Here is a 72,089-nt window from a genome sequence, read left to right on the forward strand (position 1 = left end):
AGGCATGGTTGATTGATTCTAATCTAGTCATTGGTCGGATGCCTGGGAGAGTACCTTTATTTCTTTCTACTATCAGTTTCTTACTCACGATGTCTACCATTATTATGTACAAAAAGGGAGATAGCGGGAATCCTTTCCTTATCCCCCTTGAAGCTTGGAAATAAGAGGCAGGTCAGCCATTAACCAGCGGGGCAATCCATGGTTTGTCACTGCAGGCCTTGATCAGGTTCACAAAAGCTGGGCTGAATCCAAAGGAGAGTAGAACTTTGTAAAGAAATTAAAGTTTTACCTGATCAAAGGCGTTTTTCATATCCAACTTGATCAACATCCCTTGCTCCTTCCTCTGATGACTGGAATGCATGGATTCTTGAACAAGTATCACATTGTCCAAAATATGTCTTCCTGCTATGAACCCTCCCTGATTGGGAGAAATGATCTTACTTAGCAGAGGTTTAATTCTGTTTGCGAGCAATTTAGCAAGAATTTTGTAAGAGACATTACATAGGGAAATGGGTATAGATTTGTCAAAGGTAGTTGGATTCACTTCTTTGGATATTAGGGCAAGAAGGGTGTTTTTGGTGTTGCCTCCCACTTTAGCCTTTTTCTAAAAAGTCTTTTCCATTCTTAGTAGGTCACATTTGATGATTTTCCAACAAGCTCTGTAGAAGTGTGCTGAGAAACCATTTGGGCCTGGGGCTTTGTCAGGCTCCATGTCCCAAATTACATTACTGATTTCTTCCTCGGTGAAGGGCTTCATAAGATTTGAGTTATTCTGCTCGTTAACCAAGGAAGGGATCTAGGAGAGGAATTCATTGAAAATCTCTTCGTCTCCTATTCCATCCTCTGTGTATAACCGCTGAAAGTGAGTTTCAGTAGCTTCTTTAACTTGGGTAAAACCTTTGGCGACTGTCCCTTCTACTAAGGTGATTTCTGATATGTGATTCTAGGAGAGGTGTGCTTTGAACTACCTGTGGAAGAAGGTTGTGTTTCGATCACCTGCTTTCAACCATAGGCTTCGGGACATAAGCCTCCAAAATTCTTATTCTTTTCTAAAAGAGTTGAAAGAAGCAAGTTGGGCTACTTGTTCTTTCTCCAATTCATGTGGTTATGTCTTTGTCCTCCATCTCCAACTGTAAATCTGCTAACTGTTGGACGATTTATTTTCTGTGTGGCGAGGGTGTTGGGAGGTGTTTTGACCCACTCTTTCAGAGCTACTTTGGTTGCTTTTATTTGTTGCTCCAAAACATAACTAGGTGACCGTGATAGACCAAGCCTTGTCAACGACTTCCATAAACCCTTCGTGCTCTATCCACAAAGGGCTGAAGCACAACGGCATAGGCCCTAGGTTTTCTTCCTCATCCAGTTGTAATAGAATGGGTTTATGGTCCGAGGTGAGCTTTGGTAGGATTATCGTTGATACTATTCTCTTATCCATCAAAAGAGTGCTCTGCACTAGGAATATGTCGAGCCTGGCTGAGATGTGGGCTGCCCCTGTTCTGTTGTTGGTCCAAGTGTATCTCCCCTTCTTGGGTTTAAGATCAAGAAGATCCCACTACTAAATTATGTCCTCCACAAGGGGTAGCAATGGATCTCTACTATTGTTACCCCCTCTTTTTTCTTTTGGGTCAAGAATGATGTTTAGATCTCCTGCTATTACAATGTTCATGGGAGAATAGTTGTCTACAAAATCGATAAGTGTTTGCAAACACTCTTTTTTCTCAAGGTAAAGAACAGGAACATAAAGATTAAACAGGGCGAGAGTGAGCTTACTTGCTTCATGTCAAAGCTCGATGTAAATCCAATGTTGGGTCTCGAAGGAATTCTCCAGCTGGAACAATTCCTCCATCCAGACCGTGGCAAGTCCTCCTGAGGTTCCCCTTGCACTTACAGCCATCCCAGCTTTGGTCTTCCAGTTCATTCTACTTAACTCAAGAAGGGCTTCCCCTTCTATTTTTGTCTCTTGGAGCATGAGGATCTATGGCGTTTCTATTTTCATGAGATCTTTAACAGTTGCAGCCTTCATGTGGTTCCCCAAGCCTCTACAGTTCCAAGCGACTATACACATTATCTATTTTGGGTAGTGGAGAAGAGGCCTCCCATTGGTGGCCATGCTCTGGTATTTTGACTTATGGACATTTCTAGAGTGGACTGACTTCCTTGCATTTTTATCCTCTCTTGCTTGCTTGAAGGATTTCCTCCCTGCCCGCTTCGAGGGCCTTTCAAATGTCTCCTCTTCCGATGAGCCTGTCAATTATGAGGGCTTCTTTCTTATCATGTCCGCATAAGAGGATGGAAGAGAGCCTCTTTCTAGGGAGTCGTTTTGGGCAGGGGAGGCCTTTACTTTTCCTTCCTCGATTAATGAGGGGTTTGCCTGCTATTCTACATCACTTTCCGTAACAGGGGTTTCTTCCTGTGTGCTGAGAGCTGAGAAGGAGTTTGAGGGAAAGTTTGTTCTAGGGGGTACTGCCCCTTCCAGCTGTAGCTCTGTGGATTGCACAATGGTTCCTGCTTGTCCCCCTTTCCCTCTCGGTTTGTTGTGCTGCTTCGATGAGGTTTTCTTCTGCACCGTTGTCCATTGGTCTCCTTTAATTTTCTTTGCTTCTTCTTCGTTTTTCTTTTTATAGTTTCTTGCAAAGTGCTCGTATCCATGGCAATGCCTACACTTGAAGGGCAGTTGCTCGTAATCCAATTCTTGCACATTAGACCATTTTGCCACTGTTAGTTTTATGGCTTCTGGGAGCCCAACTTCCAGATCAACCTGGACATAAATTCTAGCACAGGAGTATTGTCCCTTCCTATCTATTGTGTCAATGTATTTTCCAAGGGTGTTTCTGATGGTTTCTAAAGTCTTCGAACTCCAACAGTGCACGGGTAAATGAGGGAGGCGCACCTAGACAAGGACAATCAAGGGCACATCTTGGGTTGGATCAAAGTCTGGTGTCCATTTGTTCAGGTACAGACCCTGGGGACCCATGAAGTATGGCTATTTTCTAAAGATGAGGTTCCTATCTTCAATGCATTCAAAAATGAAAATGAAATAACCCTTACCGACGAAGTGGCATTTTATTCCTTCTGAAACCAGTGGTCTCCAGTTGCATTGCACCCACGATTCGATGGCTCTTGGTGATGGCCATAACCCAGTGAACTGGCCGATGAGTCCTCTTTCTGCAATATTCAGGGCAGCATGACAGGGTTCTTCAGCTAGAAGAGCGACGGTCGGGATTGCTTCCATCTTCTTGATGAACTTCTATTGGGAGGCTGAAATTGGGCGTTTGCTACATTCGTCCACCAGCTGCTTGAAGGCCAGGAGCTCAAGGGGAGGGTGGAAGGAGGCTCAGAGCCTCCCTCTAGAGTCATGGCTGTGAGGAGGTTTTGCAGGAGGGTGCTTGCAAAGGTAGCAACGACACGTAAAAAAAATCCAATTATTATAAAATAATTATAATTATAATTAATAATTAATAATTAAACCATCCTAGATCCATCCTAACTCCAGATCTACCAAGCCCTGAGAGGGATAAAATTTATTGAGATGCAAACCTCTTTTAAAGTGAAAAGATATTTGATCCCTCTTGGTGCCCTTGGTAGATCCAGAGTTAAGATGGATCTAGGTTAGTTAATTAAAACATTTTCACTCAATCAAATTACATAAAAATATATATATATATATATATAACAAAATGAATTAAATTAAGTTAATAATTAATAATTAAACCATCTTAGATTAATTTTAATTCTCAATTTGTCAAACGTTGAGAGGGATCAAATACTTCAAGGTGAAAATATTTTCTCAAGTTTTTCCCTCAAAAAAGTGGTTTTCACCATGAAAAATTTGGTCCCTCTCAACACTTTAGATCCAAAGTTAAGACAAATCTAGGCTGGTTCACTAACTTTTAAGTTATCTTCAATTATTTTAAAAGTTATGTAGGAGACGACTCACATGTTGGATGGAAAAATGGAAAAATGGGTTGTCTAATTGATGTAGGATCTAATTCACATATTGAATGGAACAATGGAAAAATGAATTGTCAAAGTATGGATTGTGCAAGGCCTTATAATAATTTGTATCGCCGCAATTCACTCCTACCATTAACCTCTCTCTATAAGTCTTGAATTTGAGACTAACGGAAAAACTAAACCCCACACAAACTAAATTCATAAATATCTTAAATATTATATAATTTATAAATAAAAAATTATGCTATAACTTTTTTTATAAAAAATAAAATTATGAGATAATTTCCCAACTATGACATCAGAGATGAATATACTCATTGAATGAGATGCCCCAAATTTCATATAAATGTTAGACCCTTAAGTCTTATATGGTATCGGTGTTCCCCTTTGTTTATTTTTTATTTCCCCCACTTGAGGGTTGTTCACAAAGTGAATTTAATACTCCCACAAAGCTTTTAGGCGTAACACTTAAATTTTGTCAGGCCAAGCAGTAACTCTCCAAAGGCAGAAAAACTAATTGGTGTATTATTCCATAGGTAACCCATTTTTATATACAATAGGGAGTGATTGTTCAGTTCATCTACCGATGACTGTTCACCTTCCCAATTTATTTAGTTACATAAAATTCCCAATCATGAAGATTAGGTGTCAACATTCCCCCCCTTAATCTGAAGGGATTTTGGTGAGTCCAAGCATCATTCTGAATCGTTCAAGCTTTTCCTTTCCAAGTGCTTTGGTGAAGATGTCTGCAATTTTCTCATTTGTGGAACAATGATAGAGATGGATTGTTTTGGCCTCAACATGATGTCGAATTAGATGATATTTAGTATTGATATGCTTTGTTCGATCATGGAACTTTGGGTTCTTGGCCAGTTTTATTGCAGAGATGTTATCAATCATGAGTGGAGTTGATTGTACTTGTTTTACCTGCAAATCTTCAAGAATTTTCCTGAGCCACACAATTTCTTTCGTTGCTTCAGCTGCTGCCACGTATTTTGCTTCTGTTGTGGAATCTGCTGGAACTGATTGTTTGTGTGATCTCCAGGAGACAGCTCCTGATCCAAGACTCATAGCATATCCTGAGGTAGATACCCCAGTTTCTTTGTCTCCATCGAAGTCTGAATCAGAGTATCCAATCAAGCTGAAGTCGTCCACCTGTGTATACTTGATTCCAAGGTCTTGAGTTCCCTTCAAGTACCTTAGAACTCTTTTTGCAGCAGACCAATGTCCCTCACAAGGGTTTTGCATGAACCTGAAGAGGATTCCAACAGTAAATGAAATGTCTGGTCTGGTAGTAGTGAGGTAGATGAGACTTCCTACAAGCTGTCTATACTTTTTTGCATCCTCAAATTCCTTTCCTTCAATAGATGTGAGCTTTAAGTTTTGTTCCATTGGAGCAGAAAGAGGATTGCACTCTATCATGCCAAATCTGTTTAACAAATCTCCAATGTATTTCTTTTGAGAAAGAAATATGGATTTTGGATGTTGGGTTACTTCAATGCCAAGATAGTAATGAACATAGCCCAAATCAGTCATTTCAAAACTTTTCCCCAATTCCTTCTTTATGGATGTAAGGTAGCTTTCATTGTTACCTGTCATTAAAAGATCATCTACATATACCACAAGATACACAACTGTTTTGCCAACTTTCTTGACAAATAAAGTTGCATCATCAAGATCAAAATGATTGAAGTTGAGTTTCAGAAGATGCTCAATTAGTTTTTCATACCAGGCTCGCGGTGCTTGTTTGAGGCCATACAAGGATTTCACAAGTTTTCATACTTTATGTTCATGTCCTTTCGCAGAAAATCCTTCAGGCTGGGACATAAAAACATTCTCTTTTAGATCTCCATTCAAGAAGGCAGTTTTTACATCCATTTGATGGACTTTCCAACCGTTCTGAGCTGCTAGTGCAAAGAGTGTCTGGATGGTGGCCCATTTTGCTGTGGGGGAAAAATTTTCCTCATAATCGACCCCTTCCTTCTGTGCAAAACCTTTTGCCACAAGCCTAGCTTTGTGCTTGTCAAGTGAGCCATCAGCTTTGTACTTGTTCTTGTAGACCCACTTGCAGCCAATTGGTTTGGTTCCAAATGGAGGATCAACCAGCTTCCAAGTGCCATTCTTTATGAGAGCATCATACTCCTTTTGCATCGCTTCTTTCCATTCATCATGAGAAGCAGCTTCTTTGAAGGAATTTGTTTCAAATCTGTAGACAAGTTCAATTCACAATCATAAGTAACATCCATATCAACAGGTGAATTAGAGTCATCTACATCACCTCCATTTTGTCGGTTTGAATTTATGGTTCCTGTTTTTCCAATTTCATCAGGATGAACACTTTCAAGTGTCTTTGTCAGCCACTTTGGGGGACCTTTCTAAGATGGTCCAAGCTGCTCTGTTGATTGAGTTGGGACTGAATCAAGATTGAGTCTCCCAATTCTATCAATTACATCACTTAAAGCATCATCCGTTGTTGGAGTTTCATGCAGGGGAGATTGTTCTTCAAAAGAAGATTCCACATGTTGATCTAGTATAGGAATCCCCCCTTCAAGATGTGGAATCTGATTATCAAATTCTTGAAATGATTTCGTTTTTGTGAATCTATCCAAGCGATCAAGTTGCCGCTCAACAACATTGTCAGATTTGGATGATTCAAGAAAAATGACATCTCTAGATACAGCAAACTTTTTATTTACTTCATCATAGAGGCGGTATGCTTTAGAGGTGTTTGAATACCCCAGGAAGATACACTTACGACTTCTAGCACCAAGTTTGTTTCTATGTACCTTTGGTATCAAAGCATAATAGGTGGAACCAAAGATCCTGAGATGTTTTACCGAAGGAACATGTCCATACCACAATTCATAAGGAGTCTTGTTTCTTATAGCATTAGATGGACATCTATTCTTTATATATGCAGCACATAGAACAGCATCAGCCCAAAACATTATCTTTACATTTTTTAAGAAAAGCATGGATCGTACCATATTCAAGATTGTTCTATTCATTCTTTCAGCTACACCATTCTGTTGGGGATTATAAGGCACGGTTGTTTGATGTTTGATCCCATGTTGGCGAAGATAGTTTTCAAATTCATTTGATGTATATTCTTTTCCATTATCAGTGTGAATAGACCCAATATGAGATTGTGCATCATTTTCAATCCATTTATGAAAATTCTTGAATGTTTGAAAAGCATCAGATTTGTTCTTCAATAAATAAACCCAACACATTCTGGTGTAATCATCAATAAATGTCATGATATATTTATTTCCATTTGCAGAAGGAACAGGCATTGGACCACATAAATCTGAATGAATGAGTTCAAGCTTCCTATGTGCTCTTGAATGTGAATCATGAAAAGACTGTTTTCTATGCTTTCCTAGAATGCAAGCATCACATTGCTTATGTTTCCTAGGAATTGTAGGCAAACCAGCAACACCATTTTTCTTCAATAAGCGGAGACTGTCATAGTTTAAATGTCCAAATCTAGCATGCCATAATAAACTTGATGGAAGTGTACCTTCTTCATGATGAGAAATATATGAGAAATGTTGTGCATGAGTAGAGGTTCCTTGCAGTTTGAGAAGCCTTTCTTCTTCGATTCCCCTCATGACAAGTGAGTGGCCAGATGCTTTTCTTACCTCAAGCTTGCCATCAAGCATATGAATGGAGTGACCTTGCTGGCGGATTTGGACCAAGGACATCAAGTTTCTCTTGAGCTGTGGGAGATATAGAACATGATCCAGAAGAAAGTCTGGAAGACTAGGCAATTTAAGCCTGATTGTGCCAAGCCCTGATGGCTTGATTTTTGACTGATCTGCAAAGTATACTGCTCCATCAACATTGTCAGTGAAATCTTCAAAAAAAAATCTTTCCTATGAGTCATATGACAGGTTGCTCCTGAATCAAGAAACCAATCATTTTTCGAAGAAGCAAGTGAAGCATTAAACAAATCTTCATTTACTCCAATGTTACATTGTGCCTCAATATAGTGAGCGGATTCAGGTGCTTTACCTTTGTCTGTATCATCAATTTTACCTTTCTGTTGGTTTCTTTTCTGCTCAATTTTGTCCCATGGTAGCTTGCATGTAGAAGCATCATGTGATCCATTTCTTTTGCAGCGAATGCAATGCAGATCTGCTTTTTCTCCTTGAGAATGTCTACCCCCCTGCCTCTGAAGTATCTTCCTCTTCCTCTTCGTCCACCTCTTCCTCTTGTAGAATCTTGAGCATGATGCTTTTCTTTATGAGCAAGGCAAACAGTCTCTACAAAAGATTCAGGGACTGTCTTCTTTCCAAAGGCTTTCTCTCTTTCAGCAAACTTTTTCACAAGAGAGTCAAAGGTTATATCTTTAAGATTTCCATTTGCTTGTAAAGACTCAAGATAATTGGAGTAAGTAGGATAGAGTGCCTTCAGAAAAGCAATAAGAGGGATATCCAGCTCAACCTTAGTGGATTTGATATCATGCATTATGGATTTTACTTCAGATGCAAGAGCAAGAGGATCATTATTTTTCAGTTCAAGAGTGAAGAGTTTAATCATGAGCTGAACAACTTCAAGTGCAGAATGTGAGTCATAGAGTTCTTTCAGCTTTTGTAAAGCTTCAAAGGCAGTTGAATATGATGAAATATGGCGACTTACTTCTTCATTTACAGATGCTGCGATTAATGCATATGCTTTGTTGTTCTTGTTTTCCCAAATGACGAGCTCTTTGTCTGATGTAGGTTGCACTGGGTCATTGTCTCCTTCTCCGACACACACTCCCTTCCACAACTCATTGAAGATGAGGGTGTGTTTTATCATCCGGGACCATTCAGGATAGTTCTCCTTGCCAGCGAGAACTATTCCTACCATAGAGATGATTGAATGCATTCTGTAAAAAATACTTCTGCTGAAAAAAAATTTCCTTACGCTACAGCCTTATGCACTATATTTTCTTCAAATCCTTCTAATGTTTGATAGAAGCATCAGCATTTCATTGAAATATTATGTACATATCACTTCAATATTACATATCACTTTAGTGCTTTAACTTTTCAACACAGAATTACCATTCAAATGATAAAAAAAAACTGTGCAATACTACTATGTTTTGAATGATATATAAAACTGCGCAATACCACAAATGCTTTGAATGATATATAAACTACGCAATACCACAAATGCTTTGAATGATATATAAACTGCGCAATACCACAAATGCTTTGAATGATATATAAACTGCGCAATACCATTCGAACTCAACACGTATCCACGGACATTCACGTGGACTACCAAGACGCAGTTTTGTTACCATACCATGTCATTGCTGCCCAATAAGAGTACAAGATCTCAAAATCCTCGTCTAGATCTGTCCTCAACAATGTTCACTCTCAAGGGCTTCCCACAGACGGCGCCAGATGGTCTACAAAGCGAAGATCTGCTCTTTCGAGCTTGCAATTTCTGCGAAATTTGGCCCGGAGACTTTCCTCGGTCTATATCACAATGAACGACCGAAGCACCTCGCACCAGATGGTCTACAAAGTGAAGATCTGCTCTTTCGAGCTTGCAATTTCTGCGAAATTTGGCCCGGAGACTTTCCTCGGTCTATATCACAATGAACAACCGAAGCACCTCGCCGCCCTGCCTCCCCAGTTCAGTTCCATCGAGGGCAGCAATGGCATCATTCACTTTCTGATGAGTATGTAACAAATCCAAAGCCTCGTGACCGCCCAGTTTTTTTTATCATATACAACTCTTGCTTCCAAAACCTTTCCATGTTCGCTGAATAATTGCAACAAGCTATTATCATCAGCCTGCCATGGTGCAGAACAGCAGCAAACTGGAGAATAAGAACCTGAGCAGAAGTGTTTGGCTAGCTGAGAGACCAAACCCACGAATGCGTGCCGAACGGAGTCTTGTAAAAAAAAGTCTATTCGGATGAGAAAACTACAGATGCGTTAATACAGATGCGTTAAGATGACAGATGAATTAATGGACAGAGCCCAGTGGCGCAGGGATACAGATGCGTTAATGGACAGTGCCCAGTGGCGCAGGAATATGGAACGATTTTGGATTCTGAGTGTCAGGAACAACGCAGAGACAGAACGTAGGTAGGCAGATAGAATTATAGAAAGAGTTACAAAGACATAAAGGGTAAACAAGGAGCTGGCTCTGATACCATGTCAAGCCAGGCAGTAACTCTCCAAAGGCAGAAAAACTGATTGGTGTATTATTCCATAGGTAACCCATTTTTATATACAATAGGGAGTGATTGTTCAGTTCATCTCCCGATGACTGTTCACCTTCCCAATTTATTTAGTTACATAAAATTCCCAATCATGAAGATTAGGTGTCAACAAATTTGAAGTACCGTACTGCGTGACTCATCATGAAGAGCCACAAGAATACAGTGCATTATTGCCATTTAAAATAGGTGATGGGGTTGAGGTTTCAAGTAACGAAGAAGGCTTCAAGGGAGCCTCGTTTCCTACCACCAATGTGGTTTCTCTTTACATTCTATGTGATTAATACACAATAGTATGATTTATATATTATATTAAGGATTAATATAGTTATATGATTTATTTTATTATTATATTATGATTATTATATTATGGAGGGTTAATATAGGTAATGGGTCTTAATTTTTTCTTTAGCATTATTGGTATATATCATAATTGGGGTCACAGGTTCAAAATCATAAGGGTAGAGTATGTATGCCTTCGTAGACTTAACAGTGAAATCATTGCACGGAGGTGGCTCCCTTGTCCCACAAACAACGAGGTCTCATACACAAATTTGGTGTCTGGCTTGGCCTTGACATCAACATTGGATGATGATAATAATAATAATTGTTATACATCTAATCTATAACAAGTTGTGAATTATATCGACTAAACAGGAAAAACTATGTTCAATAATAATTGCATTGATAGGCGCTCTATACCCATAGGCGTAATGTAAGAAAGTTTATTACAAAATTCAAATGTGGGGAAAAAAACAAAAATATATAATTAATTGAAATGTTGGCTTCATACGTTTTAATAATTATTCAAATTAAAACATATATAAATGGAAAATGTAAAATGCAAACTAACGTCAAATAATTTCACCTAACAATGACGTATCTTGGTCATCTTAATTTATAAAAGAAAATTTAACAAACAAAAATTAATAAGTTGGATAAATATAAAGGTAGTGGCCACCCGCCTATTCGACTTTGACCCCACCATTGTTTCTTTTAGTTTTCTTGATTGTAGCACAATTTACTATTTTTGACAGTTTTTTGGGTCGTGAACTTCTGGAGCCAATTTGAGGTCCTAAACGACGTTTTTTGGAAAACGAGAAAACTTGTAATTTGCAATGGGGGTTTGCAGCTGAAATTTCTAGTCCTTGAATAGATATTTCTAATGACATATCACGCGTGTCAAATGAATATCATATGTCAAAGTTATGACCCCGTGAAGTTAATGTACCAATTTACCCTAACAGGGCCCACCGACTTTTGCCACTTCAACTCCTAGGGTTAGGTTTTTGGATGTTTAGGGTTTTCCATTATTTATCAATAATAAATAGGCATTTGAGCTTCATTGTAACACAGTTCATAAGACATGTAGCCACCACATCTCTTCTCAAAGATAATCTACCATCACATTCTACATGTAAAGAGTTTTCAGTACTTTGTTATTAATGAATTGAAGTTTTGTTTTTGCTATATATATGTGTGTCTGTTTATAATGGTATTTCAATTTGTTTCTTTATAAATATGGATCAGTGGTATTATAATGGTCTTCTCTTTCTCCGTTTTTCTGTGCAAGTCCCCAACAAGGTCGACATGTAAGGAGTTGGGACTTGAACTGGCTGAGCCTTTGCATGACCATCACTACCGACACCGACAACCTCCTATGGCAAAAAAAAAGAAAGATGAGGGAGAGTTATATCCAATCAAACTACTACTTGAAGAATCCCTCGAGTGGCAAAGGAACAAGATGATGGACAACTTTGATCAAATCCTTCAGTGGATGCCCACCAGTGACTCATCTTCATCCAACAGTCACTTTGGAGGTAATGCCCCCTTCAAGATAGAAGTGAACTTCGATATCCCTATATTCGAAGGTAAAATAGATGCAGATGTTATAGATAAATGGTTGAATCTATTAGAAGGTTATTTTTCGATCCATAGTTTCTCAAATATGTAGAAGATTACTTTTTCACTTCTTAAGGCTACCCCCCATGTCAAGGAAAAGTGAGAAACTTACTGTGAGAAAAGGGTTGAGGAACTCTCTCTATTTACGTCCGCCCCCTCATGGAACCCTTTCTGAGACGCTGTCAAGGAACAGAATTACCCTATGGGGAGATATGAGGACAAGTACATATAGTGGACCAAACAATGGCAACAGAGGGACCAAGATGTGCATCAGCTCACAAATATTTTTCATAATCTACAGACAAAGTTGGGTATCAATGACTCTAAGTGATATCTGGTGCTCAAGTACCATGACTATCAACACAAATACATTCAGGAATAAATGGAGCTCTTGGACATCTCCTTGCTTGGAGAAGTATATCGATATGCTGCCAAGATTGAACAAAAATTTAAACAAAAGAAGCACAACTTTGGATCTACAAATCAGAAATAGGGAAAGAGCAACCCAAAACCGTAGAACAAAGCACAGAGCCAAGGTGGAGAGACCTAGGACAACCCATTGAAGCCATAAGAAAATAATGGCACCATGAGGATGAAAAAGGACACAGGAAAGTGGTGTGAGTTCCACAAGAGCCCCACTCACAACACAAATGAGTGTTGCGCCAAGCAGTCATTAGTACCTAAGCTGAAAGCTTTAGAGTCCGATGCATGTTCCTATTCTGAGCCAAAACTTGAAAAGGAGAATGACAAGGGGAAGAAAGTTATTGACACAGAACCCAGTGCCACCATTGTCACCAACAAGGTACAGAAGATTGAACCTAAATATCCATAGGGGGAGCGTCTCTTCCACTCATTGTCAGTTCTGCGCAACAACTCATTGTCGACAACAGGAGCCAAAATAACCTCATTTCAGTGGAGGTACTGAAGTGGTTGGGCCTACCAACCACACCATACCTACAGTCGTACACCATCGGGTGGCTTCCCTACAGCATCAAACCCTTCATGGATGAGGTATTGTGTGATGTTTCTCCTTTATGTGATGTGTTATTAGGAAAATCATACTTGTGGAAGCATCATGTTGTGTATGAGTCCAGGCCTCACACTATTATTATTACTTTGGGCAATAAGTTATAAAGGATAACAGAGGTAGATCTACCTACAGCCATATCTTTGATCTCTACTAAGAAATCCAGTAAGATTATCTTGTAGACAGGGAATTTTTCAATTTTTTTTATTCGCTCTCAAGGAAAGGGGAAGATAGTGGCCACATCCATGGCCCCTATGAAAGGGTTCCCCCACATAGCAGAAGAAAGTGGATAAGGTTGTGGAAGAATATGGGGATATATTCTCCTCTCCCACAGGGGTAACTTTCCACTGTCAAGTCAAGCATTCGATCGATCTAACTCCAGGAGCACATCTATCGAATGGGTCAATATACCGTCACTCCATTCTAGAAAATGAAGAAATCAAACAGTAGATCTAGGATTTGTTGCAAAAAGGGAACATCCTACTGAGTTCCTCACCTTGTGGGAGTCTGATTGTACTTGTACAGAAGAAAGATGGAACTTGGAGGCTCTGCATTGATTATCGGGCACTGAATAAAATCACTATCAGGACCAGATATCCAATCCCATGGATTTATGACCTTTTTGACCAACTCAAGGGGGGAAAGTATTTCAGCAAGATCGATTTGAATTTTGGCTATCACCACATGCCAATAGAACCCACAAATGTATAGAATGTCACCTTCAAATCCAAGGAGGGCATTTTCGAGTGGTTGGTCATGCCTTTCGGGTTGAAAAATGCCCTTGCGACTTTCATGAGGTTGATGGATGACATATTTCAGCCCTTCACTAACTCGTTTGTGGCTGTATATATGGATGACATATTCATCTTCAGTAAGCATTAGGAATAGTACCTACAACACATTCAGCAGGTCCTTCAAACCCTGTGGCAGCTCAAACTATGTGCCAACTTGGATAAATGCACATTTGGCATGATATAGGTCTCATATCTGGACTACATCATTGATGATAAAGGCGTCCATGTGGATCTGTCTAAGATCCAAGTCATTTGGGATTGGCTAGCCCTAACCACTCTAATAGAGCTTCTCAACTTTTTGGGTCTTGCAAGTTTTTATCATAGGTTCATGTTGGGATTCTCCCATATCACTTGCCCTCTGATTTAGGTTACCAAAGGCAGAGTGGAAGATTTTTTTTTCTGGTTTGAGTCCCAATAAGCGTTCATTTAGCTAAAGCATCATCACTGCTTTGCACCTGTACTCACATTGATAGACCTACAACAACCATTTCAAATTGAGATAGACGCCTCTGACTATGCTATCAATGCAATTCTCACCCAACAGGGGAATCCAGTGGCCTATCACAATGAGACACTTTTCAATACAATTTGGAAATACTTCACCTATGATAAATAGATGTATTCCATCGTGTAGGCATGGCGACAATGGAAACATTACATTCAGGGGAACGAGATGGACATCCACACAGATCACTGACCTTTTCAGTTTATCCATACACAATGGAAATTGCAGAATGATTGACATTAGAAGTGGTGTAAATACCTACAACAATTCCACTTGAAAATTAACTACAAGAAGGTCACCACTAATCAAGTTGCAGATTGCCTTAGTTGGCCCCCAATTGCAGCATTGACTATTGTTCTCAACTCTTATGGCCACGAGTCCTATGGATGGCCACAATAGTACAAAAATGATCTAGAGTTCACCACCACATACTAGATGCTAGTGGATGGCAAGCAAGTTCCATATTTCCACCTCCAAGATGCATTATTATCCTACCTAGGCCACCTTTGTGTTCCTTCAAGTGAGCGTGCCAAGTTGATTTATGTGGCACACTATAGTCGAGTTGTGAGACACTTTGGTGTGGAGAAAATTGTGGTCATCCTACAGAAGTATTTTTATTGGCCAAAACTCTGACAAGACATTGGAAAATATATTAGATCATGCATTTCTTGTTCCATTTCCAAGCCAACCATCAGAAGCAAGGAACCTGGGAATCTATCTCCACGACCTATCTATCGAGCCTCACTTCTACCAAGAATTGTAATGATTGTGTATTTGTGTTCGTGGACATATTTTTGTAAGATGGTTATATTGGTGGCTAGCTAGAAGAGTATCACAACAGATGACACCTCCAAACTCTTCTTTGAATGAGTATGGGTACATTTTGGAATCCCGCAGACCATTACATCAGATTGCGATAGTGTCTGATTGATGTTTCCATGCCTCATGTGACTACAGAGACAAAATCCACACATGTACAGTCTGAGGCTGATAAAGAAACTCGGTGCATGGCATCTTTGATAAGTCAAATGTCAAGTACAAGCAACAACATGATCGACATCGGGTGCCACACAAGTTTCAGTTGGGCGACAAAGTTTGGTTGCATTTGTAGAAATAACGTCTTACTGGAGCCCATCGAAAGCTCAGAACACTACGATATGTGCCTTACACCATCACCAAGGTGATGGGAGACAATGCATTTAAGCTCATTATTCCCTCATTCCTTGGTCTGAACCCAGTGTTCAATGTGGACCACCTTCAACCATATTTTCCACCATTACTGGACACATTAGATATTGCAGAACAAATCGCACCAACAAAGCTAAACCCAAATTGCATAGAACATGCCACAACTTATCAGATAATGGACATGCAAATCAAGAACACTTTCCAGCAGAAAGATCCAACTATATCAGGTTGTCAAAGCTGGCCAACTCCTACACTAAGGCAAGTGGCTCACCAAGGACAAAGTTCAACAGAGGTTTACCATCTCATCGACGTTGTTAATGCAATGGGGACCATTGCTTCCTAAGGGGAAAGGACTGATCTAGGTGGATATTGGTGGCCAACCGCTTGTTTCACCTAGACCCCCACCATTGTTTCTTTCAGTTTCCTTAATTGTAGAAAAATTTACTATTTTTGGCACTTTTTTCAGGTCTTGAAGTTATGGAGCCGTTTTGAGGCCCTAAGAGACATTTTTTTTCGAAAACGAGAAAATTATTCCTAGTGGTAGGGGGTTTTCAATTGAAATTCGTAGTCCTTAAATATATTTTTCTAACAAGGTATCATACGCATCGAATGAAGATCGTATGCCAAAGTTACTACCCCAAAAAGTTGATGTACCAATTTACCCCAACGGGGCCCACATACTTTTGGTGTTTCATCTCCTAGGGTTAGGTTTTTGGATGTATATGGATTTCCATTATTTATAAATAATAAACAGGTATTCGAGCCTCATTATAACATAGTTCAAAAGGCATGTAGTTGCCACATCTCTTCTCAGAGATAAGTTACCATCGCTTGAGCTAGTTTATTTCAATTATGCATGTAAATAATTTTCAGTACTTTTGTTATTAATGAATTGAACTTATGTTTTTGCTATATCTTTGTGTGTCTATTTATAACTGTATTTCATTTCATTCCTTCATAAATCTAGATAAAAAACCATTGGTTCTAACAAAACAATGACCAAAACCTAATAGATTAAATATAAAATACAAAAACCTTATCTATAACCAAACCATGGGTGATAACACTTTTCTCAAAAGATACTTTAACACAATAAATTCAAATAACCAAGAATAAATGGTTTAGTAAATTACAGACTCAAGTGATATTTATATATAATATTTAATTAGTAGAAATTTAAAAGAAAATTACATAATTAGCAAAATGAAAGTAGTCTCACCCCAACCGGGTTTGTCAACTAATGCTAAAACCATATGACAAAGAAACAATAGCAAAACTAAAGGAACAGTCCAAAGCTTCATAGGCCAAAATCAATATATATATATATATATATATATATATATATATATATATATATATATATATATATATATATATTGATGGCCTCTATATATATATATATATATATATATATAGAGGCCAAAATCAATATATATATATATCTATATATATATATATATATATATATGTAAATCAAGGTTCTATTCATTCATCAAAAGAAAATTACATAAATAGCAAAATGAAAGTAGTCTCACCCCAACCGGGTTTGTCAACTAATGCTAAAACCATATGACAAAGAAACAATAGAAAAACTAAAGGAACAGTCCAAAGCTTCATAGGCCAAAATCACCAAAAGACAAGTAGAACTGTGAGAACACTTGTGATCATGCTCAATCATAAGAAGTGATTGAAGTTGTATTTTCTGGCCCAATCCCTACACTGCACATGCTACTCGAAGTGAGCCAACTATATTTTTAGCTTCTCCACCTTTTTAGTTAGCATATTTTGACTCTGCCACACCACCACAATCCTTTCTCAAACATGGCATTGAAAGTAATCCAGTTGATATAGCATAGCAATGACAGCCTTATGCTCTTCCTTTCTGGCCCTATTATAAAATTCTAGGTGATCCAAAGCATACTGAAGAAAATCACGACAGACATCGGAGGGAATTTGTCAACCAACAACACTAGCATGCCCCGATCGACAATTCTAACCCCACACACCTTGTCCCTCCTCATGTGCCCCTCTACCTTTCTTGCCATCACTAACTTCATGATCACCCCACCCTGCTCTTACACCACCTCTGCCACCACAATCCAGCAGCTCGACCACACCACTTTGGATGCTCAGCATGCGACCCTCCAGTGACACCTTTGCCTATGTGCTACATCCTTCCTGAATGGACGAAACTCCCCTCCGCTTGGGCTGGGAGAGAGAGTTACATGGCACGAATCTCATGGTGAGGGCCCAGTGATACACCTCAACAACGAGCAGCAAAACCAACCAACAAGCCCAAAACTACAATAGGGCCAAAGACAACCCCAACTTATGCAACAGATGTTTACTCCACAGGGTTGATGAACACCTTTCTCCAATCCAAAGAGTTACAAGAAAAACCATGAATAAGAAACACGCCAACTAGAATGAGACCTTTGCTTCTCCTCTACCAAGGGAAGCACCAGGGAATAGAGCCGCAGACAAAGTACTTGACACCTGAATAAAAACCCACAAGATATGAACCCGAGCCAATTACCAGCAATAACAATTATCTCCAGACTGCCCTTCCACCACCAAACCCAATTGTTTCTCACCCAGTGGTGAGTCTCAGGAATCTAGGGAGAAACCACAGAAAGAGAAACACCCAAAAGATACTCAACGGACAAGAAACTTAGACACCTTCCCAAACACAAAGAACACTTAGGGAGAAATTTAGCAAGAAACACGGGATTAGGCACTAGAATCGACCAAATTTCCATGAAAAATTCACTTAAGCCACTGGCAGAGGAGAGACACTAGATTGTGGGGGAAGTGCTTAACACTTTTGTGAACCATTCACGGTGGAGAAGGTGACAATGGTGAAACTTCCACCTCTCCCATATTAACCTAGGGACTAAGAAACCAAATTGACTAACATAGCTCGAACCACAAGCAGCTAGCCACCATACTACCACAACAATATAACATTCATGAACCCTAAGAAGAGCCATAAAACGGCTTACCTATCCATCACCCAAACTCGAAGAAAATGAATGAGACTGAGACTTCACACGTAGCACTATTAAAATCATCGTACACCATATGTAATGGGAGGATAGAGAATATGTCCTCCTTCCCATCCGCCGAATGTACACTCTCATCACACACGCGTCAGACCTCGATGTTCATCACCCCCATTGGGGAATAATTTAAGAATATTTTTAAAATCAATTAGGATTAATAAAAAATAACTAATATTAATATAGCGTAGTTGAATTTCACCCTCAAAATTTAACATAGTAACAAATTTATTATAGAAATTATGCGTGTGGTCCATTAAAATAATTAATATAAAATATAATTGTATATACTAATGTTTTAATAAATGTATAAGAGAGAGCCATTAAACACTTTAACCATCATTATAGTAAATAATATATATCAAAATGTCCATCTAAATTTATAAGCAAAATTCAAAAATTATAAATAAATAAATAAAGAATTAAACACTATAATTTATAAATGGATTAATAATTAAAGGTTATGACATTTTTTATGAAGGTTAATAAATGAAATGGTTGAAATTTTTTTCGGGTCAATTTTATTCAAAATCCATAACAAATTTTTAAAAATCATAGGTCTGAAGTTGTTTAATTTGCAAAGATCAAATGTCTCTTGAGTTTTTCAAAGGAATTTATGCATTCAAAGTGCATTTTAAACATCAAGAAATCACAATATTAAGCTTAGAAATTTCAATAGGGGAAATGGCTATAAGTTTAGCAACTCCTAGAAGTCTACAATCCATTACCTTGCTTCTTAACCACCCATCCTCACCCCTCTTTCATCGTTTATTTCAAAAAGATATATATATATATATATATATATATATATATATATATATATATATATATATCATTCATTTACCATTTTAATATAGATCAATATAATATCACATAAGTCCAAAAATTATTTAAGCTACAATTAACCATATTATAATCATCTTATATAAATTTTAGATTAATTATAAACAAATTTATTAATTTTATCATAAAATAAACCCCTCTTTGATTCCCCTTTAATTTAGGTTTTAATAATATTAATAAATATATTCATAAATCGTTTTTCATCGTTTTTCATAATTTGTCAATAATAATAGCTTGAATATTTTATTTAGATATACAAATATTAAAATTCCAGGTAAATAATTATATAATAATAATAAATAACTAAAATTATTTTATTTATATAAAAAAATATAAAATAATAAAAATTCATATATATATATATATATAATTATTTTATTTATATAAAAAATTATAAACTAATAAAAATTATATATATCTATATATATATATTTAATTTTAAACTATATTATAATATTATAAATAAAAATATGATAATATCAAACCATAATAAATTTTTCTATTAATAATTAACCATATCACATTTAACCCTTAAATAAGTAAACTTATACAACTATAATATTTATTTATTTATTTTTAAATATATAAATAAAACTCTTATCAACTCCCTATCTTTAAAATTGTATAATAATTAAATAAAATGAAAAAAAATATACATGTATCTTATAATCATAATAATTTCACCTTTTAAAATTTGACTTAATTTTTCAATAAAATTTCTAATCTTTTTACGGTTTAATTTAAAGATCTCAGCTTGGTAGCCTTCAATATCTTTGGTTTTCCCATTAGCAAGCTGAGCATCCTGATGCCACCCGCGCTTAACACGTAGGTGGGGGTTTTGACTAAGTTAGAAGCAATTTATGGGAGCCTCTTGGATTCCATATTGTGAAGCTTCTTCTTATACGTGAGATATCTAGACATGGTCGCACTTTCAATGGGGGACATGCCAGCTTCAATCAAGAGAATACGATAGGGAGTATTTCCCTTGATCTTGAGGTTACAGGTTATGGATCACGACTCCTTAGATATACTACAACCCCAAGCTTTGTTAAGATATTCTGACACATAGGAAATAGTTAAGTATAACTTGGTCTAGTATAGAGTTAGGTAAAGTGTGTTTCTTTATTGTGTACTTTTGTAACTTACAATTTGATGGTCATGATATGTTCTAGACATGAAGTGATCTAGCGGTTCATTCTCTCCTTGGTATTACCGACACTTGATCCATGGCTTAACACCTGATTGGTCCATGATCTCTATTTAAATAGGATGGAGGGTCATTTGTAAGGTGACCATTTATGAGATAAGCTTATGTAAATTTTCTTCCTTTTGTTAATCAATTAATTGAAGTGGCCACGTTGGCTGATGTCGTGGATTGTTTCCCTCTTTGAGGGTCTTAACCACGTCAAGGATATCGATGTATTGATCTATGATCTGTTTGTGAGCAGTGTCCTTTGGTGTTCTATCTGAGGAACTTACCCTCTAAATTCCTACATGGTATCAGAGCTATTTGAGGGCCGCATCCGTTGGTGATCCAAATCCGAAGCTGGTACAACTGCATCCAACTGTCATTTCCTAGATCTATTGTTTCTGACTACTTTCGGGCCTAGAGGACTGCTCTATTGTGTTAGGAGCATCTGTTCCATTGAGGAAACCCTTTCGTTTCACATGAAAAGGTTTCTGGTAGCCCTAGCTATGTCATTTATAAAATCTGGAGGCAAAAAGAGCTTTTTCAAGTAAGCACACACCCCAAAGCTTCAGCCAAAAAAAAAAAACCTTCCTCTTTTCCAAAACTTACTAACCTTTTAAACTAGCTCACTTGGTCCAAATTTGCTTTATGAGAATAGAGGTCTTGGGTTCAAGTCTTTCTTTTTGTTGAGTTACTTTTTCAAAAAGCACATATAACTTATGTTTTAAAGTTACTTTATGTAAAAGTGTGCTCACCCATTATTTTTTTATTTATTTTTCAACCACATGGTGAATTGGTAACTGCCAGTCCTAATCTATGGAAGACCCAGGATCAATCCTCGTAGCTGCCATCATAACACCAAGAGTACATCCAACTACCTGCAAGTCGGATATACTAAGATCCTATGACTCTTGTGCCGCCAAGGCGGGGGTGGGGAATTTGATTCTCGAGCCGCCACCACAGCAGGTCAGTGTACTCAATGAGATTTGAACTGCAGTCCCCTGAGCTTCGCCTAAGTAGATTTACCATCAAACCACACATCATTGTACTCTCACCCATTATAAATAGTGAGTCACTTATAATTCTAAAGTCTCTTTATCTTTTATTTAAGTTACAATTTAGTGGGTAGCTCATAAAGTACCATTGTAAAAGTGACTTTCACTTATTTATAAAAGTGGGTCACATAAAATCTTTTTTTTAAGTGAGCTAATTAGATTAAGCTTGGAAAGGGGGAGGATTTTTTTTTAAATATAATATTATCATTCACTTCTGCACATTCACGCACTTCATCGTCATCCTCAACAACTTTTCTTCAAAAAGCCATAACTTCTTCATCCGGGAGCCGTTTTCAGACCTGTTTTTTTTAATCGGCCTAATTTTTTGAGATATTTCAATTGGAACACTTAGTTTTAGTATTTATAGCTTCATTTTCTGTTAAAATGGAAAGTCCATGCTAAGTTATTCTTGACAGCACCAACTACTTCCAATGGTGTCCTGCATTGTGGATTTACTTAGAAGTAAAGGTTTTTAGAGAATAGCCTCAGGCCAAGAAACTAAACCTAAAGATGGAGATAAAGCAACAAAATGGGAAAATAGGTAAGATCAAGCACATGGGTTGTTAGGGATTTCTATTTCTCCAAACCTTAGATTTCATATTGCAGAACTTGATACCCCTAATAAAGCAATGAAACAGCTCACTAAAGCTTTCAGAATTAAAAATGAAATTAGAGCCCATCAACTTGAAAATGAGTTTCTTACGTTGGACCCGAATAATTTCTCTTCCCTTGAAGATTTTTTCCAAGTTCAAGACCCTTAGACTTCTCTTGGAAGGTGTTAAGGTTAAGAAAGAAGAGGGTGGCCTTAGCTATTCCATTCTTACTAAGTTGGGACCAGTCTACTCTGTGTTTTTTTCCACCTTCCATTCTACTAGAGAAGCATTTATTTCTCAAGGACAAGACTACAAGTCCCCCTCTTTTGATGCATTTTGTGATTCTTTAATAATAGAACAAGAAAAACTCTTACATCTTGGTCTTCTAAATCTTGGGAATTCTTCTAAGAAATCCTTAGCCACCCAACAACAACCAAACTCAAAGAATCCTAGAAGCAGTATCCTAAAAAGAAAGGTCCTAAGCAATTTCAGTCTCAAAATGAAAAATCAATTCAACAAAATGATAAGGAAAATAAAAACAAAGTGAAGAAGACTGATAGACATTGAAACTTTTGTAATTGAGATGGCCACTTAGAATCCAAATGCTTCAAGAATATGGAAGCCTTGGTAGCAACAATGACGAAGCATAACATCCATTTGGAGCACTCTTCAACTTCAACTTCATCTTTGGGAATAGCACTTTCTGCATGTGGTTGTCAAGCATCTCAGTCTAGTTATGCACTAAATGTATCTTCTTCTTCTCATTCTCATGAGTGGCCCATTGATTCTAGAGCTTCTTATCACATGGCCAAAAACAAAGCCATGTTTTCTTCTTTAAATGATTGTAATACAAAAAATATATATTTTGGTGATGATATATCTCTTAGTGTTGTAGGAACTAGAACTGTTCATCTAGACAATGGTCAATTTAATGATGTATTATGTGTTCCAACCTTATCATGCAACCTTCTATCTATATATTATATAACTCATTCAGGTGAATGTAAAATCGTTGAATTTTCACCTCACAATGTTGTAAATAAGGACCTAAGAGATCCTAAACAGATTTTAGCTACTAGCATTGCTGATGATTCTACAAGGTAACAACTTTGGGTCATGAACTCTTCCCTCAGTATTTGTTGCTCATAATGATGAAGTGAGCAAACTTTGGCATGAGCAATTTGGTCACTTAAACTATCGCTCCCTTCAAAATCTATGTAAATAAAATATGGTGACAGATCTTCCTATGGTATCTTGCAGAGATGGTGTTTGTTCCAGATGTGTACTCAAAAAACATCATCAGGATAGTTTTGAAAAGCGTGCCTCTTGGCACGCCTCAGCCCCTTTACAACTTGTGCATAGTGATTTATGTGGTCCACTTCCAATTGTTTCATTCTCTAGCTACAAGTATTTCTTAACTTTCATTGATGAATTCTCTAAACGCACTTGGTATACTTCTTAAAACTCAAGAGTGAAGTATTTAACATGTTCTTGGACTTTAAGGCCTTTGTTGAGAAACAGTATGGACATCAAATTCTTAAGCTAAGATCTGATAATGGCAGAGAATATGTCAACAACAAATTCATCAACTTCTGCACTAAGCATCGAATTCAAATGCAACAAACTGTTCCATATACTCCACAACAAAATGGTGTAGCTGAAAGGAATAATCGCACCTTAAAGGAAATGATTAATTGTATGCTTCAATATAAAGGAATTAGTCTTAATTTTTTGACAGAAGCAATTAACTGTGAAAATTACATAGTAAATCACACTCCTACTAAGGTTTTAAAGAATATCACTCAAGAAGAAGCATGGATCTCAATTAAACTAGATGTAAGTCACTTTCGTGTTTTTGGAAGTGAAGCATGGGCCCATATTCCAGATGAGAAACATAAAGCTTTAGAACCTAAGAGTGAAAAATGTATTTTTGTTGGATATTCTGAAGATGTCAAAGGATATAGACTTATCCCACTGAAGTCCAATAATGTTGTCATTAGAAGAGATTTAAAGTTTAATGGTTTGTAGATTTCTGTGGTGTTGTTTTTGAGAAACTAAATTCGGATATTCCACAGTTTTCATCTTTAATTTGTCGATTTTTCGAGTCTAGACAATATATTGGCCTACGAGCCTAGTTCGGCAAATGTCCCACCTCTCTCTATCCCTTCTACTTCTGAAAATATTTCTTCTTTAGATGACAGCGAGGATGACAATCCTCCCCCACCTTCTCAGGATCCTCCTTCATCTCCTAAGCTTCCAAAATGGGTCTGTGCTACTTGGGATGTAGCAGGTGCTCTTGCAAGCGATCCTATATATCAACGATGTACACATTCTCAGTTCGATAGAACCTCTTCTTTACTGGCTCAATCTTCAGCGAATTTTGATCCTGACACCTTTGTAAAAGCTTCAGGCAATCTAGATTGGGATGTAGCTATGAATGAAGAATATCGTTCATTATTGGAAAATGATACATGGGATCTTGTTCCTCTTCCAAAGGGATGAAGACTTGTTAGATGTAAATGGGCTTATAGAACCAAGTTTGGACCATATGGAAAAGTTGATAAACATAAATCTCGTCTTGTTGCTAAGGGTTTTTCACAAGTTGAAGGCATTGACTATACTAAAACCTTCTTCCCTGTTGCCAAAATGAACTCTATCCACCTTGTTCCTTCCCTTGCTGCCTCTTTCAAATGGGAAGTCCATCAAATGGATGTTAAATCTACCTTCTTGCATGGGGACTTGCATGAAAATATCTATATGGAACAACCTCTTGGATTTATACAAACAGACTCCAACCTTGTATGTCAGCTTAAGAAATCCCTTTATGGTCTCAAGCAAGCCCGAGGGGCTTGGTATTCCAAAATGGATAGCTTTATTTTAGATACTGGCTTTTCTAGGTGTCATTCTGACGATATTGTCTACACCAAGAAAGTGGGTAAGTATCTTATCATTCTTGTTCTTTATGTTGATGATCTTATCCTTGCTGGTAGTGATCCCAACCTTAAACCATGTGAAATCCAGCCTTAAAAAGAAGTTTGAAATGATAGACTTAGGACACTTTCATTATTTTCTTGGTCTTCAAGTCTTGCAAACCAAGGAAAGTATTTCCCTTTCCCAGTCCAAGTATGCATGTGATCTTCTATGTCATTTTCACAGCCCCTTCTACATGATCTTCTAAGAATGTAAGGTAGGCCCTTCTCCCTTTTAGTCTGGAGCCAAATTTTGGGTCACTTGTACTTCCCCTGAATTTGATGCTACCTTATACCGTCAACATGTAGGAAATCTTTTGTATCTGACCCATATTCGTCCTGACCTTTCCTTTTTTGTTGGCCTTATTGCTCGATTTATGAAAAACTCACATGAAATTCATTGGAAAGTAGCTAAAAGAATACTTCATTATGTTCGAGATACAGTTCAGTTTGGGATTCATTATAGTGCAGAATCATCTCCTCTATTGGTTGGTTTCACTGATTCTGATTGGACTGGTGACCCTGATGATCGAAAGTACCTATTACATGGGCTTGCAAGAAAAAAAGTGCCATTTCTCTTTCTTCAGTAGAAGCAGAGTATCGTGGCGTCGTAGAAGCTAGTAAGGAAGCACTATGGCTTCATCAGATCCTGTCAGAGTTTGGCTTTCAGCAGCAGCATCCAACTACACTTTGGTGTGATAATCAAAGTACAATTCAACTATGCAAAGATCCATTCCAACATCAGCGCAGAAAACACATTGAACTACACATGCACTTCATCAGAAAGCTAATTCATGACCATGTTCTTGAAGTGCAATATTGTTCAACCGATGATCAAGTCGCAGACATCTTTACAAAGGCTCTCACAAAGGTGAAGTTTACTAAACTTCGATTATGGTTGGAGTACATGAAGTTTTCACTAAGGGGGGATAGGCTCTAATGCCTCCTTCCTTCTCCTATTGTGTCATATTTGTACATCCTTCAATCCTATCCCAAGTTTGTCTTAAGGGGGGATGTTAGGATATTCCAACATAAAGGAAATAGTTAATTATAACTTGGTCTAGTATAGAGTTAGGTAAAGTGTGTTTCTTACTATGTGTTTTTTGTAACTTACAATTTGACGGACACGATATGTTCTAGACATGAAGTGATCCAACGGTTCATTCTCTCCTCATTATTATCGACACTTGATCCATGGCTTAACACCTGATTGGTCCATGATCTCTATTTAAAGAGCATGGAGGGTCATTTGTAAGGTGACCGTTCATGAGAGAAGCTTATGTAAATTTTCTCCCTTTTATTAATAAATTTCTTGAAGTGGTTGTGTTGGCTCGGGCCGTGGACTGTTTCCCTCTTTGAGGGTTTTAACCACGTCAAGAATACTGGTGTATTGATCTATGATTTGTTTGTGAGCGGTGTCTTTCACTGTTGTATCTGAGGAACTTACCATGTAAATTCCTACAAACTTCACATCCATGTAATAAGATAATAGGGGTGACGAGAGTCTCAAAGAGGAACCTTTTTTTACTCCAAATGTAAATATCGGTTGACTTACAATTGTTTTCAAACTCATAATAAGCTTTCCATGCTCCAATAATTGTTTTCTCAATGCTATAATTCCAATTGATCTTATGAGGAAAGTCAATACCCAAATAGTTATAAGAAGAAACCTACTCAAGACAATGGTTATTAGAGATGAAACTACCATGGGTGATCTTTTTGGATTTAATGATCATGACTTTAGTCTTGTCGATATTAACTGTCATACCCATCTTGGAACAGTAGATATGAAGAGTCTTAAGCTGCTTGTCTAGGTCATCGTGACTTCTTGTGAGAAGAACGATATCATCAGCATAAAGGAGAAGAGTAATGATAATACCAGAGAGCGTAGTGCCTTTGTAGCCTACATTTTCCAGACACTCCTCTAGCTTATCGATGTAAATACCAAAAAGGGTAGGGGAAGGGGGTGACCTTTCTTAACCCCCGATATTACATTTAATATCTTTAGACTGCCCATCGTTGGTCTTAAGCTTGGAAATGACAGTCTCGTAGAGGCGGATCATAGCAATCCTCAGTTCAAGAGGAGCCATGATCTCTTCAAGCCTGTCCCAAAGCTTATCTTAGGGGATAGTGTCAAAAGCTTTTCTAAAGTCCACAAAACAACAAAAGAGATTGGTTTTATTATTGTGACATTCCTCTGCGATGATCCTAAGGGTGACAAGGTGGTCGACGATCGAGTGATGCATCTTAAAACTAGCTTGCCCTTTAGCTCTTTTACCCTGGTTCTCAAGCCAAGGCTAAGCTTATTTTCCAAAATGAGCCCATAAAGCTTGGCTAGGATGTGGCTAATCATAATGGTCCTATAGTCAGAGGGAACGTTTTCGTCCCCATTTTTGAAGATAGTCACGACAAGGCTTTGCATCTAAATCTTATTTATAAAATATAATAAAATTTACTTTTCTATATTAACATTCAACTAATTTTCGTTATTTTTAACCACTTTTGTATTTTCTTTAACCATTCTTTATCTTTTGACCATTCATATTTTGACGGTTATTTCAATCTTAGTGCTCTCATTTTTTATAAGGTTGATCAATTCTCACCCTTACCAACTATTTTCTTTCTAGTCCCTGAAGATTGGTGGAGTGTCCACCACAAACTTCAGACAAGAAAACTTGCACAAAGTTCATATCCAAAAGTTTCAGACAAAAAATCATTTAGTCTATTATTTAGCAATGTTAAATTAAGCTTAAGATAATAATTAAATTTTATTAATTTACAAGTTTAAATTTCAACAATTTAAAATTAACAATTTAATATATATATATATATATATATATATATATATATATATATATATATTTCAAATTTTTTAACATAATTACTATTAAGATATTATTATTATTTTTTGTGAGCTTAGCAGGACTACATCTTCATCGTGTTCAATATATCACCCCTATCGGGTAGGGAATTGAACGAGTGACTTCACATCAAGGAGTGCCTTAACAAAGCACCGAATCAATGTCTATCTAAGATCCCATGGACTACTATTAAGATATTATTATTTATATAAATTTGTAAAAATAATATTTAGCAAACAAAACACTAATACTTAAGTATATTTGAGACATGAAATAAAACCTATAAATCATATTATTTTTAAAACTAGCCTAGATACATCTTAATTCTGGATCTACCAAGCAAAAAGAGGATCAAACCTCTTGAGATACAAATCTATTTTAAAGTGAAAAGAGATTTGATCCCTCTTGGTTCTTGGTAGATCCATAGTTAAGATGGATCTAGGCGGGTATATAGTTAAGGTCTTATACCTATTTTAGTGAAGTGAAGATAAAATACCAAAAAAATTGTTTAAGGCTTTAAATTTCAATAGCAAATTGTGAAAAAAGTTATTGTAGAGAAATGTTTTATTCTTGCAGGTGTGTAATGGATATATGTTGATATATAGTAGTAATGCAAAATTATGACCTTGTCCATGATATTGTAAAGTGAAAGATAAAATCCCCAAACTTGTCTTAGAGTTTTAAATTTTTAGTACTAAATTGTGATTGGAAAGTGAATGCAAAGTAATTGCAAAAAATGTTCAGTGATTACAAATATGCACTGAAATACAACATTGTTTTTGCCCACCCTGACATATTTCTGATGTTTTTTCTTGAAATCTTCCTAAAAGTTGTTGAAATGGTGTAATTGAGTTGTAAAATCAATGCACCAAAGGTGTTTCAAAATTTTGAATCTATTTATACATTCAAAATTTAATTTCAAATAACAAAAAATAATAATTTCACCAAAAATTGTATCAAAAAAACATACTTCTGATAACAATCATTTTCCATGAAATTTGATAACAATCTTTTCCCATTGTCTTTGTTTCAAACTTATGGTGTTTCAATCACAATTTTGTGGTTATATATTTATGCTTTGCGTTATCCAATTACATTTTTATTTAGATTTAAACCTATCTTCTTCTTTTTCCGAGGAAAAAATAGTTTTATTCAACCCACGAAACAGGGGCAAAATTACATTCTGCAGATGCCCAAAGGCATTTTATCAAAACTAGCTTTGCAACTGGTGTGCACTATAAAAAGGCATTTTATCGAAACTAGCGTTGCGACACGTGTCCACTATAAAAAGATAACATAAAAAACACAGTACATAACTAGCCTTGCAACTCATGTCCACTATAAAAAGATAATATAAAAAAACACAGTACAAAAAAATTTAGTGTGTTAAGTGTGATAAAAATCACTTAATTCCCCTTTTTCCCTTCCTTTCTATCCACCTTACACCAAACTCTTTGGTTGGGGGTAGTTGTTACACTTATTATTTCCATTTTATTTCCATCAGCCTGTGAAGGAACATCTTTGTCTGAGTCTGAGTTGTCAAGCCCATGAGGACTTTTTATGCCTCCTAAATATTTTTCAGCGGGCAATCCTCTATTTTTTTCTAGAACTATGATGATCATCTTTTATTTTGATCCCCTTTAGGTGTCTTCCGTTGACCTAGGTTTGTCCCATTCACTTGAGACTGTGATTTTGTGTTTAGATGTTCTTCCTTGAGTTCTTCTCCATCTTCTGTGTTGTTTGGGAACCACCATACCGGTTGTTTTGGGCCTTGCCTCTTTTTCTTTTTTGGTGCCATGTATTTTGTAAGTGACCAGTTTGGAAACAATGTCGACATCTAAAAGTCCTGTTCTCATAGTCGAGAACCTATGTCCACCAAATATTTTCATGTTTAGTCTTACTAACATCAAACTCAACACATATCTTGGCAAAAATAAAGATGTCTTTTGATGTTTTGTCCTAGTTTATTCTTTTAAATTTGCCCAAAATATTTTCGATGTCCTCCAAAACCTAATGATGCCCAAAGGGGAGGGTAAGGTTTAGTAACCTTACCTAGATTGGCATCGTTGTTACCACCATATTTGTTGCATCAAAACTTGAAAACCGTAGAGTGACAAAAAGCCTCCACGTGGAAACCATAGAGTGACAAAAAAGGTGACTTTGCCCCAAAACCACCTTCATTAAAAACTTTCTGGCTTTGTCTCAAAATGTACTATGAAAAAACTTTTTGAGCACAAATAGAAATTAGACTTTGTTTCCTAAAACGAATACACCCATTATATCTTCTGTTTCGGCCAAAAACTATTTTATAAATCCGTAAAATCAAATTTTACGTAGGATTTTACTATCCTACCTCCCTAGTTGGTATCTTGTCAATTTGATCAACTATGTAAGGTCCTGAAAAAATTTGAAGTTGTTGCAGGGACATTCTTGAATGCGTCCTTGAATGAAATGAATCCATCCATTAGTGTTCGTGGGATTTGTATTACAATTTTTGAAGGCGATAGACCCTCCCTCATTTTCAGATTCAGGATTATGGTTGAGTCCTTACCCACACCATCGTCTCGCAACACTTTGTCTTCATATTCGAGAAGCTGGAGCTCTGTTGGTATATTCATATGGATCTGGATGGAGTGCTTCAGATTTTCCACACGATCCCAGCCCTGGATCAAGAATACAGAGGACTCTTCGACGAGTTTTTTTATGAAAATCTGTAGGTTTTCCTTCCTCTATCATCTCCATGCCTGAGATTCAACAGATCCCAGTTCTATCTGAGCGGACAACACCACGGCCAGATCTGAGGTCTATTTGTTCAGATATGCAAGTATCTTAATGTTGAAATAATCCTTGCCATCCTCCCATGAAAATTTGGTTAGATCCCATTGCTGCTTCATCCCTGAGACTGGGGATGGGAAAGCCTTTAATTTACAATAATTTAAACTAAAAGGAAAAGGTAGCATCATAGAGATAGGTCAAATATGTTATAAATTTCGAGAATTTAAAATGACAATAATCCAAGGAAGACGACTTTTCAAAGGATTTAAATTAAATTATAGGAAAACGTACAGGGTTTAGGGTTTCAAGTTTTGGATTATAGATATTTATTTTAAAACATAAATGTGTTATTGAGTTGAGAAATTTATTTTACATATCAATGTAATAATTTTATAATTTATATTAGATTTGTATTTAAGATAAATTTAATTTAAAAATATATATATAATTTGTATTCGTATTTTTTTTTATATAAATATATTTTTTTTAAAGATACATTTGAAAAATTAATATTTCAAAAGAAGAAAAATAATTCTCAATAATTATAAGTTTAAAATAATTCTGAGTCATTTACAGGTTTATAATTCTCATTTAAAAGAAAAACATGCGAAAATTTTTTGAAGAATTAATACCGAAACTAACCAGGTCTTCGAAACTGCATACGCAAGTAGATATCAACAGAGGAGCATGTGCAGCCGCAGGCGTATAAGATTCATTTACGCAAGTGCATGGGAAGCCGCATAAGATTTACAAAATGATGTTAAATTTCAAAAAAAACAAAAAGGAAAAAAGACTCGCTATATTTGAACTGACCATTTCTGTGACTCATAAGCAATAGTATAGTGTAAAAGGTTTAACAAATATGCATGTTAAGTATACCTCACGCAACTTCGAATTTTGAAAAACAGAGTATCCCGTGGCTAACTGTACTTGCAATCCACAATTGAGGACATGGGTAGGCTCACATCACAATAACACCACCAGAAATTACCGATCTCATTACTGCACTGGATGGACAAAACTTGGGGCAGAATGGCGCTCAACAGGTCAGATTGGATCACCAGTAACGCTCTTTAAAGGGGTGAATGTCCCACCACATGTGTCTTTCAAGCTTCCACTTCCACCAAATTCCATCACTATCTCTGTGACACCTGTTGCCGTTACATTTAAGTCGGGACACCACTGCACCGTTGGATTGAAACTGTTACAATTGAACGGCAATAAATATGATTGTCACAAAATTTAAATGTCTGTCATAGCTTTTAGTTTTCTAAAATTTTCGAGTTTTTTTTATTGTTTTGGTCTAATTTTTTTAAAATTTAATAGAAATTTATAAAATCACAAGTTTGATGAGTAATTTTTGCACTGATTTAGAGAATTTTCAAGTGTTGAATCTATATATACAATCAAAAAACCAATTTTAAATAACACAAATGAAAATTTCACCTCAAATATTTCCACAAATTCCATCACCAAAAAATCAAAAAAATCACGATAACTACAACTCTATTTTTTTATATTTTTTTTATCATCTGATGTGTCAAAACCCATAACCGATGGATGTCGTTATTGTAATCATAGTAATCATAACCCAGGGTTGTCGTTATTGTAATCATAACCACAAGAAATTACCGATCTCATTCGTTCAGTTACCTGCACTTCTCATGAACTCCACTGCACTGGATGGACAAAACTTGGGGCAGAATGGATTACCAATAACGCTCTTTAATGGCTTGAATGTCCCACTAGTGGGAACACCACTTTACTGTTGGATTGATAAAGGATTATAATTGATTTAATTTTTGGTCTAATTTTTTTAAATTTTATAGGAATTTATTGAAACTATAAGTTTAATAGTAATATCTGCACAATGAAAGTGTCTTAGAAGTTTTTGAGGGTGCTGAATTTATATATACAGTTAAAAAAACCAGTTTAAATAACACAAATTAATATTTCAGCTCAAATTTTTTGTACGGAAATCCAAAAAATCACACTAAAATCAACTCCAATTGAATTTGCATTGCATTTCTTCTATTTTTTTTTAATGATACTCTAAATTTATTATAGCATTTTAAAATAATGGTTTAAGCATTACAAATTAATTATGAAATTTAAATTAAAGAAATTATATTTATATAAACCATAATAAAATTTTAAAATTTTATGAATATTTAGTTAAAATAAATTTTAATATAATAAAAAATTTACTGATATAAAATTTTAAAAGTCAAAATAAATAAAACTAAATTAAATTCCCATGAGAAAGATAACCATGATTTTTATGTGAATATTTATTTTAAGCATAATCTAATTTGTAAACACAATGATTTTTTTTAGGTATTTTATGGGTTAATTTTGCTTAAAATATAATACATATTTATAAGATTTATAAGTTTAACTTTATTTAATTTGGAGAGTTTTAGTGCACTTTGGATGATAAATCCATTTATGCATTTAAAAATGCATTTTAAACAACAAGAAATCATAATATCATCCAAAATTGTATTATTGGATTCCACAACAAAAAAAGAAACCATTTCATTTATGAGTTAGACTACACCATTACTGTTTGGATGGTTGAGTCCCTTTTGTTGAGAATTCAAGTGGAAAATTTATATGTTAATTCTCTAAACTTGATAGTTGTTTGTGTTACCTTTTTACTTATTAGCTTTGATCTTCCCTATTCCATATGAAATACATCAAAATGTTACCAAAATGTTAAGAATAATGACACAGTATATAGGCTGCAAGCCAGGGCCAAACCCCTCCTCTTGAGGGGGAAACCCAAATATCTCTTCTTATCTCTCAAATCCTTCAATTGACGAATACCATGACCTAGACTCAGACAAATATCCTCCAAGATCAATTCTTCCTCGACCTTCAGCTGCAATATTTTTGACCCCCCAATAGATCTGAAATTATGCTCCCCAACAACTGTTGTGGCTTCTCTAGGAGACTTCGATATCTCTCTAACAACCTTCCTCTTGACTTTGCTTGCCTTGACTTGAATCCTAGGGTTAGTAGGATGCCCTAAGAGACCTTTGTTTTCCTTCCCTTCTCTCTTGCCTTCAAAATCAAACTTCAGACTATCCTAGCGCAGAAACCCTAACTTCGCACCTCGAGAAGGATAAAGAGAGACCCAAACACTTTGAATACTTCGCACTTCGTTCTTCGACTTTTTTCTTCTACCTTCTTCGCATAAGAGATGAGTGAATGAATGATCCAAGTGGAGGATGAGTTCCTCTTATATATAGGCTTCCACAAGAGTGGACATGGCTCTTCATGTAGGCCGACTTGCCAACTCATTAGGCCAACTTGATCTTGGAGGTATTTTGATTTTCAAGACAAAATAGTTTTTTATTTACAATATACAATGTGCCCATAGGGTCTTCCATATATGACAATGACTCTTATACCTAGGACAAACCCTAGAATCACTTAATGGGTGCTTGACCTATAAAATAAAAGAACTTGAGCATGAACCTCATGCTTCAATAATAATAATAATTTTGTTTTCATTTTACATTTACAAGCATACATTTCATACTAATGAAGACCAAACCTAGTTACACATTTTTCAACACTCCCTCTTAACTAGGGAGGTATTCATTATAAGTACATGGTCATTCGCAATCTGAAGAGATCTCATAAGAAGAGTCAGATTGGTAACCCATTTGTCTAACATCATAATAACCAAAATTGTCACATAGCAAGGCTTTGACTAACAACTCTATCTCTCCACAAGATCAGAGCACAAAGTTGGCAATACCAATGATGTATAGAAACCATCATCATTGTATCTCCAAGGTACATACGCCACCCAGGTGTTCACAAAGTATGATCTCCCTTTGGACTATTCTTATCTTGGGTAGCTAACGCTCAAAAGATATCGGTTCACGACTACTTTTGTATTGAATGCCCTACCACATTCTCAAAAAGTATCGAATGTCATATGGTTACCCAATCCTCCATTCTTTCTTCCCAAGTGAAGAAAAGAATGTTGTGTCTATCTCTCCCTCCCAATTAGGGAGGACAAATTCACCAAACCAAGCTTGTCCCTTAAGTATACAAGATTCTTGTTTGGAAGTGATTTCATCAATATGTCAGCTACCTGCTCATCAGTGGAGATATACTGTAGTTGTGCCACACCATTTTGTACTAGCTCTCGTATATAGTGATACTTATTGTTGATGTGTTTTTTCTTCCCATGAAATATTGGGTCCTCAAACAAATGAATACAACTGGTGTTATCACAAAGTATCATTGTAGGGTTCATCGATCCTTCAAGCAAGTTAGATAGCAGTTTCCTTAACCAAACTGCTTCCCTACTAACTTCGCATGCTGCAACATATTCAACATCAGTACTACTCAAATCAAAGGTGTCTTGATTTATTCTCATCCATGAGACTATAGAGGATCCTAAACTAAAACATCCTCCTTGCTTCTATCATATTTCAAGCAGTAATTGATGGTTCCTTGTAGATATCTGATAATATGTTTTTCTGTTATCCAATGATCATGCTTCGGCTCCACTTGGAATTGACTGAGTATTTTTATAGCAAAAAAAATGTCTGGTCGAGTATTTACAAAGTACATCAATGAGCCAATCATTTTTATATATCTCGAAGGATCCACGGGGCTTGATTCAGAACTCCTTAGTTTTTTTAAGTTTTTGATCATCGAAGTGTTCATAGATTTACAGTCCATCATGTCGAACTTCTTCAGTATCTGGATCACATACTTTCCTTGACCTAAATAGACTTCATTAGGTTCCTACCAGACTTCTAGTCCCAAATAATAATGCACTAGCCCAATATCCTTCATGTCAAACTTTGCTGCCAATTGTTTCTTACATTCTTCAATTCGACCTTCTACACTTGTCAAGAGAATGTCATTTACATATAGAAGAATAAATACAAGTTCATTGTTTACAACCTTAATATATAGGTTTGAAAGAACTTTTCGTGAAGCCTAATCTTTGTAGGTATGAATCCATTCTAGCATTCCATGCCCTTGGTTCTTGCTTGATGCCATATAATTCTTTCTTCAGTCTACAAACATAGGCCTTCCTATCTTTAATTTCAAATACCAAGGTTTGTTCTATGTAGAATTCTTCATCTATAGTGTCACTCAAAAATGCAGTCTTGACATCCATTTGATGGATGTTCCATCCCATCGATGCTGCCAGAGAGACTAATGATCGAATCATTGTATATATTCTTGTTGGAGAAAAAATTTCTTCATAGATGATGCCTTCAAGTTGAGAGAATCCTCTAGCCACAAATGTTGCTTTATAATTATCTATACTTCCATCAGCTGCATGCTTCATCTTATAGATCCTTTTGGAAGTAACCACAAATTTGTCTTCAAGATTAGGTATGATCTCCCAGACTCCATTATTCATTATAGATTTATATTCTTCTTTCATGGAATCCTTCCATTCTCGATGTTCTACAACCTCTTCAAAGGTGGATTGTTCTTCTTCTAATAATTTTTTCATGTATTTAGCATACCCATAATATTTCTTAGGTCTTTTGCTTTCTCTAAATGATCCTTGAGTTTCCCCATCACCTTCTGCATCAAGTAGTGTAGACTTTAACTAGTTATGTCTTTTGCTTGATTCTTGAATGACCATCGCCTGAATAGGTTCACTAGGTCCTTATTCCTCATGGTGAGATCCTTCTCCTTCCTTGTCAACTTATTCCTCAAATATGGGAAGTTCTTTGTCATCAAAATCTATAGAAATTTCTTTCGATTTCTTGAATGCTATGCTTTCATCAAATATGACATCATGACTAACTTCAATGTGATGTCCATCTTTCATATAGATTCTATAGGCTTTCGATGAGTTACTATACCCAAAAAATATACCCTTCACACCGGAAGGATTAAGCTTCTTTATTTTTTCCTTTGGTATATGAATATACATAGGACATCCAAAGATTCAGAGAGGATCTATAGATGGCTTCTTCTCAGTGAACACTTCTTCTAGAGTCTTGTTGTCTAGAGATGTATGAAGACATCGATTTTGTATGTAGATTGTTTGATTTGTTGCCTCACACCACATAAAATTAGGTATATCTTTAATGTGTAACATTTCTTTTATACTTTCTTCAATGGATCTGTTCTTTCTTATGAAACTCCATTTTGTTCAGGATTGTATGGAACTATCAGCTCCCTCTTCATCCTAGTTTCCTTACAAAATACTATAATCTCTTTGGATGTATATTCTCCTCCATTATCAGATCTTAGTATCTTGATTCTTCTTTCTATAAGGTTTTCCACTTCAACTTTGAATTCTTGAAATTTAGTAAATACTTGATCCTTGGTTTTCATTAAGTAAACCAAGGTATTTCTTTAGTGATCATCTATGAAAGTGACATAATAAATATTTCCTCCAAGTGATTTTGGAGTCATAGGACCACACACATCAAAGTGAGTGTGATCCAATATTTATTTCAACCGTGAAACACTGATTCCAAACAGTTCCTTGGTGTTCTTTCCCAATGCACATCCTTTATAGACACCTTCATGATCCCCCTTCAAATTTGGTATTCTATCTACTATGGAATTTAGAGTTAGAAGTATTTTGAAATGTAGATGACTAGATCTTTGGTGCCAAATTTCACATGGAATAATCTGAGTGTGAAATAGGGCATGGTTTACGAGAGGTATTAATTTGTAGATCCTTCCTTCTAGGATACCAATCACTTTTGCTTGTTCTATGATTGATCCTTTTTCCCATACAACTGCTTTACCATCAATGAAGGCTACTCTCTCCTTTATCTTCTAATCTTGAAATAGAAAGTAGATTTTTGCGCAAACCTGGAACAATTAGAATGTTGTTGAGTTGGATGCTGCTTCCATCGTGGAGCTTTATGGATGATGATCTAATGCCTTTCACTCAATAGCTTTTGTTGTCTCCAATTTCCACAGAGTATGCGGATTTTCGTTTTGACAAGGTCTTTAATTGGTGGGAGTGACCAGTCATGTGCCTTGATGCACTGTTATCAATTACCCAAATTTCTTCATCCTGGAATGTACCAGAGAGAGCCCAGAAGGGTCCCTCATCCCTTTCTTTGAGTGATACCTTCTTTTAAGAGAATATGAGACTCCATACTTCTTTGATATATTTCTTGAGATGGCTTGCAATCTGCTTAATGACATTATTCATTGTAGAGGAGATCTTCATGATGCCCTTAGATAACCAAAGCTCTGATACCAGGTTGAGAATTTAATAGGGAAATTGTTGGCTTAAGGGGGTCTAGACCCAGGTTTAAAGTTAGTTGCGCCAACCAACAAAACCCTAAACGTTCGGCCCTTTCGGCAACCACTTAAGTAGCGTAGGTTGCAGTATCACCTTAGGCAATAGTAGGGGATGACAGAATGAGGTTTCTGCATCCAAAGGTCTGTCTAATGGGTTTCTGTTACTTCTAGGGCCTTATTCCGACCTTCACAAACCCTAACCCTTCATTTGCAGAAATTAAGATAACTTACAAATAGCATCTTCTTACTCTACATCGATTTCTTTAAACATTCATATCATCAATTAAACTAACAAATCTACTACTTTCGCACATCAATTAAGTGTTTGTTAAGATAATTGCATAAAATAGAGCGAATACACAGAAAATGCAGAAGTAAACACAAACGCACAGATAAATAGATATTGCTCCAAAATAGTCTTTGGTATGATCAATCCTTCTATTACAGACTCTTTCTTCCCTCTGCACAAAGCTGCAGGGGCCCGCACACCCAGCTGCGGACTTACCAAGATCTCACGCACATAGCTGCAGGAGCCTTCCCCTTACTCTTCTGACTTAGATTACTTGCCCATACATAGATCTTCAATTATTGACTAACTTCATATGACTCGGTATGACTCCTTTACATAGCTTCTTTCATTATAATACCATGGTTCACGAGCCATGGGCGGGTCACAAAACAACTTAACTTCTTAACCAACTAAGGGGATTTGACCTTCCTAAAGCCCCTTTGACTCCTACGACCTTTGCGCTCCACTCCTATAAATGCGGAGACTTTACAACAATAATAAAAACTATTACAAAATTGACCCCAGGGACCCTCTCCCAACAAGACCCCAACACAAAGTCGTGACTCACCCTCATGTCACTCTGTTAGTGGTGCCTCAATCTTTGCCTGCAACTCACTAAATTCAATTTTTAAAACCTGCAGGTCTATTGTCCCTTGTGCAGTGGTTGATGGACTTCTTCAACCAATTTCTCAATGGTTGGGCCTTTGACTACAAGACCCATTATTATTTGTGTCTGTTGCATGGCCTTTATCTTTCCCTGCACTAACAACATCAATGCACTAGCCTCATCTACCCAAGCCTACATCCTTGAAGATATGATGGCTTCCTTGTGACGCAGCTCATAAATTTCACTCTAGATGAGCTTTCCTTCCTATAACTCGATGAACCTTTGCACTAGAGCTAAGGTTCGCGTTTTTGACCTGATTTCATTGAACTATCTCTCCTTCTCTCTGATGTCCACTTCAATCTTCTACAGGGTAGGATCCTCCTACAGTGAGGTCCATAATTCCATGACATGTTCAAATAACTGAGTGCAGCCCTTGACAGTAGCTTCCAAGGTGGCCATCTCTTCTTTAATAGAAGCTTCGCGTGACTCTCTAACTTTTGGAGGTGTATTGGGCTGCGACTTAAGTTGTAGCTACGAGATTTACAACTGCAGCTCAAACCTAATTTTTCTACTTTCTGCTTGTGACTCCTTTATTATGGCATCTATCTTCTAGATCTTTTCTGTGGAGGCCACGTCAGCTAGAATATGAAGCTCAGGAAGCTCACTATAGACTGTTGACCTCACACCGTTGCCTCTTCCATTTCCTTGAGGGTCAGTGCCTAATCCTCAAAGATATGTTGATTATTTATTTTTACCTCATTGATGATCAGTAGTGCACGTTTCTCCCTAATTCAGAGCTCATCTAACACCCCTTGGTGGATCTCGTGCATAATTTAAATAGAAAGTGCTACCAAATTCAGACTCAAGTCCTTCACGTGGAGTAGCTGCTCCCTGCTTTCTGCTGAATCGATGTGCAGGGATCCCTCTAGTAGCTATACTGTGTGGATATCTAGTGTGAGTTCTTCTTCCAGGGTTGTCCTACTCGCTTCCTTCATGCTCGCCTATACCACCCTCGCTTGAATGAGACTTGTTTGGATCTGTAATTACCACAGGCCCTACTGTACCTTACCTAATGTTTTTTGGTATTGATCTTCAAAGTGACCCCAAAGATCGGTCGTTGCATCGTGGACCATATCCACAATTTCATTGAGGTCCCCCTCTGTGAGGACCAAAGGCGTCGCACTGGCTTATTTATCTGATTTTTGCTTCTTGTGCGGCCTTGTCGAACTCCTTTTTTGCCTCTTCTTAATAATGAAGGGGGATTCCAAGCCTACGCCCCCTGCCTCTTCTCCATCTATCTCTTCCTTCACGTCTATATGCCCAGTGTCGAACTCGACGAGGTCAATGGTGGCCTGTGAAATAGTCTTTTCCTTTGCTGCTTCTTTTTCCTTGGCAGTTGCTTCGTTCTCCTTTATAGTAGCTTCTTTCTATTGCACGACCTTTTCACTTGCCACAGTCTTTTATTTAGCGGAAGCCTTTTGTGCTTCCTTCTTCTTTTTTGATATTGTCATTGTTTTTGTCTACATGGCTTCACCTTCACCAACCTTGCTCATTCCAACGCCGACATTACTGACAACGCTTATAATATCATCTTTGGTGACTAAATATGACAATTTGTACCATATTCCCTGAGCATCTTTCTTCGCACGAATGTGCAAATTATGGAAATCTACCTTGAATTTTGCGGAATTGGCATACTACTCTTGCAAACTTGGTGATAACCTTGGCCGCTGGTTAATCACCATCCTTAGCTCAGACTCAAACAAGACCCAGAATATCTTCGTTTCCATTACTCGTGTGGGGTCTTTGGCAACCCATAGCTAAGAAAACTTCGTGGCCTCAGGTAGGTCTAAATCTTGTTGATTGAAATAGCTTTCTTTGGGTTTCCTCAAGCCCACTAATGTGATCAATAATAACAACCACATGTAGTGGAACAGTTTGTCGTTATCCTGGGCCTCTCGGCAGTCTTCCAGAAATTCATGACATAAATATTGAGCCCATTTATACAGGAATTCTTTGGCGCATTGCACAGCCAAAGAGACGATTGGCACCCACACTTCATCGGTGGGCCACTTCCTCATGATCTTACCAGCCAAGATCTATGTAGCAAACTACACCACACCATATGATATGGATTGAATGGAATACCCGTGCAACTTCTTGACCATACAAATATCACTCTTCATTTGGTCCACCAACTTCTTGCCTTTCCTATGAAAGCCTCCGCAGGGTCCAAAAATTGGTATGGCAGTAGCTTTATTCTATGGATCAGCATTTCAGTGATCAGGATGGGCCCTCCCAACCATAAGCAGCCATCATGCTACTAGTGTGAAAAATTTGCGCACACAAACTATATTAATATGGGTGTGACTGAAGTGTGGCACCCACAACATATTTAGGAGCCCCGCACCCCTAACTCTAGCCACCCATTTCATAGGCTTAAGCCACGTGACATTTGCCTCTTCATAGTAGACCTTCTTTAGGTACTTACTCGGCACCAACTGTGGAAACCTCTCGTGGTCCCCCAGGTCCCAATCTTCCATTTTCAAGTTTGGTATATCCACCAACAACGACCCTCAAACAGCACATTCTTCAAAAAAAAAGGTGTAGAGATCATAAACTTTGCTGGATCCGAGTCTTTGGGCACTTTATTTGTGGATTTTCTAGGTGTGATATACGGAAGTTATGGGATCAACCTCTTCTATGTCAATTTACTCTACTCCTCCATGCATTTCTTCCTCATCTAGGTCCAGGAGCACCCACAACATATTTAGGAGCCCCGCACCCCTAACTCTAGCCACCCATTTCATAGGCTTAAGCCACGTGACATTTGCCTCTTCATAGTAGACCTTCTTTAGGTACTTACTCGGCACCAACTGTGGAAACCTATCGTGGTCCCCCAGGTCCCAATCTTCCATTTTCAAGTTTGGTATATCCGCCAACAACGACCCTCAAACAGCACATTCTTCAAAAAAAAAGGTGTAGAGATCATAAACTTTGTTGGATCCGAGTCTTTGGGCACTTTATTTGTGGATTTTCTAGGTGGGATATACGGAAGTTATGGGATCAACCTCTTCTGTGTCAATTTACTCTACTCCTCCATGCATTTCTTCCTCATCTAGGTCCAGGAGCTCTGTCGGCTATTTGGACCTATCCATATTTCCTTTCTAACAGATTTCAATCGGGTTTTTCCACGGTTATTGTCGTACCGGTGCTTTCTGAGGCTTCTTCTACTTCTTATATCCAATCGTAGAAGAATATGGCTTAGGCTTTGGTGACCTAGGCACAGTAGTAGGAAACCCTGCAAGTACAGGTTGGGTCGGCTCTATCTCAGGTTTTTTTTCAGCCATTCTCTCTGGGCTTATCTCACAATTGCAATCAGGTAAGTTTGTGAATTCCGGCTATGAAAGAATGCTTTCCCAATCCTTATCGAATAATACATCACTACTCTAGACACAGTTAAAAGCGCAACAACTTAAGGCAAATTATCAGGAAGAAAAGTGTTTGAATATGGAGCAGGATGCCATATTTATAGCTCAATTTGAATTCAAATATGTTTGTTCCCTCCAATTCCTTGTCATTAATGCAATTTTGGCAGAATATTTCCAAATATATGCATCTTAAATGCTCCACCCCCGCGCCTTTTAACAGAAAAATTGCCATCCAATCAGCTACAGTGGTTCCAATAGTCACTTTTTGTCCTAGATGGGCAGGGCCCACCATCTTAACGCAACTCCTTCATCACAGCTCTCCTTTGTGCCTTGCGTTGATATGTCACGCAACCCCATCACTTCGTCCAAAATTCCTTTTGGAAATGTAGTTTATGGTCTAATGTTCCATTGCAACTGCTTGGAGCACTAAGACTATCCCGCATCCATATAGTCATTCCGCATGGTTGGATCACCCCTGTACAACTTTAAATGACTCCCATTGACTTTTCCTAGAAATAATTCCCCAAACAGCTTTGTGAGCTGAACTACGCCTCCATCCGTAATCTCCTTAATAATATATGGCCCCAACCAATGCGTTTCGAACTTCCCTAAAAACTTTGTGAACTTACTATCATACAATAGTACCAAATTGTTGTTCTTAAAGGTGTGTTGCTTGATATGGCGATCATGCCATTCCTTTTTGCGGTCCTTTTGTTCTTGCTGATGAAAACCGGCCAAGAAATGATCTTCCTCCAACTCAACAAGTTGCATGAGGCATTCTTCCATGGTATCTCAATCAACCATGTTTGTAACCGTAGCAATCCGTAAACTAGGTGCTATGTATTCCAGCGGCATTACCCCTTCTTGTCCATAAACCAATCTGAACAGCGTGTGTGCAGTCAACTTCTTGCAAGTAGTTCTATACGCCCATAGAATAGCAGGTATGCGCACATTTGAGTCATTTCGCTTCACATTATAAATCTTTATTAAGGAATTCTCCAGAATTTTGTTAAATGCTTCTACAATGTCATTCGCTTGAGGAGGATAAGACGTACTCTTCTAGTGATACATCTAGAATTCTTCTACCACAGTAGAAATTGTTTCATTTAAAAAGTGTGAACCTCTATCGCTCATCAAGATATTCAAGTAGCCAAATTGAGACAAAATATACTTGAAGATGAACTTCGCAGCTGTAGTTGTGCTACAATACTTTACAGGTTGTGCCTCAACCCATCTTGTTAAATATTCAGTCGTTATAATGATGTACCTGGCTCTAGTCTTATGTCCTAGCGGCTGAATTGGACCCACGAAGTCTATTGCCCATTTATCAAAATCTTGTAATGATACCTGGGGATTCAAGGGAAATTCATCCCTTCACAACAGTCTCCCCATTCTCTGACAAACATCACATGCCTTACAATAACCCTTGGAATCCTTATGCACAGTTAGCCACCATAGTACTGCGCATAGGATCTTCTGCACAATTTCTCTTCCTACATAATGTCCTCCTGCCACTCCTCCACGCGCTTCAGCAAGGATGATTTTTTGTTCATACTCTAGGACATACCTATGCAATATCTCATCCGGTCCCATTTTTATATAAATTTCCTGCAATAACAGAGAAATCTGTAGCCCAGATCACCAATTATTTCTTCTATTGTGTGGAATACACTTCAGGGGCTCTACCCATGGATAAGAACTAGATTACATCATCAAAATGGTCATCTACAATAGGCACAACAAAGAGTTGCACATCAGGCAATCCTTCCTCTAAATTAGTAGGTTCATCCCCATTCTCAATCCATGAGAGGTGATCTAGTCCAGCATTCAGTCTCCCTGACTTCAAAATTACCTCAAAGTCATATTCCGGATAGAGCAGCAACCATCGACAGATTTTTCCCCCCAATATAGGCTATTCGACAAGGTACTTCAAAGTAAAATGGTCTGTGTACATCTTGAAGTGCGCACCCAAAAAATAGTTTTTGAATTTCTGCAGCCATACACCATTGCTATTCCTTCATGTTCTGTGGTAAGATAGTTCTTTTCTGCCTTCGATAACTTTCTACTTGAAAATTCTATTAGATGATCGATATCACCTTCACCTGGTTGGGTTAGCACAACTCCTAGTGCTATGCAAGATGCATCTACATGGATGTGGAACTCCTTCTTCCAGTTGGAGAACACTAAAATGGGCATAGTGACCATTTTTTCTTTCAAAACATCCAAACTCTTCTGGAAATCATCGTACCAGAAAAAAGTCTCATTCTTTTTCAACAATATTTCCATGGGCACAGTGATCTGCATATACGCCTTGACAAATTTTTTATAGTACCCTGTGTGGCCCAACGTCGCACACAATTTTTTGACATTCTTCGGAGACTCCAAATTAATAATTACGACAATTTTTGGAGGGTCTCCCATCAACTCCTACTTACAAACTACATGGCCCAATAGTATCCCATATGGTACATAGAATAGAGTTTTCTTCAAATTAAGGAAATCTGATACCTTTGACAGGTATCCAACATAAGGCGAAGACTGGCAACATGCCTTTTTACTAACTCAAACACCATCCAATCATCGAAGTAAACCTCCAAAAACTTGTGAATAAACTCCTTGAAGGTTGCGACTACCACCCTAGAGAATATTGCAGGGGCATTCTTAAGTCTAAAAGGCATAATTGTATACTAGAAACAACCCAATTCAGTATCGAAGGTAGTCTTATTTCTATCCTCTGGTGCGATCTTGATCTCATGATACCTAAGAACCCATCAGTAAATGAATAGGCTTCCTGACCTCCAACATTTTATAGTACTTCATCTATGAATGGTGTATGAAATGGATCATGGACACAAGAATCATTCAACTTTCTCAGTCTATGCATATCCAAATTTCACCTTACGTCTTATTCTCATGAACCACCATGGGACTAACCCACTCTGATTCCTCAACAGGTTCAATAATCCCAGCTGTGAGCATCTTATCCAATTCTACATGCACTGTTTTCTTGTACTTAGGATTCAATCGATAAGCTCACTTCTTTACTGGCTTTGCATTTGCCTCTAGAGTGATATTCATGAATCCTAGATCCCCTACTATCCCTTTCAAATCAAATAATTTATTATGAAACAAGTCCTAATACTCCCGTGGTAGCTCCATGACTTTGTCCATTGTAGCTTCATCCCAATAGTCGCCTATATTTGCAAACTTCGACTGCACTTCTAATCCAATATTCACCTGCTTTGTCTTCAAAGGTTGTGAGATCTCAGGGACTTCTGCCATAGGCCCTACGACTTCATGTTTTCCTTCTAACTCAGGGATGTTGATGTTCCTAGGATCTTATTCACCTTCCTCAGTGGTCACATAGTAGCATTTGAGTGCATAGTGCAACTGTGTGCTCCAATTTGGTTGTACCCATGTAACAGGTTTGTCAAGCATTCTAAATATTGTAGCTTTTATCTTCTGTAACACCTCGTCAATGCATTCAAATCCATATTCAAAGCCAAAAATTAACAGAAAAATTTCTTTCAGGACATCCCATTCTGCGGTTCCATTTCGCAACTCCGTTTCTAGATACTAGTTCATTGGAATCATATCCCAAGTGTGGAAAAATATATGAACCCATTCTAGCTATGGCTCTTCTCCCCATGCTTTCGTCCATCGAGCCAGATGCTCACGCGGATTGTCCTTCCCTGTGTATTTTTCCATAATGCAGGTATTGGCATACCTAAATCGTAGATTCATCATCCATTAGTATTCCTTCCAATCGGCAAAGTTGTTCTTATGCATACCCCACCATCTTGCAGGCATAGCTCTCAATGTGATGTCTAGTGCTTGGAACCAATGTTCTTTGGCTACATCTCTTTCAAATTTATCCAAAAATAAATTGACATCTTCTAAGACATCATAATGCGGTAAGTTACGTACCTCAGTGGATATACATCAGAGTGATTTGTAAGCTTGTTGCATCGCAACGAGGAAACCTCATACAAACATATTTTTCTAGTGTTCCAGCTACTCATCTGAATCTGAATTACAGGAGTTTTCCTTCTCCCACATAATCCACCCATCCGCCATAGGGTTTATCCAATCTTCATCTCACATAGTAAGCTTATAGATTTTCTTGATATCATCGTCCTCCTCATAATCACGAACTGGTTCATTATATCACACACCTTCAGATGGATCCAAAGGGAGAATAACCTTAATTTCCCTCTTTTCAAATGTCATACTGCACTTCATAAGGTTGATGATTGTGTTTGTTGAAAATAGCAACAAGAAATGCTATAAATAGCATGGCAATAAATAACATTTCAGGTACCAGTGTTGGACACAATGTTACTTGGGAGCGGGAGCGGGAGCGACCATTTTCAAAAGATCCCTATTTGGGAGCGAATCCGAGGGCGATTTTTTAAAATATATATATAGATATATTAATTTTTAATTTTTGATACATATATGTCAACAAAAACATGTAGAATGATGAATTAGATATAAAAAACATAAAAAAAACATAGAGTGATCATTGAACCATATCACATCAATCATCTAGAAATTATAATCTTCATCAACCATGTCCACAAGTTAGTAAAATACATATTACAACTGCAACATATTGAGTCTTGTGAATCATGATTCATCAAATTAAATCTTAAAGTTTCAACTTCAAGCTTTCAAAATTGAAAATTCAATATATAAAATTTATCATCATTGATCACCAAAGTTGTACTTGTAAGCTAAGTTTAACCATTATAAGAAGTAATATATTAGATATTTCTAAGTCCTAACTTCTAACTGTTAACATGAAATGAAAGGTTATAAAATGAAACATGAATAATGAAATGAAATGAAACAAATTTAGTCTTTCACGAAGCATCATATTCATAATTCACAATCATTACCAATGAGTTATAATTTCCAACTTCAAACTTCAAATTTTCATTGTCACAGTCATATATTGCTTACAAAAAATATCATTATGATATGAAATAGTCAAGAGTCAAGAGTCAAGGACTCAAGACTCAACAGTTATGAAAACTAATAGAAACTAGAAAAGACAGGTAAACTATAAATCTACATGTGGCCCTTGCCACGAGAGTCTCCAGGAGTATAAGCAGGTTGTGGTGGTCTTCTAGGAGTCTCCCGCACAAACCGACGACCAGAACTAGAAGGCACATGCGCTCCACGTGAGGGTGTAGATGGAGGTGGAGACAACAAAGGAACAAGACTTAGATCTTGAGCACTGCTACTGGATGGTGGAGGTGGAGGTGGCATGGCTGCTACAGCTGCAGCTGCTTCATCTTCATCCCTTATAAGTTCCTCTTCCAGTTCTTCAAGATGCACTATACCATCCTCCAAATCGTCATCCTCTGGGTGATTGTCCCAAATTTTATGTGGAATCCTCATAAGCCCGATCACAGTAATGACTCAACAACCTCAAGTTGTAGTGCACATAAACCAAGCTTTCTGCTCAGTTTTCATTGAGTCTGTTTCTTTTCACATTGTGTATGAAGCTGTAGGTGCTCCAACACCTCTCTACAGAAGAAGTTTCACAACCTGTGATAGAACTTTTTTTGCCAGTTTTGGCAAAATTCCATGGTCGCCATATGTTTCCCACCATGTGAGAGAATCAAATCTGTCTCTGTCTTCCATTGCATGGAAGGTACCAAACAAACCAGTGCCACTGAAGTATTTGCCTATTTCAAGGTGCACAGCTGCACATTCCTCCCTATCAAGTATCAACTTTTCTAATGCTTGAAAATATCCACTAGTTACCTCTGCATCTAAATGGGGTTTGGTCCTAATCCCACCCCCTGGTGCAGGTTGGCCCAACCAAGATGTAGAGTAGTATTTTTGGCATAAGGATATACACCAAGCAATGTAGTGGAAGATTAAGTCTATTCCATCATTCACACACACAATCATGAATCAGTTTGTACAAGTCGGGATCTCTGTTATGAACAATATCTTTTATTTGCCCCAACATGGTATCCATCTGCTCATACACCTCGCCAATCACTGGTTTGTCTGTATCTACAAACTGAATCATGTGATAAATGGGCTTGGTGAAATCCAATACTTGCCTCACACTTGTCCAAAACTAACCATCAAGAGCGGCCTCCTCCACCAGTTCAAAACCTCACCTGTCACCTGCATTTGTAGCCCTTTTTTTTATACTTGCCAATGTGGACTTGATACCATGCTAGCCAATGACTCTCTTACCTTCAAAAGGCGCCTAAAGGTGAGGTAATAGCTACCAAATCTAGTCTTCACAATCTTCAACAACTCCAATCTCGAGTGACTGCGGAAAAGTCCATGGGTATTGCTATGATTTGTAATAAATTTTATCATTTATTTGCCTTTATTGTATAAATCACCAATCCATTTATATTGTGCATTTTTGTTCTTAACAACATCATGTATTAGAAGGTTCAAACCAAACATCCAGACCAAAATATGTTGGGGTATTTATCCTCAATAATTGCTCCCATTGCCTTACAATTAGGAGCATTATCAGTGATGACTTGGATGACATTGTATGGCCCAATACGGTCAATTGTTTCAAGTAATGCTTCTGCAATGTTGATGGCAGTCCTGAACTTGTCTGAGTAATCATGTGCAGTTAGAAAGATGGTGTTATCACTGAAAATTCTAATGCCAAAATTTCAAAACCGCTCACATTAGTTGATGCGCCTAAATCCTTTTTAGCAGTTTCGCAGCGCAACATGTTTTAGGTAATTTTGTAGCGCATAATTCATATTTCGCACTGGCTGCGCTACGAAATTGGGGATTTGTTCGAATTCATAACCATTCTTTTACAGCTGTCATGTTTATCAAAATCCATTGGGTTTGCATCAACAGTTGTCAGCTTATAAGGTTTTTAGTACCCCAGCGGATGGTGTTTCATTAGGTTTATCTGGAGCATTCTTTCCTTGGAAGAAGCCTTCTGTGGTAATCAGCGCTGTAAACAAAGTGAACGCATCAAACATTAAAAACATTATTCCAGAGCTCTTTGCAGAGAACCTTATCCGGGGAAGAGGTCTATTTTGTAGGTCATGTATGAAATCCCAGATGGCATCACCTGGATTTACTGATGTTTTTGCTGCCTTGGTTGCTGTGGTGAATACAAAGTTTCCAGAAGTTGGTAATCTCCTTTTGAAAAGGATTATTTTGCAGCTTAAGAGGGTTTTCAAACGCAATGACAAGCCTCTGTTACTAGCAGCAACAAAATTCATAGCTCACCTAGCGAACCAGCAAGTTGCACATGAGATCATTGGTTTGGAACTTCTTACTGTTTTGCTGGAGAATCCTACAGACGATAGTGTTGAGGTTGCTGTTGGATTTGTAAAGGAATGCGGGTCCATGTTTCAAGACCTATCACTTCAAGGCCGCTATGGAATTTTTGAGCGATTTAGGGGTATTCTTCATGAGGGAGAAATTGACAAACGAGTGCAGTTTCCGATTGAAAGACTCTTTGCAATTTGCAAAGCCAATTTCCAGGGTTATCCTGCTATTCGTCCAGAACTGGATCTTGTGAAGCAATCAGGGAATTTGCAAAACCAGAGCAGGGTAATGAACACGCGGCACTTTAAATTGAGGATGCCCGATGGTGATATCGACGAATCCAGCTCTCAACAGATATATCTTATTGAATGAAGGCCCTTTGGAACAATTCACGCATGAGATGGAACCATTTTTGTGGAAGCAGGGGATGCCAGTTCGATTAACTATTCCTTCATCCATTCACCGAGAAGCCCAATTCAGGGTAGACTTCCTCTTCGGCCTTTGGACTCGTTTCCTTGAAAATTTACCATCTACATCTACGCTACACTGTCGTTTGGCTTTTGGATGCATAGCGCCGAACCCAATTCGGAATTCGAGAGCAGCAGGTAAACGGCAGATTTGATGTTATATTGTGTACTGGAATTTGAGGTTTCAAAGATTTCAATGGACAGCAAAATTGAATGGGAATTCGAAGCCTATCCCGAGGTTGGTGACCTTGCTATGGTGCCCATCTTCGTTGTTATGTTTCCAGTGGCCCGCTTCTTGCTTGATAGATTACTATTTGAGAGATTGGGTAGACGGCTTGTGTTGAGCTCCTTTGAAGGCCTACGTCACAATGAACAAAAGCATCGTAAGAAACAGCATGTGAAAGCAGATCATGTAGTTTGCCGAGAAGGAGAGCCAATATTACCCGAAGCATCTCGCATACTACATTTAATGGGTGTTCAAATGGCTGCATTCCACCTCAACCTTGTATGCCGGTGGAGTCCTGATGAGTTTGAGAAATTAACAGGGGTTTAAGGCTTCATCAATCTACTCAAATCTATAGTAATTCCATGCACGCTGATAAGCATGCCAGGTATGGAGAAAAAGTTGAAGAGGCTGTTAAATCCGAGGAGTGGAAGTGTCCAGAGTGCAGAAATATCTGCAATTGCAGTATTTGCATGAAAAACAAGGTTGTGCTCCTATTGGAATGCTTGTGCATGCAGCTAAGGCTACAGGATTTGCTTCTGTTGCTGATTTACTCAAGTGTCAAGGTCTTTCTGAGGAACATGTCAATTCTTTGAATGTTTCCACAATTAACTGTCTCTTGAAATTTATTCGTTCTGGAAATGTTGATGTGAAAGACCTTGTCAAGAAATTGAAGCCTGTTCAGAGTTCCATGGCTTCTGAAGAAGCAACTGAAAGTTGTCCTCTAAAGGAGCAAAATAGTCCACCTCCCATGTCTCCATCAAAGGCTGGGAAATCTAAAAAGTCATTGGTCAAGTCTTCCACTCCTTCAAAAGTTAGCAAGTTGCAAAAGCCATTAGATGAATCCTCTGCTCTTCCAAGAGTTGTTTCACAGCTTAAAAAAAGCAAAAACTCGAGCACTAGCTCTAAAACCATAAGTGACAAAGGTCTTGATCCACATAGAGAATCTGTTCCAGTTCTGAAAAGGGGAAAGAATCATAGGAGAATTAATATGGTAAACATGTAGGCCAATTTGAATGAGGGAAATCTGGATGGTGATATTAGAAAGGATGGGAAGAGGATATCTAATACACATGCTCTGAATGGCAAATTAATAATTACCAAAAGTAATTCCAAGAGAAAAAGCAATGTCAAGGCTGACACAGATCTTCCAAAAAAGGGTCTTTGTGAAAAGGGGCAATTGGCAACTAACATTGTAAATGACAAAGAGACAAAGTCAGATACAACAGATGCCCCTTGCATTACAAAAAATACAAATGTTAACGTTAAAGATAAGGCCCTGTCTGCAAGTAAATATGTACAAAATTTTCTAGCTATTCATGAAAGCACACAGGTGTATAATAGAAGAAAGGTTTCCAGAATGAAAGTAATGATAAACACATGCCATGGAATGAACATTCTGCACCAGCTGTGTGAAGTGAATTTTTAAAGGCAGGAGCATGAAGTACAGGAACTTGAGTATTAAACAGAGTGATATCTAAGAATTCAACAAGAATGATAAGGACCTTTTCAATCTACTTGAACAGGTTTTTGGAAATGGTAGCTGTGTCACTTCTGATTCAGATATTAAAAGACAAGACAAATCCGGTGCTCCTTTTTCAGGCAATGAAATTGAAGATAAGGTATACAAACAGAGTAGAGTCTAAGACTGTGTTTTTGAAATTACACAGCAGTTTCGTAGCGCGCTACGAAACTGCTGTAGCTGCATATTACAATTGAGTTGATCAACTATGATTGACAAAGCAGCAAATCTGTTTGAAAGGTGTTGTCTTCACACGTGAAAAGGGTGGCCAGCACATCATGGACGTGGCAATCTGTTCTATTTGGGTAATCAAAAATAAAAGGCATGTTTCTTTGGACTCGAATATTTTGAGGCAAACCGAGGACCAACACACAGGGACAGTTTCATATATTTCATGGCATTGGAAAGGATGTGTCATTAAAGAGCAACATGAAGCATTAAAGGTCAATCACAACCACCGCCAAAAGGAGCCAGATGTCAGAGAACGAAAACCATTGTAATCAAGGCTATTATTAGCATAACATGATGTTAGAGTCCTACTTGATTTAGAACTCTTTAAAAACTCCAGTCAGCACTTTAGTTGTATTTATTAGTTAGTTCAATAGCTGATAGGTGTCAGTAGAGGTAGTTATAGACTCCCCTCATGCTGGAGGAGGAAGCTCGAATTAGTTAGAATAAGGATTCTATATATAGCTGAAACAGCAATGTAACAAAGGTTGGATGTTTTATAAAACAGAGGACTGTTTTGGCTTATGTAAAAACAGAGTTCAGTAATATAAATGATTGTTTTACTTCTCAGGATTCTAAGGGATTTTCTTGTTCAGAATGTGTGATGGTATATTTTCTTTAGTGTTCTTTTACAGTTGTACAAATGCATAATCACTCAGAATTCATTGATCATGCTCTGACTTCCTGTATGTCTTTGTAAACTGTGGTTTTATATAAGTGGTATTCTGAACATCCAAATGCTAAATGCCCTGACTTCTATGTAAGGCATCATCATTGTTTGCTGTAGTATGTTTGACTCCATAGGCCCAATGGAAACTTATGTAATGTTTGTCTAGCCTTCATTATTTGTCAATGTTATTCACAAGAGTTAGCCATTTTATTAATAGTCAAAATCAATAATCCTTTGAGAGAGCCCTCTCAGGCTAAGGAGGCTAAGCCTTAGTCAAAAGATTGGTGTGAAATAGTTACTTGAAGTCTTCCTGGGTTGCAGCCTTCCAGGGCTTGATTTTGAGATAACATTTTGGTGCGTCTGTCGGGAGCCTGAAGTCTATTCATTCCCGAAATTTAGAGGCTGAACTTCTGAAGGTAGCAGGAGCTCAGACATCTTTTTGAGGCTGCAAAACTACCTTGGCGACTCCACACATCGAATAAGAAATTGGAAGGTGACTCCACTGCTAGAAGATCAGTAGCTTGATGAAGTTTCAAGATGAACTCCATTGCAAGAATGAATGCCAGGTATGCTCCTATGAATCGGTCTCATATCCCTGGTTTTCCAAATCCTATGCCAGAGGTTGATTGGTTAGATGATCTTCCAATATTCAAAGATGAAAAGAAGGATAATGCTGCTCTTCATTTGGTTAAATTCCACATGCATATACGCAGTCTTAAGGTTCATGTCCCTGAAGATTGTCTCATGAAAATGTTTATGACCACTTTAGAAGGAAAAGCATGGTCTTGGTATAAAAGTCTGGAAAATGGTTCAATATATTCTCTTGCTAGTTTTCATGATGAATTCTGTGAAATGTATAAAGAAGGTTATCCTTCCTTATTGCTGCTTAAAGATTGTTGTAGACATTCTTTAAGTCTTATTCAGTACTTGGAAGATTGTTATGATGATGATGAATTTATGGATGAAGAAATTTTAGAGGCTCTTCATAACAATGCATTCCAGCACCGAGAAGAAAGTATAACATCTCATGAAACGCAGCATGAAGATCAGCAAGGGTTTATTTGTGAAAACCATGTTTCATCCTTTGATGTTGATGTAGAGATGCAGCAGATTTGTCAGGTTTCAGATCATTATGAGTATGAAATAAATTGCAAACAGCAAGATGAAGTACTGGAAGGTAGCTTTTACGACCCTCAGGCAGAGGAAAAGGTTGGTTTTTTATGTCAAACTTCTCAGCATCTTACAGCAATAAATGATCATAAGAAAGAGGAAAATTACATTGTTTGTAGGCAGCATTTAGAAAAGCAGTTCGATAGCATATCAAAAGAACCTTGTGTGGTTGAAAATCAGTTGTCTAAAGATGCAAAATGTTATGATGATCATCGACATAACCATGTATTCTTTGACCCTATAAGTGAATATATGGATAAGCTTTGCACTCCGGTCTTTCATTTTCATTTGCATTATGAAGATCAAGTATATTATGAGTTAATGTGGTCATCTCACTACCATGGTTATTTTGAGGTTGAATGCAGTCAAGAGCCTCCAATATCAGAGAAGACAATTGATTGGCTTTATTGGAAGTATCATGTTGCTTGAGCTACAAGTGGAGCTTGCAGCTGATAGGGTAGGTAGGTAGGAAAGTGCAAATAAGCTCAAGGTGACTGAGCATTATTTTTTTTTTAGTAGTGGTAGATTTCTTTTTCCCACAGTGATCATCAAGTTTAAGCCCGAGGTGAAGGCCCAAGAAGCTGGAAAGGGATGCTTGTCAAGCAAATTTCTGTTTGTCATAAATGGATAAGGCACTGGACCTGCGAGTTCTTAGTGTACCACAAGGGCACACTATCCCAAGTGGAGCCACTGTTATCACTGAAAATTCTAATGCCAAAATTTCAAAACCGCTCACATTAGTTGATGCGCCTAAATCCTTTTTAGCAGTTTCGCAGCGCAACATGTTTTAGGTAATTTTGTAGCGCATAATTCATATTTCGCACTGTCTGCGCTACGAAATTGGGGATTTGTTCGAATTCATAACCATTCTTTTACAGCTATCATGTTTATCAAAATCCATTGGGTTTGCATCAACAGTTGTCAGCTTATAAGTTTTTTAGTACCCCAGCGGATGGTGTTTCATTAGGTTTATCTGGAGCATTCTTTCCTTGGAAGAAGCCTTCTGTGGTAATCAGCGCTGTAAACAAAGTGAACGCATCAAACATTAAAAACATTATTCCAGAGCTCTTTGCAGAGAACCTTATCCGAGGAAGAGGTCTATTTTGTAGGTCATGTATGAAATCCCAGATGGCATCACCTGGATTTACTGATGTTTTTGCTACCTTGGTTGCTGTGGTGAATACAAAGTTTCCAGAAGTTGGTAATCTCTTTTGAAAAGGATTATTTTGCAGCTTAAGAGGGTTTTCAAACGCAATGACAAGCCTATGTTACCAGCAGCAACAAAATTCATAGCTCACCTAGCGAACCAACAAGTTGCACATGAGATCATTGCTTTGGAACTTCTTACTGTTTTGCTGGAGAATCCTACAGACGATAGTGTTGAGGTTGCTGTTGGATTTGTAAAGGAATGCGGGTCCATGTTTCAAGACCTATCACTTCAAGGCCACTATGGAATTTTTGAGCGATTTAGGGGTATTCTTCATGAGGGAGAAATTGACAAACGAGTGCAGTTTTCGATTGAAAGACTCTTTGCAATTTGCAAAGCCAATTTCCAGGGTTATCTTGCTATTCGTCCAGAACTGGATCTTGTGAAGCAATCAGCGAATTTGCAAAATCAGAGCAGGGTAATGAACACGCGGCACTTTAAATTGAGGATGCCCGATGGTGATATCGACGGATCCAGCTCTCAACAGATATATATTATTGAATGAAGGTCCTTTGGAACAATTCACGCATGAGATGGAACCATTTCTGTGGAAGCAGGGGATGCCAGTTTGATTAACTATTCCTTCATCCATTCACCGAGAAGCCCAATTCAGGGTAGACTTCCTCTTCGGCCTTTGGACTCGTTTCCTTGAAAATTTATCATCTACATCTACGCTACACTGTCATTTGGCTTTTAGATGCATAGCGCCGAACCCAATTCGGAATTCGAGAGCAGCAGGTAAACGGCAGATTTGATGTTATATTGTGTACTATAATTTGAGGTTTCAAAGATTTCAATGGACAGCAAAATTGAATGGGAATTCAAAGCCTATCCCGAGGTTGGTGACCTTGCTATGGTGCCCATCTTCGTTGTTATGTTTCCAGTGGCCCGCTTCTTGCTTGATAGATTACTATTTGAGAGATTGGGTAGACGGCTTGTGTTGAGCTCCTTTGAAGGCCTACGTCACAATGAACAAAAGCATCGTAAGAAACAGCATGTGAAAGCAGATCATGTAGTTTGCCGAGAAGGAGAGCCAATATTACCCGAAGCATCTCGCATACTACATTTAATGGGTGTTCAAATGGCTGCATTCCACCTCAACCTTGTATGCCGGTGGAGTCCTGATGAGTTTGAGAAATTAACAGGGGTTTAAGGCTTCGTCAATCTACTCAAATCTATAGTAATTCCATGCACGCTGATAAGCATGCCAGGTATGGAGAAAAAGTTGAAGAGGTTGTTAAATCCGAAGGGTGGAAATGTCCAGAGTGCAGAAATATCTGCAATTGCAGTATTTGCATGAAAAACAAGGTTGTGCTCCTATTAAAATGCTTGTGCATGCAGCTAAGGCTACAGGATTTGCTTCTGTTGCTGATTTACTCAAGTGTCAAGGTCTTTCTGAGGAGCATGTTAATTCTTTGAATGTTTCCACAATTAACTGTCTCTTGGAATCTATTCCTTCTGGAAATGTTGATGTGAAAAACCTTGTCAAGAAATTGAAGCCTGTTCAGAGTTCCATGGCTTCTGAAGAAGCAACTGAAAGTTGTCCTCTAAAGGAGCAAAATAGTCCACCTCCCATGTCTCCATCAAAGGTTGGGAAATCTAAAAAGTCATTGGTCAAGTCTTCCACTCCTTCAAAAGTTAGCAAGTTGCAAAAGCCATTAGATGAATCCTCTGCTCTTCCAAGAGCTGTTTCACAGCTTAAAAAAAGCAAAAACTCGAGCACTAGCTCTAAAACCATAAGTGACAAAGGTCTTGATCCACATAGAGAATCTGTTCCAGTTCTGAAAGGGGGAAAGAATCATAGGAGAATTAATATGGTAAACATGTAGGCCAATTTGAATGAGGGAAATCTGGATTGTGATATTGGCAAGGATGGGAAGAGGATATCTGATACACATGCTCTGAATGGCAAATTAATAATTACCAAAAGTAATTCCAAGAGAAAAAGCAATGTCAAGGCTGACACAGATCTTCCAAAAAAGGGTCTTTGTGAAAAGGGGCAATTGGCAACTAACATTGTAAATGACAAAGAGACAAAGTCAGATACAACAGAATCCCCTTGCATTACAAAAAATACAAATGATAACGTTAAAGATAAGGCCCTGTCTGCAAGTAAAGATGCACAAAATTTTCTGGCTATTCATGAAAGCACACAGGTGTATAATAGAAGAAAGGTTTCCAGAATGAAAGTAATGATAAACACATGCCATGGAATGAACATTCTGCACCAGCTGTGTGAAGTGAATTTTTAAAGGCAGGAGCATGAAGTACAGGAACTTGAGTATTAAGCAGAGTGATATCTAACAATTCAACAAGAATGATAAGGACCTTTTCAATCTACTTTAATAGGTTTTTGGGAAATGGTAGCTGTGTCACTTCTGATTCAGATATTAAAAGACAAGACAAATCCGGTGCTCCTTTTTCAGGCAATGAAATTGAAGATAAGGTATACAAACAGAGTAGAGTCTAAGACTGTGTTTTTGAAATTACACAGCAGTTTCGTAGCGCGCTACGAAACTGCTGTAGCTGCATATTACAATTGAGTTGATCAACTATGATTGACAAAGCAGCAAATCTGTTTGAAAGGTGTTGTCTTCACACGTGAAAAGGGTGGCCAGCACATCATGGACGTGGCAAACTGTTCTATTTGGGTAATCAAAAATAAAAGGCATGTTTCTTTGGACTCGAATATTTTGAGGCAAACCGAGGACCAACACACAGGGACAGTTTCATATATTTCAGGGTATTGGAAAGGATGTGTCATTAAAGAGCAACATGAAGCATTAAAGGTCAATCACAGCCACCGCCAAAAGGAGCCAGATGTCAGAGAACGAAAACCATTGTAATCAAGGCTATTATTAGCATAACATGGTGTTAGAGTCCTACTTGATTTAGAACTCTTTAAAAACTCCAGTCAGCACTTTAGTTGTATTTATTAGTTAGTTCAATAGCTGATAGGTGTCAGTAGAGGTAGTTATTGACTCCCCTCATGCTGGAGGAGGAAGCTCGAATTAGTTAGAATAAGGATTCTATATATAGCTGAAACAGCAATGTAACAAAGGTTGGATATTTTATAAAACAGAGGATTGTTTTGGCTTATGTAAAAACAGAGTTCAGTAATATAAATGATTGTTTTACTTCTCGGGATTCATAAGGGATTTTCTTGTTCAGAATGTGTGATGGTATATTTTCTTTAGTGTTCTTTTACAGTTGTACAAATGCATAATCACTCAGAATTCATTGATCATGCTCTGACTTCATGTATGTCTTTGTAAACTGTGGTTTTATATAAGTGGTATTCTGAACATCCAAATGCTAAATGCCCTGACTTCTATGTAAGGCATCATCATTGTTTGTTGTAGTATGTTTGACTCCATAGGCCCAATGGAAACTTATGTAATGTTTGTCCAGCCTTCATTATTTGTCAATGTTATTCACAAGAGTTAGCCATTTTATTAATAGTCAAAATCAATAATCCTTTGAGAGAGCCCTCTCAGGCTAAGGAGGCTAAGCCTTAGTCAAAAGATTGGTGTGAAATAGTTACTTGAAGTCTTCCTGGGTTGCAGCCTTCCAGGGCTTGATTTTGAGATAACAGATGGCACCACTAACAGACACAGCAAGAACACTTATCAATGGCTTGCCTTTTACATTTGTCCATCCATCAGATACAATGGACACCCCATGGTCAGTCCAAGAACTTGTCATTCTATTCAAAGAATGTGATATTTTTTATTTTTCATAATCAAGTCCAACGGTTCTTTCCTTGTCATACCCAGGGCTCTTGTATCCTTTAGGGGCATCATTTATGGCAGAAACCATTTCGTGCCAATAAGGTGAGCGAAGAACATTGAATGGTATCCCACATGCATAGAGAAACCTATAAACCTTTGAATCCACATCATTCCTACACCCCTCATCAAGGAAAGCTGATATGGTTCTACACCTTAAACCTGATGACCCTGTGCCTCCATATCCACTGCCTTGGGAGGATGCTGAAGGAGTTCTTTGTGCTTGTGATTGTGAGCTTGGTTCAAAGAAACCCCTTGATTTTTTTTATTTGTATTGGGCTTCCTCCTCTTCCCTTATGTTTTTGGCTCTATTCGCTACTGACACCGCTAGACAGGTTTTGATTCCTATTTGTTTGTCTCCATCCCATGGCCTTTTCCCGCAGAGGTTTTTTCTGGCACGGGTGTATGAACCTGTGTAAACATTGTTGCAATGGGGGCAATGAAATTTAGTGGTTCCACCCCCTCTCCCTGCTTCAAGCCTGTTAACATATTTCCACAATGGGGTTTGGTCTTGTTTAGTTTTTTGAGAGTCATGTTCACCCTCCTCCAACTCCTCCTCACCAGAGTTTTCATCAAATCCACTTTCTCCAGCTTCTTCATCCCCCTCTTCATTTTGGCCCCTCTGTTTCCTACTCTCCAGCACCATAATAACCATAAAAGAGACCAAGAAGAGGAAAATGCCAAGACATATAGGCAGGTCCATGATGTTTGATATTTGTAGGCTTTTGAATTTGCAAATTAATTTAATGTATTTATATTAATTAATTTAATTTAGATTCATGATTTTTTTACTAAATATAGTTAATAAACTAAATTAAACTAACTAAATTACTACCTAACTAAATTAAACTAACTAAACTAACTAAATTACTAAGTTACTTACCTCTTTGTAGGCTTGCTCCTCGCTCCTCGGCACGTGCTCCTCGCTTCTCCTCGCTCCTTTGCTCTTGCTCTCATTCAAGTGATAATGAAATTTTTGTTTGCCCCATTGAGTTTTTAAAACATAATTTTTTTAAAAAAATTGGATTTATTTTTCGCGTCCGCGGCTTTTTTCCGCCCAGATCACTCCCGGCATCGGTCGAATCGCTCCCGGAGCGAAAATTTAATGCTCGGGAGCGATCGCTCATGAGCTTTAATTTTCGCTCTGGGAGCGACGGGAGTGATGCTCCCGATGTCGCTCCTAAAATTGGCAGGGAGCACAAATTTTTTTATTAGGAGCGATTTCGGGAGCACGCTCCCGACCTGCTCTCGCCCGGAGCGTGGATTGGGAGTGGGAGCGAGGGGGTGGGGAGCGCTCCCCCGCAACTCTGGTTGGACATAACAACAAGGAATGAAAAATATAAATGCTAAAAATATCATTGCTATAAATAGCATTTCAAGATACATTCCAATTTTAGTTAGTCCCTGAACTAAAATTGAGAATTAAAATTCGAATTTGATTTTAGCAGTTGTTTGTAAAATGATTAACTAATTCATCATGAGTTAATTAGTTGTATAAAATCAAACATGAAGTCTATGTGAAGACATGCAACAGTTTCCCCTTTGATTGAGGAAGGTATCCCTTGATTAAGGAGATCAGGATGAGTTGTACTTTGAGTTGTAATTAGTTAGCTTAGTTAACTGAGTTAAGTCCGGTTAGATTAGTTCCAACAGTTTGTGGAACTGATTGTAAGTTCAGTTAGTTAATGCATACATGCATGTAACTACTGCACTTCAGATAACTGAATATTCTCTCGTAAATAACTCATGCATCCCAATTCAGTCAAAGACCCATTTGAGATCAAATGAAGGGACAGTGTACTATCAGTTGGAGGATTTTTCCTATATAGGAAACTCATCTATGCAGAAGGAATTATCTCCTTCAGGACTACGCAGTTACTATTGAGTTTAATGTGTTGTGTGAGAGGTGAATTCACATAGGTGGCAGCATTGGACCCCAGCAAAAACTACACAAGGAAATAGTAGGTTTGGAGAGCAGAGGAGAAGGTTTGTGAGAAGCCTTTGACTGTCTATGAGCAGCAGAGGGATTGTATTGAGAGCAAGATAGCTTGTGAGCTAATGCTTTGTGTAATCCAGACATATTTCCACTTGTATGATATTACAGAGATCGGGGTTTAGGCTAAGGCTTTCCTGAGATTATTCTTTTGTGTTCATGTGTGATTGCTTTCTCATTCTCAGTTATATGTGTTCTAATTGATCTTGCTCATATTCGATTAAGCTTCTGCAAAGTTTGTTGTAGAAGTAGATCTTGTATTTTCCTTTAGTATATTGCATAATCTGTTGATCTACAATGAGAAATTCTACATGGTATCAGAGCAAAGATGATCAAAGGAGAGAACAGTATACAAGAAGGGAGAAGTTTGAAGTTTGAGGTTCCTGAATATAGAAATCGAGTTCTTATCACATCTCTATTTCACCAATGGCGTTCAATGGTTTAAGACTAGAGTATGCCCTTGATGGCAGCTCGAATTATTTAGCCTGGAAGGATCGCATGGAAGTAGTATTAGAGGTTAACGGTCTAAAGGACTTCATTGATCAAGAAGTCCCCAAGCCAATAGCGGCTAATGCTACAGAGTTGGCGGAATGGAAGAAATGTGTGGCTAAAGCAAGGAGAATCCTTCTGGAGGGAGTTTGAGACCACATAATCTCGAGTCTCCATGGGAAGGAACCAATGTTTTCGACGTGGAAAACATTGAAAGATATATATCAAAACAACAGCGATCAAAGGAAGTTGGCACTGAAAGACAAGCTTTGGAAAATCAAGTGTGAAAAAGGCGACACAATCTCTACATATCTGAACAATCTCACCACCTGCAGGGATGAGCTTGGAAGTGTAGGGATCATGACAGTCGATGATGACATGGTGAGTCTTGCTCTCCTCGATCTTCCTAAGAGTTGGCATAGCTGCCAAGACTTGGTAAATGGAAGAGATAAACTGCCAGATTGGGAATGACTTTGGTCGGATCTGATGCAGGAGGAGATAAGAAGAAGCACCAGAGATGGTTCTAGATCCAAGGAGGATGAAGAAAATTGTGCCTTAGCGAGTAAGGCAAAGAAAGGGAAGGAGAAGGATTCTCATCCCAAATTGAGTTCTTCCCATGGTGGGAAGAAGTTTGACAATTCAAAAGTGTGATGCTTTCATTGTCATGAGGTGGGACATTATGCAACAAATTTTCCACAGAAGAAATCCAACAAGGGATCCTTGGAAGGATTAGAAGGTGAGGCACTGGCCTCACAGTTCGAGCTGGATTTCACCCTCTTTGTATGCATGGTGATCTGAAAATGGGGCACTTAGGCTTCTTGTCTAGCTTACAAGAACCTCCCCCACTTCCAAATCTTGAATATTCCCCAAGTCTTATTGATTAACCAATGTGGAATTAAGAAATACTTGAAAATATGGACATATGCTTGTACTTATCGTTGGTTGTTTATGTGCTTTAAAATCTGTTGTGTATGCTAATATTTAAATGTGCTTAAACTGATATATAAATGCATATAACAATGAATAATGTAGAAGTAAACAAAAAAACACATAAGACAACAATTTAATTAGGAGTTCACCCACAACTCTTGGGCTACGTCTCAGTGAGCTCTAGTCAACTCAACTAAGCTCTCTGGGATTATGGCAGCAGTTCTTTTACAAATCTTTGACTCAACTCCATCAGTTTACACAGAACACGATGGGCTTACTTTACCATCTCATCCCTGGCTCTTGAAGCTCTGGCTCTTGGCTCTGGCTCTTGGCTCTAACTCTGGCTCTTTGGCTCTGGCTCTGACTCTCTGGCTCTTCAGCTCTAGCTTCTTTCTGCCCTCTGGCTATTTACAGCTCTCTGGGTTTTTCACTTGAACTCCAAGTGACTCCCTTGGCTGCGTACGCTTCAGCTTTTTCTTTCTACGCTGCTTGTTTGGCTTTTGTGCTACCTCTTTGCCTTCTACTTTAGCAGCAAAACCCCAACAGCAACCTTCAACAACCAACAGTCGTCAACAACTCAGCCAGCCCCCTGTGATTCAGCTCTTAGGTTTTCTTTAAGGCATTTATGGCTTTTCGGCTTCCTCATCCATTCCTCTGTCAACCGTGATCATAAGGAATCATTCCTCTTCCCGAATCTACCTCTTCGCGCTTCAAAATGCATCCCTATTGCAGATACGCCGCCTGCAGCGTAGCACAGGGAATGATGGCCATTTTCCCATGGAAAATGAACTAACGGCCTCCTTTCAAGTGAAAATCCACGAAATACTGTGTTTTAGGCTTGAAATGGAAATACACAGGAAAAGCACTATTGGGCACGAAATTCGGACTTGAAATTCCATGGAATCACCCCTTCAATCCCCATCGGGTCCGCCTTCCATCGCATTTCGCAATCGCTTCAGCGGCATGGCCAATGGCCAAAAATCCATTAAATGGGAAATACAAAGGAAAATATGAATTCTCGGATTTGAAAATATATGAAATCGGGTTTTTAAACTCCATCGGGTCCAGTCCCGATCACAGTCGCAAGTCACATAGCCTGGGGTCCTTCCCTTTCGGGATGGCCGACAATGATCCACTGATATCGGTGATCACAGTCACACTATCGCATCAACTCGGGGCTTTTGCCTTCTGGGTGCATATGCCTGCCTCCGACCCAATCCGCTGATCCGATCATCAGAGATCACTAATTGGGGGTCCCTTCCACCCGACCGTAAGTCCTCCTCTTTGCCTTATGCGATGCGATTTCCCCAAATAGCCTTTTAGGCCATTTTTTAATGGAATTTTCCCCTTTTCCAAAGGATGAAGGGAAACTTCTTCCTGCGATTACTTCTTTATCTGAAGCCCGTTTTCGTCCATTCAAGTTAAGTTGGATTCAGAATGAGGAGATCTCTACAATGAGGCTATTTTTGAAACTAGATTGTGACTTTCATTTTCCTCTGATTTACAAAGGATTTGTGCCATTTTGCACATTTTACCTCTTACATGAAGTCTTTTAGACTTAGAGGTTTATCGAGGATCCATTTTTGGATCACGCCTTCCCACTAAAAGAACTTTGGTCTCCAAAAAACTAATATACTAATCTGAACAGTAAATGAGAGTGACTCACCCTCTTCTTTCAGCCTTCCTACACTTGCCTTTGCATAGTGCCTCTGAATCAAGGTTTCTGACCACTTCCCTTCTTGGATGGGTTGGTCTTCCTGAGAAGAACTGTCTTCATCCTTACGTTCCTATAGAACTTCTACAGAAATGGTCATCGAAGGTAGTTTGAGCTTCTTTGCCTTGATCACTGATCCAAGGTGGCTCAACAAATGTGAAGTGCATCTGCTCCACAAACTTTCATTTGTACCTGTTTGACAAGCTGCCAACAACAACTGTTAACAACAACAGGCATACAAACAACAATTGGATGGACTAACTCCTGCTTCAACAAAAGAAACAAATTTCACATCTTGTGAACACCTCCGTGTCTTATATCTGCATACAAATGATTGACTAGATAACAAGCCCACAAAACATGCCTTTGAACAAATGACCCTTCAAGTCAAGCATGTAGAAAAATACCATTAGGACTCTTTTTCAAAAAATGAAACCTTCATCATCATCTCCATTTGGAGACCAAGTTAACTTCTTCCAAGTCAACATGGCATCACATGCATGTCAAAGCAATCAACCCTGCAAGTTAATTGCACATACATGTTCAAAACAAGGAAATCATCAGCATCCCTCTGTTCATGCATCTCAAGCTCATGCATGCATTTCATCTTTCAACTTTCACTTAATCACACTGTACTTTCAAAGCTGAAATGAAATATAATGTAGATGCATCAATAGACATGCAATCTCGATCGGATAAGAACTCTAACCGTTCATACCAATCCCTTTCAAAGGTACTACCTTTGCCTGCATATCAACATCATCATGTGAATCATTTTGAGACACATCATTCATGGAATCTTCCTTTCCATTTCTGCCATCTTCTCTTTCAAATTTCTTCAGCTTTTGTGGAAGCATTGTTGGATTCAGTGTCCAACATTTTGCAGCAAGATGTCCTTGCTTATGGTAGTAAGTGCACTACATTTGCATCCTCTTGATTGCATGATTTTCCTTGTCCAATGGACCTTTGGCTTCTTGCTTCTTTTCCTTCTTCTGCTTCGTGTATGCGGCCATTCTCTTCCAACATCTAGAAACATCATGGTTATCCAAACCACAAAAGGAACATCCAACTCTTTCCCCATACTTATGTGGAAATTTATCATGCTTTACAAAATCAAAAGGAATATGTTTAGAACCAGATTTATACCTACCTCTTTCATTGTTATTGCCTTCATGATGAGATGAAGCAAATGAAGAAGTGGCTCCCTTTGGAACACCATCAATCTCTTCAAGGTTGTTAGAGTCTCCCCAACTCTCTAGTTCAAGTGTGTGCTTTTAAACACCTACATCCTGCAATTGATGTTTCAAGCTATTGTATTCCTCTTGAATACAACCTTCACACTTTTGAGGTAGAGGACATGAAATGAAACTCCTTCTTGGGACTGTTTCAATGGAATTCATAGCAGCTGTGGAATTCTCTCCATAAGACTATCCATAGCCAAGACCCAAATATTTAAGCCTTTCCTCAACCATTATTGGTTCAATAATACCTTGTGCATACTTTCCCAAGCCCTTTCCTTCATAGCCCATCTTGGACATTAGCTTGGAACCTATGCCCTTAGTATGTTTTTCAAAAGAACCAATACAAGCATTCTCAGATGCATGTGGTATTATATGTAATGGAGCTTATAAAAGGCTAGAAGGACTTCATTGTAATGCAAGACCTGGAGGTGAGCGGTGAAGGCTCACTTGGTCGGATTGGCCAGGGTTTTGGCCAATGCTAATGAGATCTTATTAGGTTGGGTTTTTCCCAGGATTTGGGGTTTCCCCGGATAAACATTTGTGTTTATGTGTTTATGGTTGTTACTGGTTATTTTCTTATATATATTCCTCTTGGTAATTATTTATGTTATGTAGTAAAATTTATTAACAATATCAAAGCCAGATATTGGCTTCAAAGGGATTCTTTGATGCCAAGGGTTTATAGTGCCTGATGAGATCAATGCAACCTTCTCCTAATGAGATCAATGCAGCATTTTTACAGATCTGGGTCTGAAAATAATGGTGGAACAATAGTACGTAGAAGAACCTCGAGGAGAATGTGCAGAAGATAGTGTCGTAACTGCCAGGGATCGCAATGCATTTGCGATATTTATCGGTTTGGAACATGCTGACGAATTGTTCAGGATTCATGCGGCTATTTAAAGAAGGTCAGCAGAAGAAAATTGTTCATGCGGCTTCTAAAATTGTTTGCTTTCTGCTACGTGAGGCCACTGGTGCTGGAATCTACGAGGTTCTCGTCGGGCTCGCAGTTGGAGCGGTTTGATAGAAGTTTTTGAGCAAATAAAATTGAAAGAGGATGGATCAGAATCACAACAGCAATAAACAAAAAAAAAATAATGAAGTCAAAATTATTGCATGTAAATGGGCATACCACTGTAAGACTTGGTAAGGCATGTGTACCCCTCGGTGATCATCGGTAAAGTCTGGGTTAGACCTAGGTGATAGGGGGGATGTCGGGTTAACAATACCCCCGGTAAAAACTCTGAGGGGGGTAAGAGCTAGAGTGAGCGGGATTGTCTCACTTATCAGGTTTGGCTGGAGTTAGTCAAGGAACCCCAAGTCAAGTTTAAGGGGGGAATTGTTAGATAAACTTGACTCGGGATAGAGTCAAAGTTGACCAGATTAAACAGTGATGGTTTTGGGGCACATGGTATTGTGCACCCATAGTATTCTACCCGTGGTATTATATGTAATGGAGCTTATAAAAGGCTTGAAGGACTTCATTGTAATGCAAGACCTGGAGGTGAGCGGTGAAGGCTCACTTGGTCGGATTGCCCAGGGTTTTGGCTAATGCTAATGAGATCTTATTAGGTTGGGTTTTTCCCGGATTTGGGGTTTTCCTGGATAAACATTTGTGTTTATGTGTTTATGGTTGTTGCTGATTATTTTCTTATATATATTTCTCTCGGTAATTATTTATGTTATGCAGTAAATTTCTTAACAGAACGAAGGAGAAATTTTGATGGATTGTTGCAGAGGGACCTGTTATGCTCGTAGAAATGCTAAATTATAGTTTAGGGACCTGTTCTACTTTCAAGGAAGGCAATTGATGAGATATTTCTTTTTGCCTAAAAACAAGCATATTTTCCTAAGAAAGATAGAATATTGTTAAGTTTATCTTTTGCATACATGAACTTGAAAGATATTTAAAATATCTTAGTTTTTGTAATTATGTGATGACTATTATTTTGCAAACTGTTATGTAAGCACTATATAAACAATTTATGAATATTGAAATGAGGTTGGCTTTTATTGGAAAAACACTTGTATTTCAAATATATTTGAGCAAATCTTGAATGTATTCACAGTGTTTAATGAGAAGTTAGTAGGAAATTCATGTGTTACTTCTCCCTGTCAATATTTCTCTATTATATAATTGTTTTCTTCAATGTCTGAGAATGTTAGTTTATGAGATTGGATTTCATTGATGCTTCTCTCTTAAATTATTAGTCATTAATATTTCTTATTATATTCCTCTATAAACTTTGTTTTCCTTCAGTCATCTTTCTTCCAAATCTCCCAAATAGCCAAAGGACTTGTGACTTTCATGCTTTGTACAACCTACTCATTGGAGTTGTGATCTTATTTGTTTAATAGCTAGACTCCATGCCCAATGGTTTTGAAGATCACCCAACCAATTTATCCCTAAACCTAACTCTAGCATCTAAACTCAATTGCACAAAACCTTCTACTACATTGACCATAGGGTAGTTGAGTTTTATGGAGAGATCCATCTTCGGGTTGAAGGACCAACATCAACCTAAAAGAGGTTTTGAGGTTACCTTAGGGTTTTTCCCTACAGCCAGGGTTTCCCTGAGTGATAACACCTTGTATAGATCACAAGAAAATACAATCCATTTACCCCTTTTTTTTAAATCAAATTTCCCTCAAATTAGACCATAAAACATTATAGAAAATAATTGTTCTATAAATTGCACCTTTTCATCCTATTTCCTTCAAAATGCACTTTTTCAACACGCATTATACAAAATGCACTTCTTCAATGTATCAAATATTTCAACATAATGCACTCCTAAGGGAAAAATATAAATTTTGGCAATCCCCACCAAACTCGAACTCATGACCTCTCCTGAACCAATCAAAGTCTATCACAATTTGGCTATGGTGTTACTAATTCATGACAAATAGTAGCAATATATTTATGACGCAATTCACTCGTGAAAAATCCATAGGTTGATGCCATGCTAGAAAAACTAAAAGGATATCCCTTCAAGCTTAATCATACACCACATGTGTCTTTGACCAGTTTTGAACTCACAACAGGAGTGAACACATTTATTCCTCACAATATAACATAGAATCAATGCCTACGAGCCTCACCATATAACATGTGGCCAATGCCTATGGGCATCACCATAGAACATAGATCCAACACCTACGAGCCTAACCATATAACATAGAACTAATGCCTACAGGCCTCACTATACAAAACCAATGCCTATGGGCTTCACTATACAAATACAACACCTTCGGCTTCATAAAATATGCCTTCGAGCCTCACTATGTAATACAGAGCCAACATCTTCATCTTCATGAACTACGCCTTCAGACCTCACTTTGTAACATAAAGCCAATGCCTTCATCTTCATGAGCTACACCTTAGAGCCTCATTGTGTAACATAGAGCCAATTCCTTCGAGCCTCACTATGTAATATAGAGCCAACACCTTCAGCTTCATGAACTACGCCTTTGATCGTCACTTTGTAACATAAATCCAATTCCTTCAGATTCGTGAGCTACAACTTTGAGCCTCATTATGTAACATAGATCCAACACCTTCGAGCCTCATTGTGTATTGAACTCCAATCAAATTGATATGCCCTCGGCCCCCACTGTAATCTCCAAACCAAAACGGCCTTTGAGCCTCCCTATGCATTGAATTCCAAAAAGGTTGATATTCCTTTAGACGTCACTATACTCTGAAAACCAAAATGGCCTTCAGGCCTCATTGTGTATTGAACACCAAATAAATTGATATGCCTTCGAGCCTCACAATGCTCTGTAAACCAAAATGGCCTTTAGGCCTCACCATCTATTATAAAACGGACGCCCTTCAAGCCTCACCATCCATTACAAGTTAGATGGCCTTCAAGCCTCACCATCCACTACAAAATAGACAACTTTCAAGCCTTACCATCTACTACAAATCTTACGACCATCAGGCCTCACTTTCCACTAGAATCCAAACGACCTTCGAACCTCACCATCCACTGTAAACTAGATGGCCTTCAGGCCTTACCATCAAATGCAAACTATAATAGATTAATTAATTAATGAGCACACTATCTTGGAATCGCACTAGCACACACGTGTTGGGGAGGGGGTGGGGAGAGGACTTCTCCTGGGCTAGATTGAATTCGATGTGAATTTGAAACTCAGGGCAAAGAAATATTGAATTTTGGCACATGTTTATAATATTCCATGTGACCAAAATATGTGACCCATTCTTAATGTTCATATTCAAACCTATTATGATGTCACTAATGACATAAGGCACTCTTTGAGTGGTGCCACATGTCAGCCAAATTATTCCCTATTTTCCAACCAAAATCGGCAAATCAACATGTCACATGGCACATTGTCATGTTGCCATGTTAGAAGCCTACTACCACATCATGTGAATTCATGTCATCACCATGTTGCCAGCCAATCTCTCATTTCCATGTGTCACTATGATACCGCTTGGTCAATCCAGTCCTGCCACTTGTGCATCCATGTAAAAGATCCATATCACTGGTCACCTACGCTTAGGGGGTCCACTTGGCATCTGTCTACATCTACCACGTGTCACATATTCATTCCAATGTCGCAGAGGTCGAATGACATGGGGGGTCGATGCAACCTTTGTTAGACCTTGCAAAATTTACCACTTCATCCACCATTCATGAAAATGGCCATATCTATCCTGAGTTGCACAAAATTTAATTCGATTAACTAGTGCAAAATTCCACATGCCATTCGCTATTGATTTCTCACGTGGATATGGATTTGATCTGAAAATGCATGATAGTTAACAAATTTGGTGTTTTGATCCAATGGATCAAAAATAAAAGTGCTAAAAATCACTTGAAACCAGCACCAAATCATATATCTCGTCGTTCTGATTCCAATGATGCTTGAATCACATTAGTCAGACATTGTATCTAAATGTTATCGCGTTCAAAAAATTTTAGAAAACTGCTAAAAAGTCAACTTGCAAGGTTGACTAGGTTGTTAACTGAGCAGGCCATATAATGATGTGGCATTAACGTCAACACGCTGAATGGGTAGTACAAATGTCAGACAAGCCAATCCCATGGTGACACATGGTAGGTCGCATAGGTCTGGTTGGCAGAATTTCACTTTTTTGTGTTGGATTAGCCAATTAAGAGGTGCCATGTGGCACTTGGGGCCCATGAAAAATTTGGTTAAGGGTCCAACCAACCCCGACGAGAGTTGACCTGCGACCACCAGCAGAATAGCAGAACTACTTACCATTAGATCATGTGATTGGGTTTTAATATGTTATGGGAAACAATTATATTTATTAACATATCGTTGGCATATTGGGGGGGCTAGAGCTGGTGGGCTCACCCGATTGGCCCTAGCCCTGGGTCACATTAATACCATGTGATCCCAATGTATGGCAGAGGTAGAGGGGGTGGGATGTTAGCCCAGCCCCTGATCCCATTTGGTTAATAGAAACCATGGCGAATGCCCCCACCCGTGGGAATATTGACATGTAATATGATCGGGAGTGTAGAAGTGGGTGAGCATGTAGCCTCTGGCCTGCACCACTGACCACATTGAACCCCATATGACCAATCCCGTGGGCTAATAATTGGTGCACAAGTCTTATTGGCACAATCAATGATTCGACAAAATGCACCATTTTCAGTGGAATTTCCACTGCTCTCATGACAAATTGTCACCTGGTGGTTCTGCCAAAGAACAAGGAATTCATTGCCAATTTTGCCATTTTTTTCATTTTGTAGGACAGATAGCAAAGAAATGGAGGAGGCCAAACTTGTCCATTTTTCAGCCTTTTTGAGCCCAATAAGATCCTACACAGAGGTTTTGGGTGTTATGGACACAATGGCAACATTATTTTTGTGATTTGAGCATTGTGTGTTGATGTAATTGACATTTTGAGCATATAATTTAAATGGCCAACATTGGAAGCCTAGGAGGGGTGAACTCCATCATCAAATGATGTTTTTTGATACTAGATGTTGTCTATTTTTCTCTGGTTAAATCTGCAAAACTTAACTAAAATTACTAAGTTTATGTGTTTTTTCAATTTTGATCCATTTCCCACAAGACATAAATTATCTTGAAAAAAATTTCTAGAAACCTTCAATTTTTAATTGCAAATCAATTTGGTATCAGAGCATGGTTGTTTTTAAGATTTGATAGTTTTTTCAAGTGTTTTTGAATGATTACAAGGTCTAAATTGAAAACAGGAGAAGGAATGCTTGAAGAACCAAACCCTCAAATTGTTTCAAGGAGGTCACAAACTCCAAAACTCCACCAAGCATGACACATGAAGAAGGATAGGAACTGTTGTTTACGGATTACAAAGCTTTCAGAAAGGCTTTCTATGATATGTCAGAGATGGTAAAAGTGTTGTACAATGAGAGGAAAATAAGGATGGAAGGAGAGAGTTCAAATCATCCAAAAGGTAATGGTGGTGATGGGAGAAAGCCTCCACCTCCACCTCCTCCTTCACCTCCATCTTCACCTCCTTCGACACCTAGACACATTCCTCCTAGATCTCCAAAAGGACATGCTAAGTCTCCTTTGTTGAAGCTTGATGTCAAGTTTGAATTGCCTATGTACAATGGGGAAGTAAATGCTAAAAAGTTG

The 72,089-nt window shown here is 38.0% G+C and overlaps 1 pseudogene; it reads left to right on the top strand.

The window, feature by feature from the left end:
* Nucleotides 1–9,915: 9,915 nt before the first annotated feature.
* Nucleotides 9,916–50,192, top strand: LOC149168109 (pre-mRNA-splicing factor cwc22 pseudogene; annotated as a pseudogene).
* Nucleotides 50,193–72,089: the final 21,897 nt, after the last annotated feature.

Source organism: Pinus tabuliformis, chromosome 4_2, assembly GCF_031772625.1.
Source record: "Pinus tabuliformis cultivar Carrire ecotype Pingquan chromosome 4_2, CPIR1, whole genome shotgun sequence".
NCBI classification, from domain to species: Eukaryota; Viridiplantae; Streptophyta; class Pinopsida; order Pinales; family Pinaceae; genus Pinus; species Pinus tabuliformis.